Source organism: Hyperolius riggenbachi, chromosome 12 (genome assembly GCF_040937935.1).
Source record: "Hyperolius riggenbachi isolate aHypRig1 chromosome 12, aHypRig1.pri, whole genome shotgun sequence".
NCBI classification, from domain to species: domain Eukaryota; kingdom Metazoa; phylum Chordata; class Amphibia; order Anura; family Hyperoliidae; genus Hyperolius; species Hyperolius riggenbachi.
The window spans coordinates 1609630-1681718 of NC_090657.1; the positions used below are offsets into that span (position 1 = coordinate 1609630).

The 72089-nt window shown below is 46.9% G+C and overlaps 1 long non-coding RNA gene across 1 annotated transcript; it reads right to left on the reverse strand.

The window, feature by feature from the left end:
- Nucleotides 1-6172: 6172 nt before the first annotated feature.
- On the reverse strand, nt 6173-59764 carry LOC137542422 (uncharacterized). The gene is made up of 4 exons (XR_011025423.1): nt 59680-59764; nt 47465-47521; nt 47293-47384; nt 6173-6718 (listed from the first exon to the last, which is right to left on the reverse strand). It is a non-coding gene; the product is annotated as an uncharacterized lncRNA (long non-coding RNA).
- Between the last annotated feature and the right edge of the window lie 12325 nt (nt 59765-72089).

The following is a 72089-nucleotide window of genomic DNA, read 5'->3' on the forward strand; positions in this document are numbered from 1 at the left end:
AGTTCTGCTTTGGCTATTTGCCATTCTTTATGATTATTTTCTGATGTGTGCTTGAAATTTAGTATTGATTAGTCTTAATTTAGTGGCACTTTCCATGTATTGTTGTTGTGCTTGCTTTTTCTTTCCAGCTAGGTAAGAAATGATTATCCCCCTCATGACAGGTTTAGATGTCTCCCAGTACAGGAAGCAGTGACTGAGATGTGACTTGTTGTCCGAAGAGTACTCCATCCACCATTGCTGCATTAATAATTTAAATTCATCATCATCGTATAGCTGAGTAGGGAAGCGCCATAATATATCATTGCCTCTTGGATTTGTTTCAAGGATATCTACGAGGATTGGTGTGTGGTCTGTAATGACCATATCACAGATGTCTGCCATCGTTATTCTGCTAAGAAGGGACGATGAGGCTAAGAAAAGAATCGATTCTTGTCCAAATATCATGGGGTGGGGAATAAAAAGTATACTGACGTTCACATGGATGGAGTACTCTCCAGACATCTTCCAAGTGCAGGTTATCTCTAAATGATTGGGTTTGGGCGATTTTCCTTTTGTATAGGACACTAAGATTTTTACCTTTTTTTTTTTTTTTTTTTTTTGATCTTCAGCTAAATCTAGAATGGAGTTGTAATCCCCTCCCACTATGCACTTGTCATCAGCAGAGGTGATTATGAGATTGCTTAGTGACTGCAGGAATTTCAAGTTGTCATCGTTTGGGGCATAGACATTGATATCCAGTGTATCAAAGGCCTGTTTTAGTCTCACTCTGACCCAGCATCCTTCCCCATCATGATTGGATTGTACTATTCTTGAAGCAATTCTTTTGTGTATTAATGTGATGACTCCCGCTTTTTTATTCTGTGCAGGCGAGCAATATACTGCACCAACCCACCATTTTTTTTTTTAGATACTTTGCCTGTAATGCGTTTAAATGTGTCTCCTGTAGGAGTACTATATCAGCCTTCAGTTTTTTTTAAGTGTCTCAAGATCATAGACCGCTTTGTAGGGGTGTGTAGCCCTTTAATGTTCCAAGATATAATCCGGATTGTCATGATGTGATATTATGGTGGGTCAAAGTGAGAGATATTTTCATCACAACTGTTTGTAAGAAAGAAAAAGCAGACCGGCAGAGCAAACTTAATTGTAAAACCCTCCCCCCCCCTAGGAATCACACACCCAACAGAGCATACAGTGTAATAGAAAGAAAAATATAGGCATATAGATGCCAAACATATTAAACACAGAACATTGAACACCAGCATAGTTTACTTAGCTATGCGACCTCGCTTCTTCCCTGACTTTATGTTCAGAGAACATAAAGCACACGCTAAGTGGGCCAAGCCTTTCCTCTCGACTGCTTAGGGCCTAAATTATAGGTTAGTTTGCTTTTTATAAAAGTGTGTAGCACCTACCAATAGCTCTAATAAGATGAATCAGGTTGTTTCTTCTGCTTCTTCTTCTTCTTCAGCTCCCTCTGTGGAATCTTCTGCAGCGTGATGTGAGAGGAAACGTTCTGCATCTTTGGCATCTCTAAATGAATGCTGTTTCCCCTTTGAATCTGTGAGCCGGAGGGTTGCAGGGTATGCTTGCGTAAACTTCCATTTTTTTGTGACGCAGGTGGAGCAGGCTTTGTTAAAAGTTTGCCGTTGGCGCGAGACTTCCAGTGAGTAGTCATTAAAAACCTTGGTACTCCAATGGCTGCTTTATCTGCCGAAAAGCTCTGATTATTTGTTTTTTCAAAATAATCTAGGTATTTGATCATTTGACCCTGTGAGCGCGTTCCACTTTGACGGGTGATGGAAGACCCAGAAGCTGGGGTAGAACTGTGGAGCTGAAATGGTGTAAAGTGGAAGCAGCATGAGATTCAGGAAGGCCTACCACTCTGACATTGCTTCTACGGGATCTGTTTTCCAGATCCTGGAGTTTGTTATACATGGTGGAATTCTCCATGTCCAGTCTCCCCTCTTTCAGTTTGCATTGGGTATGTTCATCTTCTACATTGGAGATTCTCTTCTCAGCCTGCTGTATGCGGCAGTGTGAGCCTGCACCTCTTTTTGTATTTGTTTTAAGGACTGCGTCATGGCAGCCTGTATCATGGCCTGTAATTGTGGTGTTAGCTTTTTGACTACTGCTATGGCCAGTTCATTTAGATCTATAGGATCTGTGGAGGCATTACACTCACTGTGGGTATCAGCATGGTCTTCTCCCTCTGGACCCCAGTCCTGTGCGTGTTGTTCGTTTGATTTCCAGGAGTGCGGAGAGCCCTCTGTGTCATCCTGGCTATGGGAGGCCACGGCCATCTTAGTTTTATGCGCCCGATCTCTGTCTCCCCTTTTTGACTCTGAGCGAGTCAAATACCGGTCCATGCTACTGTGAATGGGTAGCAGAGGTGTAGCGGCTTCTCCCTTGCACTTTCTCACTCAGCGGTAGGTGCTTCAGTTGAGCTGGCAGTCGGATATCTTGGCCGTCCTAGCAGAGCTAGAGGATTACCGTCCGCTCATCCAGGCGCCGGAACCGGAAGTCCATACAGGTTTTCTTTAAGTTAAAATGCATCTCTGGTGTACATAAAACAAAAAGTTATGCTAATGCCTAAAAGTTAGTGTGTCTCAACACATTGCAACAAGATTCACTGGAACCATGCATCAGCTGGCTTCTGGTGCATAGATCTGCCCCCTTGCAGAAAATGGCCCTGTTCTTTTCAATATCAGATATAGTAAAAAAAGTAGAGGTCTTTCTGCCAGGTAGCAGGCAGACATGCTGGGAAATTGTTGATATGGGGCTCCAGTGAATCTTATAGGACAACATACCGGGCATTCACATTGACATTTGACAATGTCAGGTAGTGTTGGGCGAACAGTGTTCGCCACTGTTCGGGTTCTGCAGAACATCACCCTGTTCGGGTGATGTTCGGGTTCGGCCGAACACCTGATGGTGTTCGGCCATATGGCCGAACTAAGAGCGCATGGCCGAACGTTACCCGAACGTTCGGCTAGCGCTGTGATTGGCCGAACGGGTCACGTGTAGTGTTGGGCGAACATCTAGATGTTCGGGTTCGGGCCGAACATGGCCGAACTCCGAACATAATGGAAGTCAATGGAGACCCGAACTTTCGTGCTTTGTAAAGCCTCCTTATATGCTACATACCCCAAATTTACAGGGTATGTGCACCTTGGGAGTGGGTACAAGAGAAAAAAAAAAAATTAGCAAAAAGAGCTTATAGTTTTTGAGAAAATAGATTTTAAAGTTTCAAAGGGAAAACTGTCTTTTAAATGCGGAAAATGTCTGTTTTCTTTGCACAGGTAACATGCTTTTTGTCGGCATGCAGTCATAAATGTAATACATATAAGAGAATCCAGGAAAAGGGACTGATAACGTTAACCCAGCAGCAGCACACGTGATGGAACAGGAGGAGGGTGGCGCAGGAGGAGAAGGCCACGCTTTGAGACACAACAACCCAGGCCTTGCATGAGGACAAGAAGCGTGCGGATAGCAATTTGCATTTTGTCGCCATGCAGTCATAAATGTAATACAGATGAGAGGTTCAATAAACAGGGACCGGAAACGCTAACCCATCACAGATGTTCATTGTTCATGTTACTTGGTTGGGGTCCGGGAGTGTTGCGTAGTCGTTTCCAATCCAGGATTGATTCATTTTAATTTGAGTCAGACGGTCTGCATTTTCTGTGGAGAGGCGGATACGCCGCCGATCTGTGACGATGCCTCCTGCAGCACTGAAACAGCGTTCCGACATAACGCTGGCTGCCGGGCAAGCCAGCACCTCTATTGCGTACATTGCCAGTTTGTGCCAGGTGTCTAGCTTCGATACCCAATAGTTGAAGGGTGCAGATGGATTGTTCAACACAGCTACGCCATCTGACATGTAGTCCTTGACCATCTTCTCCAGGCGATCGGTGTTGGAGGTGGATCTGCACGCTTGCTGTTCTGTGTGCTGCTGCATGGGTGTCAGAAAATTTTCCCACTCCAAGGACACTGCCGATACCATTCCCTTTATGTACGTCACCATCACTACCATTGAAATAGCCCAAATAAACAGGTTTTTGTGACCCTAGGCTATGACCTCTTCGGCCTAGGGGCCCAAAACTCACCAGTCATGTTCCCCCTAAGGGTCCCTACAATGCTAGAAAAATTGGTACTGCTGAGCCGTTGCCCTTTGAAAAGATGTGAGATTTTGGAAAGTGAAATAGGGAGGCAATGAAATCCTATGGGGGATCATGACTGGTGAGTTTTGCCACTGCTGAGCCATTGCCCTTTGAAAAGATGTGAGATTTTGGAACTGTAAATAGGAGGCCCAATGAAAGCCTATGGGGGATTTTACCAAATTTGGAGCCCTGTAACTCTGGTTTGCAGAGCTGTAGGGAACCCATCTTTGGAGCTCAAGTCTAACAATATGTCTTCTACCTGCATGAGACATTTCGTGAGATTCAGACGTTGCTAACGGCCATTGCTGCGATTTATGTACGTCAGACTCGCCACCATTGAAATTGCCCAAATAAACAGGTTTTGTGACCCTAGGCTATGACCTCTTCGGCCTAGGACTGGGTTTATACCCTTCTGGATCCACGGTACAAACACAATGTTCCAAAACTGCTTGAAGAAAGAGCCAGACAGGTCAAAATGGAAGAATACCAGCAGGCCCTTGTGGAGACTTTAGAGAGGAGATTGACATCCTCCCCCTCCTCTAGCCAGTTGTACGCCGACAGACTGACTTCCGCAAACCCAGGACGACCAGGAGGGCAGCAAACAACACAAGCCGCAGCTAGTGCCCAAAAGGGAATGGTATCGGCAGTGTCCTTGGAGTGGGAAAATTTTCTGACACCCATGCAGCAGCACACAGAACAGCAAGCGTGCAGATCCACCTCCAACACCGATCGCCTGGAGAAGATGGTCAAGGACTACATGTCAGATGGCGTAGCTGTGTTGAACAATCCATCTGCACCCTTCAACTATTGGGTATCGAAGCTAGACACCTGGCACAAACTGGCAATGTACGCAATAGAGGTGCTGGCTTGCCCGGCAGCCAGCGTTATGTCGGAATGCTGTTTCAGTGCTGCCGGAGGCATCGTCACAGATCGGCGGCGTATCCGCCTCTCCACAGAAAATGCAGACCGTCTGACTCAAATTAAAATGAATCAATCCTGGATTGGAAACGACTACGCAACACTCCCGGACCCCAACCAAGTAACATGAACAATGAACATCTGTGATGGGTTAGCGTTTCCGGTCCCTGTTTATTGAACCTCTCATCTGTATTACATTTATGACTGCATGGCGACAAAATGCAAATTGCTATCCGCACGCTTCTTGTCCTCATGCAAGGCCTGGGTTGTTGTGTCTCAAAGCGTGGCCTTCTCCTCCTGCGCCACCCTCCTCCTGTTCCATCACGTGTGCTGCTGCTGGGTTAGCGTTACCGGTCCCTTTTCCTGGAACCTCTTATATGTATTACATTTATGACTGCATGCCGACAAAAAGCATGTTACCTGTGCAAAGAAAACAGACATTTCCCGCATTTAAAAGACAGTTTTCCCTTTAAAACTTTAAAATCGATTTTCTCAAAAACTATAAGCTCTTTTTGCTAATTTTTTTTTCCTCTTGTACCCACTCCCAAGGTGCACATACCCTGTAAATTTGGGGTATGTAGCATGTAAGGAGGCTTTACAAAGCACAAAAGTCCCCATTGACTTCCATTATGTTCGGAGTTCGGGTCGAACACCCGAACATCGCGGCCATGTTCGGCCTGTTCGGCCCGAACCCGAACATCTAGATGTTCGCCCAACACTAATGTCAGGGTAAAGTGTCAGCTTCCTGGCCAGGAGCTTTTTTTCCCCAAAAGCAGATGCCACCTTAAAGAGACTGAAATCTCATTTTTTTTACCAGTTTTTTTAGTGAAATCCTAGCATTGTAGCCTAAGTTGAATCGCTGCAACACCGCCGCAAAATAAGGGTTTCTTCCAGGGATTTTTTTCGCCTCCAGGTACCCAAAAATTGCTCTGACTCCTATTGAATTTAAACTAATTAAAATAGAAAATATGATACAATGTACTATTTCTCAGATAATGGCCAAAAAAACAAAGCTAGATCCTCAAAGACCGCACTACACAAAGTATTAGCAAAAATATTCAAATGAGCTTTATTATCATATTAAATTACACAAGAAGAATAAAAACAAAACCAGAGATGTCCGGGTATCACACATAATGAATGAATCAGCTGGTGTGCGTGGCCACTTCACAGAAGAAGGGCGCCACACTCGGAGCACAGCGCTCCGTCCCCTAAAGAATGTCACAATTCAGGTTGGGGCGCCATCATAGGAACCTAATACAACTATGTAAAGCGCAATTGCGCTAGCACAAATGCATGAGGGAGGAGAGGATCAGAAGAAAAACTGAAACTATCTAGCAATGGGACATCTTAACAGGAGTGCCAGAGCATGACACCAAATACAATTATATATGAAATAGATACATGAATGTGCAAAAAAATGGAATAATAGACATTAAAAATGAATATCATTCAGAAATGGATGCTAGGCAGACAAATGAGTACAGGCAGAGGGAGCCATCTAGTGGTCAAGACAATTCTACAACACAATAAATAGATAATTGATAGGATGCATTCAGATCCCGCCGAATCCGGAGTCACAATCAGACGGCAATCCAATAAAGGTAGTCAACAACGTCATAGGAAGGAAATACACATTACTAAAAGAAAACAAAAAAGACAACAAGTGTGAGTCAAACAAATAAATACCAAACCTCACATAATGTCTGCAGGGCTGGAAGCAGCAATAGCCATTTGACCTTGTTGCACTGGTGTTTGCCCATTTTTGAGGTATAACTATTTCTCAGATAAATCATAAATACATTTATATACAGCAAAGATCTGCTTAGTCGACAAAAATGAAATCAATCAAAAATAGTTACTTGTGCTGCTTAAATAAAGCAGTCCCCGTATTTTTTAAAGTCAGATATACAGATCTGATTGTGACTGTATATATGATGTGTACACTGGAATCTCATATATACTAAATAACATCTATGCTGTAAGTATAAAGCCTGATGTGTAGCCGTGTCACTAATAGAGATGGTCAATGAGATGCTAATAATTCTGTGCTGATGCTGGTTTATGCAAATTTATGCACTCCCTTTGCTCATGAAATCAAATAATTTGATATGTTAAAATGTATTTTGACTACAAATTAAAGGGTACCTGAGACGGATGAAAAGAAGTTTTATAAATACCTGGGGGTTCCTTCAGCCCCCTTTAGGCTAATCAGTCCCTTTCTGTCCTCCTCCGCCACCTGGATCTTCTGCTACGAGTCCTGGTAATTCAGCCAGACAGTGCAGTCCGCCTGTGTGCTGCTCCCATGGCGAAGAGCATTCTGCACCTGCACAATAGTGCTGCGCAGGTGTAGTACACTCCCGGCGGCGGATTGTGTGCATGTGTACTATGCCCGACTGGTTCAAGTACCTGGACTCATAGCAGAAGATCCAGGTGGCAGAGGAGGACAGCAAGGGACTGATTAGCCTGAAGGGGGCTGGAGGAAGCCCCAGGTATGTATAAAACTTTAATCTCATCTGTCTCAGGTTTACTTTGTTACACAGTAGTACTATACTCTCCATATGCACTCCCCACAGAGCTGCAGGGAATCCACTGAGACTGTTGTGCACATTGAACACAGAGGTGTTGTCTATCACCCATAAACCTGGTTCAGATTGTGCATGAAGAATGTGTAATAGAGGAAGAATCTCCTCATTCTCCTGCAGAGTACCTGCACACTACTCTTACATGTACCCACAGTTACATTGCCTAGGGCCTGATCCATGTTCAGAATGTGCATGACGAATGTGTAATAGAGGAAGAATCTCCTCATTCCCCTGCAGAGTACCTGCACATCACTCCTACATGTACCCACAGTTACATTGCCTAGGGCCTGATAGATGTTCTTTGTTCCGGCCTGTACCTTTTACAAGTACTCTAACCAAGGACTAGTTTTAGTCTATGACTAAAAGCATTAGAGGCAGAAGACCCGCTGGATATCCATGTAACTGGTATTATTTTAAAGGGACTATGAGCAGTAACAAAAATCAAAATCTGAACTTACCTGGGGCTTTCTCCAGCCCACCGTAGGTCAGGTGGTCCCTCGGCTTCCATCTGGCTCTTCTCCAAGGCCCTGGTCAGAAATGGCTCCCCAGCGGCTCCCGGCGACACTGGGCCCGAGTGTCGGGCTCCTTCTTCCTGAATGATGACGTCAGTCACCAAGCTGGCCGCCTCGCGTCATCACGGCATCCGGCGTAACAGTACTGCGCATGCGTGTTTACACCGCGCATGTGCAGTACTGTTACGCCGGCCGCCGTTATGATGACTGACATCACCTTTCAGGAAGGAGCCCAACACTCGGGCCCAGTGTCGCCGGGAGCCATTTCTGACCAGGGCCTGGGAGAAGAGCCAGATGGATGCCAAGGGACCTCCCAACCTATGGTGGGCTGGAGAAAGCCCCAGGTAAGTTCAGATTTAGATTTGTTACTGCTTGGAGTCCCTTGAAAGGGAATAAATATGGCAGCCTCCATATCCCTCACTTCAGTTGTCTTAAAATTACTAAGCGTTGGCAGTTGAGATGCATTTCATGTTACATACTTGCAAACAAGATTGTAATATGCAAATTAGAGGGGTCGGAAGTCGAGGAATCCTAACCGGAGGAGTCCAAGTCGATGGATTTTTGCACCAACTCCACCGCCCTGGTTGCTTCATGGAGAAAAAGCCCTGCAAAGCTCCAGGGTTTTACTTCCTTGAAGAGGAAGAGATTTACGATGTAGCTCTGCCTCCTCTGCAGTCAATCTCTACCGACCGCCGCCTCCTCGGTCTTCTTTCACTGAGAGGGGCAGTGAGGAGACAGAGGTCCGCAGAGATTGACTGCGGAGGAGGCAGCGCTACAGCTCAAAGCTCTGTGACCTGCAGAGTCATAGAACTTTCCAGGTAGTTTCTATATGAAAAAACTCGTTTTATGGCGGGATTGCGGCGATTCAACTGAGGCTATAATGCTAAAAGTGCTTACATTTAAAGGAAAAAAGAAAAAAAAACAAAAACAAAAAAAACTTCAGAGCTTCTATGGAAGATGCTGAATGGAGCTGCTGACTTTGAGAAAAAGTCGCCCTGTGTAATACAATGTAACTATGGAAAGATGGATATCATTTTAAAGCTCTCTTTCTCCTCTTTCTGACGACCCCTAAATCGACACCCTATGCCTTTTAGTTTTCTCTATTTTTGCAATCGAAATTGCGGCCACTGCAATTTCAATCGCGAAAATAGCGAAAACTAAAAGGCGTAGGGCGTCAGTTTATATATCATTGGAAAGAGGAGAAAGAGAGCTTTAAAATGATATGCATCTTTTCATAGTCTTTGCACTGCTCGGAGTCCCTTTAAAGATCCTGTGTACTGGCTGGGCCAGAAGCGCTGTTTGCTGATCCTGAGAAGGTCAGCCCTAATATCCGCAAGCGCAGCAGTATTGGATCATTTAAAGTGTGCAATGCCTACACAGAGGACACTGTTTGCAGCTCGGACTTTTAACCAAGTACTTTTTAATCGTGCGCAGCACTATCTATGAATTTGCAGCCCTAATATCCGGTGAGTGTATAGTGTAACTATTTATCACAGGAAGATTGGGATAAGTTTCTCATACCCAAGGACTTTGGAAGGAATTTTATGTGGACTTTGGGAATGTTTAATGATTCTTCTGTATTTTACTGTACAGCGCCCTGTTCTAACCCCCCATATTTTAATTAAGAGTTGTACCACCTGGGGAGAAACATTACCTGCCTATACAGTGAGGGAGGAGTTTAGTATTCAGATTAAATTGCCATATTTGCACTTTGCAAAAATAAGTGAGTTTAGGTTGCAGTTTGGGAATGGTCTCAAAGGTTTCCCATTGCAATTGAAGATATTGCCATTATATTGTTTCTGATTTGAAATGATTGGTATACACTAAAGAAGAATTGTACCATCCACTTAAGTGAACACTGATCACCTGCACTTTAGAGATTTATATCCTGAGAAGTGTTGAGGGGGCGACTATCAGAAGCCGGCAGCAAAATTAGCCCTGAGATTAAAAAAAAAAAAAAGTCCTGGCAGGGAATTATAACGTCAGGAGAAAAGGACCAGTCTAATATGCATTGTAGACTGGATACCGGCTATAAAAGAACACCCGAGGTGAAAATAAACGAATGAATCAATGTATCTATCATCCTAAAAAAAAAACAGCATAGTTGTGCTAGGCCACACACACACCCTTTTAAAGTGAACCTGAAGCAAGTAAAATTATTTAAAAACAAACATGATGTAGCTGTAAATGAATATTACATACTAACCTCGCCATCAGTTCCTCTCAGAAGCTCACCATTTTCTTCTTACAGTGATCCCTTCCAGTTCTGACAATATTGCTGTCAGTTATATATCAGCAGCTGTAAGTCACAACTGAATGTACAAGGTAATGTCCATGATTCCCTATTGCTCAAGTGGGCAATAACAATAGTTACTCACCGGGTAACGTTCTTTCTAGTGATCCTCTGGGACAAGACTCCGAGATATCCACGCCCCTTCCAGGAAATATTTCAATCCCTCCCCTATAAAAGAAAGGCCATGAGAATCTCCCCTCAGTCTTAAATAATAACTGTCTAGAACTCTTCCTTTCCTTATTTATACTATGAACCACTCCATACTAAGTACAGAATTATTCTATTATACCCCATTTGGGTGGGACTCTTGTCCCAGAGGATCACTAGAAAGAATGTTACCTGGTGAGTAACTATTGTTTTATCCAGTGATCCTCTGGGACAAGACTCCGAGATGATAAGCAAGAATCAAACCTCAGGGTGGGTAGCAGCCTTCAAGACCTTACGACCAAAGGCTTGCTGTTCCGATAACACATCCAATTTATAATGTTTCACAAAAGTGTTAAAACTTGACCACGTAGCGGCTTTGCAAATCTGCTCCTGGGTAGCACCAGAATTATGTGCCCAGGATGATGCCACTGCTCTAGTTGAATGTGCCGTGAAGGACAATGGGAGTTCCAGGTTCAATAAAGAATAAGACATATTAATAGCTTTCTTAATCCATCTAAATCTAATCCATCAAAACTTCTTGCTTTTAATCCATCTAGATATAGTAGATTTGGATGCAGTGTAACCTTTATTCTTACCCCCAAATAGGACAAACAAGGAATCCGACTTCCTAAATTCTGAAGTAATGTTGATATAGTGTAAAATACACCTAACATCTACTAGGTACAGATCTTTATCCTTTTTTCCCTTCTGGACACTAAAGGAAGGGATAACAATAGATTGAGATCTATGGTATTTGGACACCACCTTGGGAAGAAACCCTGGGTCTGTCTGCAAAACTAACCTGTCTCCTAAATCCTGAAAATATGGAGGTTTACAAGATAACGCTTGAATCTCACTGACCCTCCTAGCTGTAGATATGGTGGTGAGGAACACAGTTTTAATTGTAACATGCAATAAATCACTCTGGTCCAATGGTTCAAATGGAGTCCTGGATAACCCTTTTAGCACCGACGGTAGATCCCACAGGGACACATTAGGTGCTTTTATTGGTACCTGTCTACTGATAGCTTTAAAAAAAAATCTTATCACCAAGTCCTCTCCAGCTAATTTTCTCCCTGTCATGGCAGTCAAGGCTGATACCTGCACTTTCAATGTGCTGACCGATAAACCTTTTTCCCAACCTTCCTGCAAAAAATCCAATAAAGCTGGAATAGAAAAGGACTCATAAGAAGAAGAATCCAACCAATGGAAAAAAGTTTTCCAATACTTAATATACATACTTCTAGTAGAATCCTTTCTGCTTTTCAATAAAGTTTGAATAACTCTACTGGAAAGCCCCTTGCTCTTAAGCCAAACTACCTCAGGATCCAGGCTGCCAGTTTTAACTTTTCTACCTCCGGATGCCAAAGCTTTCCCTGGTACAGTAGATCTTTCCTGTCCGGTAGCTTCAGAGGAGGTTCCACAGCTAACTTTTTTAGAATTGGGAACCAACCTTTTTGGCCACATCGGTGCAATCAGAATTAATGGGGCTTTTATCTCCCTCCATTTTTTGATGACTAATGGAATGAGAGGCAGAGGAGGAAAAGCAAACGCCAGAGGAAAGTTCCATACTTGTGACAGCGCATATATTCCCCAAGGATCATAACCTTGCCTATCGTCTCCTGTGGCAGGAACATCTTTTGAACTGACGTGTCTACCATCATTCCTAAAAATTTTATCGTTTGAGTTGGTATTAATACAGATTTTTCTCGATTTACCAACCACCCCAGATCTGCCAGATACCTTCAAGAAGTCTCTAGATGTGCCTTCAAAAGCTCCACCGAATCGGCAAAAATCAAAATATCGTCGAGATAAAAAAATCACCTGGATAGCTTGGTTCCGGAGAGGAACCAGAGCTTCCGCCATAATTTTTGTAAAAATGCGAGGTGCCGAACTGATCCCGAAGGGAAGGCACGTGAATTGGAAGTGACACAGAGTGCCTTCTAGAGATACGGCAAACCTGAGGTATTTCTGTGAATATGGGTGAATGGGAACATGCCAATATGCATCCTGCAGATCCAAATTGACCATGAATGACTCTGCTTCCATCAGATTTCTGATAGAATAAATAGATTCCATCCTGAATCGTTTGTACTTGACCAACGGATTTAATTTCTTTAGGTTGAGAATCAAAACGGAATTTCCCCGACGGTTTCTTTACCAGAAACACGGAAGAGTAGAACCCCCTTCCTTGTTCCGACCGAACTACCGGAATGATCCTTTCTGATCTACCATGATTTTCAGAATACGAGACAATTCCTGCAACATTGTCGCATCTACCGGATTTCTTGCTATCATAAATCTGTTGGGAGGAACCGAATTGAACTCTATTCGATAACCCATTTTCACAATTGCGCAGATGTATGGGCTGTCGACTGAATTCCTCCACACCTCGCTGAAGAACTTGATGGTCATTGGGGTTTCTTATCCTGGGGCTTGATAAGAAAACTCCCCTTACCATTTTTGTTAAAGGACCATCCTTTCCTTTTAGATTGTCCTTGACGCTGATTACGCGGCCTATTGAAAGGACGCTTGATAGGTTGCGTAACCTTTTTCTTTGGAAAGACCTTCTTACTAGAAGTCCTTTCCAAGGTAGCATCCAACTCGGGCCCAAACAACAGATTACCTGTAAATGGGACTGAACATAACCTGGATTTTGAAGTGATACTTCCTTCCCAAGTTTTAAGCCAAACTGATCTAGTAACGTTGGCTAAACAAGCTGCTCTTGCTGTATACTTAATGCCCTCTGCTGATGCATCTGCCAGATAGCTAGTGCCTTTAAACAGTAATTCTAAGGCCTCCAGAAGTTCTTCCTTAGAAGCCCCCTCCTGAATCTTATTTTTAAATTGATCCAACCACAACAACATAGTTCTAGATACACATGTAGAAGCTATGGTCGGCCTAAAAATAGCCGAAATAGCTTCCCATGTACGTTTAGAAAAAGCGTCCGTTTTCCTATCTAACGGGTCTTTTAAGGAGCCTAAATCTTCAAAGGCCAACTCTCCCTCTTTTACCATTTGAGAAAAAGGCGTATCAAGTTTAGGACATTTACCCCAAATATTAACCTCCTCTTCACTAAACGTATTTTCTAAAGGAATGAAGAGAAGATTTCCAAGTTTATCAGGCTCGGTCCATTCCTTCAGGACAGACTGGCGAATAGACTTATGAACTGGAAAAACAATGCCTTCACTGTCTTGCCAACCTTCATAGAGTTTATCATGAGGAGTTAACGAATCTGAATTCCCTTTATCAATCTGTAAGGTATCAACAATAGCATCAATAAGCCCCTTTGTGTCCTCTATTTAAAATTTAAATTTAGATGGGGTCTCTTTAAATTCTTCTGCACTATCATGGGAATCTGAACCCACCTCCCCTTCTGAAGTAGAAGAAACTGCTGGTACAGGGGTTTCTGGTTTAGATTGTGTCTTAGTTTCAGCCAAAGGAGATTTAAACTGTTTAATAGTATCAGCCATTTCCTGTCTAAAGGCTCTTATTGTATCCTTGACAGAGAGGCCATCCTCTGCTAAAACCTTCTTAGAGCAGGGTTTGCAGAGTGTCTTTTCCCATTCAGCTGGCAATCGTGCATTGCATACTGGGCACTTTTTCTTGGATCCATCTTTTGCCTGCAAAACATGATCCACAATACTCACCATTAGAATGGAAAAAAAATTGCCCAAAAAGTTCTAAGTATTTTACTAGCGCTGAAAAATACCTTAGAAGGACCAGCTCCTTCCTCCCCCGGAGCCACAGACATTGCGACTGTCCTGTTCACTCCACAGAGCCAGAGTGAGAGGAAGCCGGCGCGTCCCAACGCCTCCCTTATACTAAAGCCCCGCCCTGGTTTCCGCCGGAAGTGACGTCAGCGGTAGCCGCGCGCGCGGCTATTAAACTTTCCCAGAACAGATCCGATGGATCTTCTGTTCCACTGACGCTGTCTTCAGCTGCGTGCAAGACAGCCCACCGCCACCTCCAACCAGGCCAGAGGGATCGAGGACGCCATCCCGTTTTCTCCCTTCTCTTAAGGGAGCAAACACGAGGCAAGGTAATAAACCTTGATGCTGCCAGACTGACCAACTCAGTCTCGGCAGCCCCCTACAAGGTTCCCCAAGCCCTACCTACCATTGACCTGGTTCACCCGAGGGAAAGAAACCTTCTCGCGCAGGAAATATTTCAAACTGAGGGAAGATTCTCATGGCCTTTCTTTTATAGGGGAGGGATTGAAATATTTCCTGGAAGGGGCGTGGATATCTCGGAGTCTTGTCCCAGAGGATCACTGGATAAATTACAGTTTACAGTTTAAGCTATAAAGCCGCAGAGCTAATGACCCTTTGAACTTCCCTGCAGTAAAATCTTAGCTGAAGTTACCTGTCACTGTTTTTGATGTGCAAATGCTCTAGAAAAGAGCAGTGCTGACTAATGCTGGGCATACACAGCTCGATTTTGCAGGCGATTCTCTTATCTTCCACTCTTTATCTTTTTCCATTGTCCTCAATGCAGAATCGAGCGACAAAACAATCGGTCGGGAGATCGGACTTGTCGGAAATGATCCAGCCATCTAAATGGCTCAAAATCAAGCTGTGCATTCCCAGCATTAGAAACTTCACTTATCTATGCAAAAGGGCTTCTCTGACTAATTTAAAGTGGACCTGAACTAGCACAGGACAGAAGGAAAGCCAAGAAATGCACCCTGTATGCATTTAGCCTGTCTAATGCCCCCTCATCTGTGACTAATAAGATGTCATTTGATCTCTCCCCTGTGTCACTTGACTGCCATGGCAGATAAACCCATTTGAAAGCACAGGCTGTTAATAGGTCTCCTTCCATGAATCAGTAGAAAGTGCAGATTTTAGGGTTTGTATCACCTGCAACAAAGAAATGTTTGTTTAACCTGCCTGGCGTTCAATTTCCCCAGGATTGGTGCAAAAAGTAATCCAATTAATTTTCATAACCTTTTTTCCTGTAACTTGCCAAAATGTGCCCAGCAAAGGTCTAGTATACAGTGCAGGAGAGTATTGACATTTATGGATAACACTGTTCACAGCAGGTTTTGTATGGCTATGTATAACCGGCAATACCACTAGGGAGGTTAGGTTATGCTGTTGTGTATTTTATCTTAGAGCAGAGGGGATGTTCTAAGTTCAGGTCCACTGTAAAGCCTCATCTACACAGTACAAGTTTCCATCAGAAAGACTGATTAGATAGATCTAATAAACTCCATTGTGTGTAAACATCCAAATTGTTTCAGATAGATTTTACAATAGATTTTGGGTACTTGTCAAAGCAAAATCTATCGCAAAATTGAACACATCCAATAAGCATACTTATTAGTGAGGGACAACTCGGGACTAGCCTCCCTGCCACTTTTTCCCCTACCCCTTCTAACTGTGACCCAACTAGCGGCTACCTCTGCTTCTTGGTCCGACTGTACTCCACCCACCACATCTTCAACAGTTCCATCCAGTGACTGGATCGTGAGATCCAAGCTCTTCTCCATGTTGTGTATGCGTCTCAGTGTTGCGAGAGGCTTATTTAGCTCTGCGACTTCCGCCTCTAACTGAGCAACACGCACACACCCAGGGCAACAGTAAACACCCTCAATCCGCTGATCAAGGCATGCATACATGTTGCAGGATGTACACTGTACTGCATTGTCCAACATGATGACTATTATGTGGGGAAAAATTATTTAACGTAAACCTGTGGCGGTAAGGGATGAAACGGGAGAGTGAGTGAAGTTTGGGAGTGAGTGGGTGCAGCTGAGGTGGAGGAGGGGTGGAGGAGGGATAGGGGTGGAGGAGGGGGAGTGAGTGAAGTTGGGGTGGAGTCCTCAAAACTTAGACTACACCACAACGTGCTAGCACATTCTAACCAATGCAAAAAAACGCAATATTGGTTGAAGGTTTTTTGTTTTTTGTTTTTTTTTACTCCTTACCTGCTTCCTCTCACTCACCTCTCTCTTTGTGCCTGTGTTGTAACGCCTGTTTTTAACGCCTATGAAACTTGTGGAAGCCACTTAGTGAGCACGCCACAGACTGAGCAAGCTCAGCTACTGAGTCCTGAAGCTGACCAAATACCTCCTGTTACAGCTAATCCCTCCCCTTAGCTAATTGCCTGCCTGCTGCAAGCAAACTCGAGAAAAAAAAAATGTACTTTTAAAAAACTGACACTTGCTGCTAGATATCTGATGAACCACAATGCACAAGCCACCAGATATCAAAGTAGCAACACACAATTTACAAACAGCAATATAATATAATCAGAGCTCACAATTCCCAGCGTGGAACAGCCCTCCACCAAGATTGGAGATATCCTGTGTCCATTTTTGGAAATTCTTATCCAGCCTGGTATTATTGCGAGTAAGCAGTTCAGTGTAGATGGCCGAGAGTGTTTTGGGGAGGTTTTTAGTTAAGAGTAATTGTTCTAAACTGTCAGTTTGCATGTCAGGAGGCTGGGACCCAAATTTTGACCTGTGCGCATGTTGTAACTGAAGAAACCTAAATAAGTGCTTATTAGGAAGATCGAACTGAGCTTTCAGTTCATTAAAAAGAATAAAGAGATTTGTCCTTTTGGATGTGAGATAGATTTTTAATTCCGTATCATGCCCAAATGACATGGTCGGTTATAGTAGAGAAATGCTTCAACTGTGGGTTTCCCCATAGTGGGGTGTAGGGAGATAGTGTCAGGTTTGGTTATAAGGGCTCTAGTTGTTGACCAAGCCTTCCAGGTTGTTGTCATAGCCATAGTGGTGTGAGAGTTGGCTTTAGGTCCTCTGTAGGGAAGGTTTGTTAATTGTTCATACGAACCCAACAGTGCTGCCTCCACATTCACTGCCGGGTTTGTTGCCTCCTGAGAAAACCAACACCTAACCATAACAAGTTCTGACGCCCAGTAGTACTTTTGAAAATGTGGGAACGCTAGACCATGTCAAGATTTTGGGAGTTGTAATAAGTCTAATGCAATTCTCGGTTGTTTACCTGCCCATATAAAGGAAACAATTAGTTTGTCGATTTGTTTAAAAAGTGCCGTCGGGAGCCAGACTGGGCATTGCCTAAACACAGTTAAATTTAGGTAAAAAAAAAAAAATCATCTTAAGCAAGTTAATTCTGCCTATCAAGTTTAGTGGAAGTCTGCTCCAGACATTACATCGATTTTCGAGTTGTTGGATGATTGGATCTATGTTAAGTGATCTATACCTTGCAACATCTTTGGTTATTTCAATACCCAAATATTTAAAATTGGTTCACCATTATTAAGGGGGAGTTTGGATTTGGTGGCAAGGAAGACAAATCATCTAAAGGAAATAGTATCGACTTGCTCCAGTTAATTTTGACACCAGACAACGCACCAAATTCTTCAAATACACTTAGGGCTGCATCTAGTTACAAGTAAGGGTCACTTAAAGGGGTTCTTCCGCGAATGAAGAAAAAAATAAAAAGTGGTTTATGCATAAACTATTAAAATTCCTTCTCAAATAGTGTGCAAAGTTTTTTAAAAAAATGAATGGTTTCATCAAAGTAACATGTGTAAGTAACCAGTGAGACATGATGGACTGGGAGGCTAATCCATTTGTGAGGGTTTTTTTTTTTTTACTATAATTTCCCAAACATAACTGCTGCCTACCTAGTTGTCAGTGGTGTAGCCCATTGCTGTGAGGAATGGCTGTTACAGTTTTTAGAATAACGACTGTTCTCTCCACGGCAGTTATTTATTGTAGTTTTACAGAGAGGACCCCTGCAGCAATGAATCGGGCAGATGCAGGGCAGCCGATCAGTGAGAACTTCATTTGTTGACATCGTTGCCCGGCAACCAGACTACTCCTCTATGCAGAAAGATCTTTATCTCTGGAAAGCAAGTGATCTGTTTTTAGCTGGTGTGATAATCAGCCATAAAATAAATGAAAAGTAAAAGTGGCCATACACTGGCCCGATTCGCGGCCGTTTCGACAGCAGATTCGATCCTGGGATCGAATCTGCTGCCAATCGTTCGCGCTAAACGCACCCGCCGATCCGATCTCCTCCCGAAATCGGATCGGTCCGTCGATCGCGCCGTGTGGGAAATTACCCTCGAACGCCCGCGGGTAGGGTGCGCGTCGCTAGCGGCGGCCGATCTGATCAGGTATACATTACCTGACGCTGGCTCCCGGGCGTCTTCTCCGCGCTGCACCGCTCTGTTCCGGCTCCATCCCGGCGCTTCCCGTGTCACTGCAGTTACATAGTTACATAGTTACATAGTTACATAGTTATTTTGGTTGAAAAAAGACATACGTCCATCGAGTTCAACCAGTATAAAGTACAACACCAGCCTGCTCCCTCACATATCCCTGTTGATCCAGAGGAAGGCGAAAAAACCCTTACAAGGCATGGTCCAATTAGCCCCTAAAGGGAAAAATTCCTTCCCGACTCCAGATGGCAATCAGATAAAATCCCTGGATCAACATCATTAGGCATTACCTAGTAATTGTAGCCATGGATGTCTTTCAACGCAAGGAAAGCATCTAAGCCCCCTTTAAATGCAGGTATAGAGTTTGCCATAACGACTTCCTGTGGCAATGCATTCCACATCTTAATCACTCTTACTGTAAAGAACCCTTTCCTAAATAAATGGCTAAAACATTTTTCCTCCATGCACAGATCATGTCCTCTAGTCCTTTGAGAAGGCCTAGGGACAAAAAGCTCATCCGCCAAGGTATTATATTGCCCTCTGATGTATTTATACATGTTAATTAGATCCCCTCTAAGGCGTCTTTTCTCTAGACTAAATAAACCCAGTTTATCTAACCTTTCTCGATAAGTGAGACCTTCCATCCCACGCATCAATTTTGTTGCTCGTCTCTGCACCTGCTCTAAAACTGCATTATCTTTTTTGTAATGTGGTGCCCAGAACTGAATTCCATATTCCAGATGTGGCCTTACTAGAGAGTTAAACAGGGGCAATATTATGCTAGCATCTCGAGTTTTTATTTCCCTTTTAATGCATCCCAAAATTTTGTTAGCTTTAGCTGCAGCTGCTTGGCATTGAGTACGATTATTTAACTAGTTGTCAATGAGTACTCCTAAGTCCTTCTCCAAGTTTGATGTCCCCAACTGTATCCCATTTATTTTGTATGGTGCTAGACCATTAGTACGTCCAAAATGCATGACCTTACATTTGTCAACATTGAATTTCATCTGCCATGTATGTGCCCATATAGCCATCCTATCCAGATCCTGTTGCAATATGACACTATCTTCCTGAGAGTTAATGATTCTGCACAATTTTGTATCATCTGCAAAAATAGCAACATTGCTCACTACTGCATCTACTAGGTCATTAATAAATAAATTGAAGAGCACTGGACCCAGAACAGACCCCTGTGGGACCCCACTGCTAACAGTCTCCCATTTTGAGTATGATCCATTGACCACAACTCTTTGTTTTCTGTCCATTAGCCAGTTCCCTATCCATGAACACAGACTCTTCCCCAGTCCTTGCATCCTCAACTTTTGCACCAGACTTTTGTGGGGAACAGTGTCGAAGGCCTTTGCAAAGTCCAAGTATATCACATCTACAGCACTCCCAATATCCATATTAGCATTCACTACCTCATAAAAGCTGAGCATGTTAGTCAAACAGGACCTGTCTTTAGTAAACCCATGTTGATGCTGAGAAATAAGATTATTTTCTACTATGAAGTCATGTATAGTATCTCTTAGTAACCCCTCAAATAGTTTGCATACAACTGATGTTAAACTTACAGGTCTATAATTTCCTGGATCAGATTTTTTGCCCTTCTTAAATAATGGAAAACGTGGGCTGTACGCCAATCCACTGGGACTCTGCCAGTTGCAAGAGAGTCACAAAAGATAAGATAAAGGGGTTTATCTATAACTGAACTTAATTCCCTTAGGACCCGAGGATGCATGCCATCCGGGCCAGGTGCCTTGTCTATTTTTAATTTATTTAGTCTTGCCTTCACTTCTTCCTGCGTTAAGTATTTAATATTACAGTGACCAGGAAGTTCAAATAGAGGGCGCTCTATTTGAACTTCCTGGTCACGGAGTGACACAGGAAGCGCCGGGATGGAGCAAAAACAGAGCGGTGCGGTGCAGCGCGGAGAAGACGCCCGGGAGCCAGCGTCAGGTAATGTATACGGGGGGGGGGGGGGGCACAGGCGGCAGGAGCAGCTCAACAGATTGTGATCGGGTTTCAGGCTGAAATCGATTCACAATCTGTTTGCAGTAAAGGCAGCCATACGTTCCCTCTCTGATCAGATTCGATCAGATAGGGATCTGTCAGCTGGTCGATCTAATGGCAAATCGACCAGTGTATGGCTACCTTAACTCCAGCTCTGCAGGAGTTGTTTGTTTTTTTCCCCTTATCTTCTTTTAGCTGCCAGCAGAACTAGAGTTCACTGTAATGCTGGGGATACACGGTACGTTTCTGTACCATGTATCGAGCAGCTGATCTGGCCAGCTGATAATATTCAGCTGGTCCGATCAAGCTGCTCGATCCCCGCCCGCTCGATCCTTGCCGGCGGACAATGGCAGGGAATCGAGCGCTGATAAGGAAGCGCCGGCGGGGACGAGCGGTAATCGATCCGCACGGACGAGCGGGGACGCGGCTGGGGTTGATCCGGCAGCTAATCGGCCGCTGGATCGACCCGTGTATTCCCAGCATTACACAGTGAGTCATGTCATCTGATTTTTAGCTGCGATGAGAAGCAGACAACAGACAGGATTTTAGACACTTGTTTCCTGTTGTAGTAATAGTGATCTGTCAATAAGGAAAACTTTATGTCAATTTTACTTTTTCTAAAAAAGTTTATGTAAATTGCAATAAAGTTTTTAATGGATGGATATATAAAGTATATATATATATGCGCTAGGCCTTAGCATGCACATCATCCCGCACCAATCCCCCCCCCCATACATATATACACACACACACACACACACACACTGCGTGCCTTATGCACCCTCCCATTCAATACACCCTCCTGCGATATTCACGCGCATGCACACATCCACAACAACCCCCGTTCCGGCGTGTGCATTCATTTATACATATAAATTTATATATATATATATAGCCATTTTTTAGAAAAAGTAAAATTGACATAAAATTTTCCTTATTGACAGATCACTATTACTACAACAGGAAACAAGTGTCTAAAATCCTGTCTGTTGTCTGCTTCTCATCGCAGCTAAAAATCAGATGACACGACTCACTGTGTAACAGTGAACTCTAGTTCTGCTGGCAGCCAGTGGCGGCTCCAGCTTCAGATTTTTTGGGGTGGGCACAAAAGGAGCATAGTAGCTGGCAGGTGGGGCTCACAGGTTGGGGCGGAGCTTCACGGTGGGAGGGGTTACAACCTTTTTTTTTAGAAGAGGCAGAGACGTAGCTGAGCAACAAAGTGCCTATTGCAAACACAAATTGCGATTGCGCCCTCCCCCTCCCCCACACCCACACACATGGTCAGGGCCCCCTTCCCCTGTAAAAACAGCATCCTTTCTCACGTTCATTGTTGTCTGATTAAGTAACAGCTTATAGTGTACACACTGGGCGTAGCAGAGATCAGTACACACTGCAGCTGGTTTACGATCAGTGCAGGCACAGAGTAACAGCTTATACTGTACATACTGGAGGCAGCAGAGATCAGCGCACAATGCAGCTAGTTTACTATCAGTGCATGAACAGAGTAACAACTTATACTGTACATACTGGAGGCAGCAAAGATCAGCGCACGCTGCAGCTAGTTTACTATCAGTACATGCACAGAGTAACAGCTTATACTGTACATACTGGGGGTAGCAGAGATCAGCACACACTGCAGCTAGTTTACTATCAGTACAGTACAGGCACATGGGAGCCCACTTCTGAGATGAAATTAACCACACTTTGCTATTGAAGGGGAGGATAAGGGTTTATTGTCCAAGCTATATGGGGAAAATGAGGGGTGCAACACCGGATACAAGGGAGGGACCCCATCAAGGTGGAAACGTCCATATAAGTATATAAAATATATATCATTTGTGTACTTGCATGTCACAAAGACACACATATATTTACACACAGACACACAACATACATTTATACTATGCACAGTCAGATACTTCACACACACAGCACACAGATACAAGCAGCCATTTATACACAGATCCATACACATGCATACACATACATACAGCATACACATACATAAAGCATACACATACAAGCAGCAATTTGCACACAGATCTGTACACATGCACACACATACATACATACCAGCACCCATTTACACACAGATCCGTACAAATGCGCACAGACATACAAGTTGCCATTTACACACAGATCCGTACACATGTACACAGATACAAGCAACCATTTACACACAGGTCCGTACACACACGCGCGCACACACACACACGCAAGCAGCCATTTACACACACACACACACACACGCAAGCAGCCATTTACACACACGCAAGCAGCCATTTACACACACACACTGTACACACACACACACACACACACACGCAAGCAGCCATTTACACACACACACACACACACACACACACCATACACACACACACACACACACACACACACACCATACACACACCATACACACACACACACACACACCATACACACACCATACACACACACACACACACACACATAAAAGAAGCACCTCCATCTCACTGCACTCTGTCAAGCTGCTGTCTCCCATGCACGCGTTTCTGTGTGCCTCTCTCCTCTTCTCCCAGCGTCCTCATTTTCCCGAGGGAGGGGGGAGCTGGACAGGCTCACATTCCTCTCATCTGTGTTATCAGCTGAGCAGTGCGCTGAGGCGGAACCTGTAATTCTGAGCAGGAAGAAAATGTATGGCTCCAGCCTGATCTAGGAGTATATTTATTTTCAGAAGTAGCAGCTTGTTGCAGCTCCCCCTGGCCCCCTCCCCGCTGGTGAAAGTGGTGCATCCCCTGCACCCAACACACGCAAGTGGCCACTGCTGACAGGAAGACAGGACAGCGGGCAGCGCTAATTAGCTAAAACCAGATCACTCGCTTTCAGGAGATAAAGATCTTTCTGCATAGAGGAGTAGTCTGGTTGCCGGGCAACGATGTCAACAAATGACGTTCTCACTGATCGGCTGCCCTGCATCTGCCCGATTCATTGCTGCAGGGGTCCTCTCTGTAAAACTACAATAAATAACTGCCGTGGAGCTCAGCGAGAGAACAGCTGTTATTCTAACAACTGTAACAGCCATTCCTCACAGCAATGGGCTACACCACTGACAACTAGGTAGGCAGCAGTTATGTTTGGGAAATTATAGTAAAAAAAAAAAACCCTCACAAATGGATTAGCCTCCCAGCCGTCATCCGTCACTGGTTACTTACACATGTTATTTTGATGAAACCATTCATTTTTTTAAAAAACTTTTAACACTATTTGAGAAGGATTTTTAATAGTTTATAAATAATCCACTTTTAATTTTTTTCCTCATTCGCGGAAGAACCCCTTTAAGTAAAGAAGAACATCGTCCGCATAAAGGGACACTTTTTCATGCAGATTTCCAAACTTTAACCCCCTCACCGTAGTTGATTGTCTAAGGCATGCCACTGGTTCCATGGCTATTGCGAATAGACTCGGACAGCGGGCATCCTTGACTAGTACCTCTTTTTAAGGAAAAGGACTGTGAAATTATGTTTCCTGTTCGTATTTTAGCTTTAGGAGAATTATACAGCATTTGTACCCACTTAATAAAGTTCTCCCCAAACCCAAATTTACGCACTACCGCCCATAAATATAGCCATTCCACTGAATCAAATGCCTTTTCGGCATCGAGAGGCTATAATACGTTGACCCGGGTTGGAATGTGGGGCAGCAATGTTGGTTATCAATCTTCTTAGGTTAATGTCTGTACTTTTCCCAGGCATAAACCCAGATTGATCATGGTGTACTATTTTGTTTATACAGAGGTTAAGTCAAGTGGCCAGTATGTTTGCTGGAATTTTGGTGTCAGTGTTCAGCAAGGATATGGGCCTATAGGATGTACATCTGGTAGGATCTTTTCCTGGCTTAGGAATCACTATTAACGCGTCTGCCATAGACGGTGGTAGGGAGCCTTTATCAAATGATAATTGAAAGGTGCGTTTTAGTTTTGGAGCTAACATGTTAGACTATGGTTTATAAAATTCAGTGGGGAGCCCATCTAAACCTGGTGTCTTGCCAGCCTGCATATCTGCTATAGCATCTCTAACCACCTCGAGTGATATAGGCGCTTCCAGGGCCTCTATATCTTCCATATGCAGTGTGGGTAAATCGATCTTTACCAAATATTGTTCAAGATCAGTTTCAGATTGTGTAAGCCTGCTAGTATAAAGAGCTGAGTAGTATTGGAGAAATATTTCATTTATCTCCTCTGGGTCAGTAGTAATGACTTAAGAATAATTCATCAGCTGGGGTGTAGTTATTATAGGTTATGCATCTTTAGATAACCAGGCTAAAGGGTCTACCCGTCCTGTCTCCCTGTTCAAAAATTCTCTGTTTTTGTTCAAGTAGGCTTTTCTTTGTGGCGTCAACCCTGTAGCGTTCGAGTTGCGCTAAAGCTAGTTGCCATTTATTATGTTTCAGGATCGTTATTTATATATTCATTTTTGAGTTCCGTGGCTGCTTTTTCTTTCCACTGTATGTATGCTTTAGTTTGGTCCCTAGCAAATTTGATGGCCCCCATGTATTGCCCCCTAATGACCGCTTTGCCCGCGTCCCACTCCATTTGTGGTGAAGCTGAGTTTAGATTAATGTCCCAGTATAACTTGATTTGACGTTTTATATCATCAATCGTCGGATCTACAATCCAGTGTTTGGATAGCCTCCACACCCTTTCTTTTTGTCTAGGGCCTATTAGTAGTAATACTTCTAGAGGTGTGTGGTCAGAGATCCCCCTGGCAAGAAATTGAGAGGTTTTAACCAATGGAAGAGATTTGGAGGTAAGGGCAAGATTGATTCTGGAGAGGGAGCCATGGGATGCAGAGTGGCATGAGTATGCTTTAGTGGTAGGGTGCTTCCATCTCCATATATCTATTAAAGAGTAAGCATCCAACCATTTTCTAAATTCCAGTGTATCCCTGTTATTTGCTTTAAGTCTATTGGACGGGGTCATGTACCAGATTGAAATCACCACATATTAAGTGTATGTGTGGGCATTTGTGTAATAAGATATAATGCTGTATAACAGCCTGATATCAGCTGGAGGAGGTAGGTAGACATTTGCTAGTATCACTTCTTCTTGGTTTATAGTGGCTTGTGTTATAATATACTGACCGCCAGGGTCAATTTTGATTGTGTTTTGTTGAAATGGTCGGCTTTTATTTACCAAAATGGTAACTCCTCTGGAGTATGATGAATATGTTGCATGGTAGGCATGAGCTACCCAGGGTTTTTAAGGACCATTATCTTGCTTCCTATTAAATGCGTTTTTTGAAGAAAGCATATATGCGGAGAATGTTTAAGGAAATTCATAACTAGCACACATTTGATCTTGGAACCCAGCACCCTCACATTCCACGACAATACTTTAACAGATGACATTTAAGAAATATATTGTGATCAGGCCAAATGTACCAAAATTCGGTTCGGGTACATTTGAATTCGGGTCCGCATGAAATTCGAATTCGCCTTCGACCACTAAATTCGGTTCGGCTTCATATTTGGTTCGGGTTCCGCCTCAAAGTTCGGCAAAAATTTGTGTTCGCGAATTCGGGGTTTTTTTATGTGTTTTTTTTTTAAAGGGAAACCACATTGAATTAGGTGTACTTAAAAAAAAAAAAAAAAAAAACTAAAAACGTGACGTGTAGCACTGGCAGCAGGCAATGCATTGTGTGGACCCTGGCGGTGGGACCACTGACATCAGGAGGATAAATACAACAGCAGCAGCAGGAGGAGTGAGTGAGTGATGTGTGGCACTGGCAGCAGGCAATGCATAGTGTGGACCCTGGCGGTGGACACACTGACAGCAGCAGGATGAAAATGAGCGCGGTGTAATATGTTGCCACTTTATAAATACAATAAATACATAAATCAATTCATAAATTCATAAATAAATCAATGCAGCAGGCCAGCAGCAGCAGGAGGAGTCAGGTAGAAATACAATAAATACATAAATAAATTCATAGGTAAATCAATGCAGCAGGAGGAGGAGGAGGAGTCATCACGTATGGCAGGCAGCAGGCAATGCATTGTAATTCCCAGGCAGGGACCTCATGTCCTCCTTTCACCGACAACAGGTGCCAGGAACGTGCCTTCTATCCAGGCCTGGTTAATCTTCAAAAATGTCAGTCTGTCCACGCCCTCTGTGGACAGACGAGAGCGCTTCTCGGTGACCACGCCACCGGCCGCACTGAAGCACCTCTCAGACAGCACGCTGGAAGGGGGGCAAGACAATACCTCCAGGGCGTACTGCGCAAGCTCCCTCCAGATGTGCAAGCGCTCCACCCAGTACTCCAGTGGGCTTGACACCGGCAGCAAGGAGCCTGTGGACCCCATGAAGGACCCCATGTAGCCGGCCACCATCTGGATCATGTGCTGGCTGTGACTCTCACCGAAGGTGGCTGCTGCCCGCACCTCCTCTCTAGGCTGCTGTACCTTCATGTAGAATGCCTGCGTCAATGACAGCAGGTCTCCTGGGCGCCTGACGCTGCTGCTGGCCACAGGCACCTGCTGCTGTGCTGCTGGCTGCTGGACAGGGACAGAGGGAGTGGAAGGCGGGGGGAAGGCTTCCTCCAGTCGCCGGACAAGGATCTCCTGCAACTCCCTTGCTCGCTGCTCACGGTCTCTGGCAGGCAGAAACTGATCTCACTTCCTCCTCAGCCGTGGGTCCAGGATCATTCTGATGCAGGCATCCTCCCTCGCTTGCATCCGCTTGACCCTGGGGTCTGTGCGCAGGCAGCGCAGCATGTGCACTGCCATGGGGAACTGGGTGGCCCGTCTAACAGACATCAGGGTCAGCGTCCTCCTCCTCCTCTTGCCCCTGAGAGACTCTTCCTCCTCTCTCCACTGCTGCTGCGCTCCGATGTTCCCCCCCAGCAGCAACGTCCAGCACCTCCAACTCCTCCTCTTCCTCCAGGGACTCAAATACCTGCGGAGCAGTGGACTGCGCAGGCGGCTGCTGTTTCAGGGCCTCCTCTCCCAAATCCACCAAATCGCCAAGAGCCCTGTCCAGCAGAAAAACAAAGGGCACCCACTAGCAGAGGGATGCCCGTTGTTCACTCACCAGGTTGGTTCCCTGCAGGAAGGGAGCCAACACCAAGCAGACCTGCTGCATCTGCCCCCATTGCACGTTGGTGAGGAGCTGGAGTGTGGTGCTGCTTCTGCTGCCGGTGACCGTGGCATCATAGATGTACCGGTTGACAGCCCTCCTCTGCTCAACCAGCCACTCCAACATTGCCGGGGTGGAGTTCCAGCAAGTTGGCACATCTATGATGAGGCGGTGTCGTGGCAGGCCCTCCTGCTGCTGGATGTCTGCTAGTTTTGCTGCGGCAGCTGCTGAGCGGCAGAAAGTGCGCACAATTTTCTGCGCCACTTCTAACAGCTCCTCCATCCCCAGGTAGGTGAGCATGAACTTTTGCACCACCAGGTTCAGGACGTGGAGGGCAAAGGACGTGGAGCAAGTCTCCACTGCTGATGGCAGACAGCAGGTTGGCGACATTGTCGGACACCACCAATCCCACAGTGAGGCCTCTGGGGGTCAGCCATGTCCTCTCCTGCTCCCTGAGGTACCGGGGCACGTTTTTTGTTTTTTAAAGAGATTTTTTATTCAGTGTATTCACATAAAACACAACACATAAAACATAAAAAAAACAATTTCCAGACAGGAAAAGTATATATAACAGGTAGATCCATTGGCATTACATACATATTGTTGTATAATCTGAAAAAGCAAGGACTTATGATATATAAGAAAGGTTATACAAAAAGCTTCTGATTTATTATCATGTGCATCACCCAGGGGAAAGCGATTTTACATGGAAAGAGGCCGGGTGCCTTACCTGGAAGAAAATAGAATAAAATTCTAGATCTATGGTAGACATAGATCTTGTACTGCTGCAGTAATGTCCAGGTTGGGAATCTTGGTTTCCGAGGAGTCTACCCACTTATGCCATATTTTATCGAATTTTTTATGCTGATTGCGCGCTTGGTAAGTTAGTTTATAGAGTGGGAGCGCTGAATTTACCAATTTCTTCCAGTCCAGTAAGGATGGTATGGATGGTTGTTTCCATTTAAGGATTTCCTAGCATAATGTAATAGTAGTCTGAGCATTAGTATTTGATGTTTGGAGCATGGTATGTCTCCCACGATTCACCGGAGCACGTTTGATGCCATCAAGGAGTTTTTCCCCAGGCTTTTCATCTCCAGCAGCGCTTGGCAGTGCCGGGCCTTCACGCTGCTGGAGAGATGGAATTGCTTGGCGGTGGGAGCTGCTGCTTCTCCCCTGACCCCGCGCGGTGGCATCACGTAGTGGGCGACTGGTGCTGCTGGGCCCGAGGATGGACCTGCTGCTTCCTTGCTCTGGCTTTCCACCAGGCTGACCCAGTGGGCCGTAAAGGACAGATAGCCCTCTGTCCTAAACCGGCTGCTCCAGGAATCCATGGTTATGTGGATCCGCGCACTGACAGCGTGATCCAGCGCGCGGCCCACGTTCTCCATGGCAGATCAGTGCAGTGCTGGGATAGCCCTGCGGGAGAAATAGTGGTGGCTGGGGACTTGCCACTACGGGATCCCAACCTGCAGCAGCGCTCTGATGTCCCTCCCCTCCTGCACAAAGGAATATGGCAGGAGCTGGGAGCACATGGCCCGGGCAAGCAACCCGTTCAGAAACTGGATGCGTCTGTGGGCGGGAGGCAGCACCTTGGTCACACCGGGGAATACTTTGCTGAGCAGGGTCTGACGGCGTTTGCCTGCACAGGGGGATGAGGAGGCCACTGTGGAGGGAGCTGATGAGGCCACTGTGGAGGGAGCTGATGAGGCCACTGTGGAGGGAGCTGATGAGGCCACTGTGGAGGGAGCTGATGAGGCCACTGAGGACTGGCTGCCTGGGGGGTGGGAGTGAGTTGCTGCTGTGCTGCTGGATGGGCAGGAGGGGCTGCTGCTGCTGCTGGATGGGCAGGAGGGTCGGCTGCTGCTGCTGGATGGGCAGGAGGGTCGGCTGCTGCTGCCGCCGCTGAAATCTGTGCAGTGGCTGTCTGGCTCTGACCACTGCCTGCACCACTTTGCATAAGCTTCTTCAACTCATTAAAGTCCTCAAAATGTCTGCTCTGTAAGTGGGTCTGCAGGCATGAGGTACTCAATTTGTGGATATCGCGACCTCTGCTGAGACTGAGATTGCAACTGTTGCAAATTGCACGGGTCGGGTCCACTGGGCACTTGGCGAAGTACCGCCAGACTGGGGACTTCAACCTGCTCTTTGAGCCTGAAGGCTGGGGTTTTTGGGTGCCCATTGGAGGATTGTGCCTTTTTGGTTTTAGTTAGAGGTTTGCTGCAGGTGGTGGTAGCGACTGAAGCAGCAGACTGTGGCTCCTGCCTTCCACGCCCTGTGCTGGCCGCCTTGCTGCTGCCGCGCCTCTGCGCCAGAGATGCCTCCTCCTCCGATGGCGAGCTGCCTTCAACCAACTGTGCTGGTGGTACTGGTGGCACATAGGAATGATCTATCAAGTCATCATCATCAACCCCAAACATATCCTGTGAGCCCGCCTCAACCAACTCCTCTACCCCAACATCCCCTGCATCATGCCCCTCCTCCTCAGCGCCAACGACAAACTTCTGCACCTCAAACTCCCTCTTCTTGGATGGCCCCATGATGTCCAACTCATACTTCTCCAAAACATCCCTGTACATGGTCACAGTCTCAGGGGAGAAGAGCGTGCTCATTGAGGCTGGTAGATGGGGTCACTGTGACCATGGCCTTAAGTGCAAAAGTCAATATCCCTGGGTAACCTTCTCCACAGGCCTGATCCTGCCTGGGTCGCCGGTGCTCAACTCTCCCGTGGGTCACCACTCCACTTGCGGCACAATTTTCATCAATAAGGAGACGGCACTCAACTGACTTCAAAACTTGCGTTTATCGAATCATTCAGCACAACATGTTTCGGGGACATCCCCTTCATCAGGTGTACATGGCCTCAAGTGCTGGTGGAGGCCTGCTGCGGACAGGAGTGCTGGTGGCACTGGTCTCGCTGGTGCTGGAGGCCTGGCTGGAAAAGGTGACTTTCTGCCCCACCATCATTTCCACCACAGCCTGGACCTGACTCTCCCCAATGGGCCGTGGGTGACGACCCGTCTCAAAGATGGGCGCAACACGCTGCTGTTGCGCCTCTGCTCCCTCCTCCCTGCGGTCTGTGGCTGGCGGCGGACCAGTCCCAGACCTGCTGCTGCTGCTGGCAGTGGTTCTTGCAATGGAGCTGCCTCTCCTGGTGTTGCATCGCCCTCTACCTCTGCCAGTCATTGTGCACTATACAAATACAGTAAAAAAAAAAAGTAGAAGAGGGCGGGAAAGGGTGTAAACTTTAATAACAGACAGTCACAAGTCACTCACAACGGATGCTGGTGGTGGCCTGTATGTGTTGTAACTCTTATTACACACACTACAGATGATAATAAAATCACACAGTAACAGTGAAAAAAAAAATAAGTGAACGGGTACTAGTAGACTAGTAGTATAGTAGTACTCACTAGTAGTAGTACGCACGCAGGTAACTAAGAAACACCTAGCGTACTACGCTACAAGTAAGTCGTACGGCAGACAGTCGGTGACAATTACAACAATCGGTCACACACGGTCAGACACAATCAATCAATAGGCTCAGGCAGGTGACAGACAGTCACAGGTCAGGTCACTCACAACGGATGCTGGTGGTGGCCTGTCACAGTCAGTAACTAACTAACACAGTACTGAAACTAATAAAGTAACAGACTGCAGCAGTAATAATTAACTAAACTAGTACTACTAAGTACACAACTAACTAGAATCCCTAACCTACCTAAGCTAGTAGTAGGCTAAGGCTACATAGGCTAGCAGGCCTAGCCTGCACACAGACTAACACTAGCCTAGCACAGTATACACTATACACTAGCTGACTAAAAACATTCAAAATACTAGCTAACTATATAAGACAACAATAAATGTGTTTAGGAGGTGTTTAGGAAGCAAAACGCTAGGTTTAGCAGTGAAAAGCACTTGCTCAGACACAGCACAGCACTGGAGAATCTCTCAGTACCAGCAGCAGTCACACAAGTGCGCAGCTCCGCAAGATGGCCGCTGCCTTATATAGAGGAGGGGATGGCCAGGCTCCCCTCCTCTGATTGGTTGCTAGGATTGCCAGGTCCTCGGCAGGAAGACTTCTGATTGGCCCAATCACGTCATCCCCGAATCCCGAAGCCGAACCCGAACCCACAGCTCCATCCGGCTGAATTAGTGTGCGCACATTCGGCAGGCTTCGTATTCGGCTCGGATTGCAGCATTCTGGGTCGGGTTCGCATGCGGCAAACCCAAAAAAACACCAGAATTTTCGGGGAAACTTTGCATTTGGGGTCCTGCTGAGGACCCCTGATTGTAATTTATCCATAGCATTACTAACATTAGGATGTGTGCTTGGGCAGTATATCTATGCAGTGTATACTTACATTTGTCATGGCGAAGTAAAGCAGGGACAGGCCCGGGCCAGAGACGGGGCGAGACAAGTTGGAAAGAAAGACAGGAGAGAAATAGGCAGTACATCCAAATGCATAGCCAAATTACTGTGTAACCCTTAACCATAAAAACCCCCCACCCTACATCCTGTAGAGCCAACAGTTACCTGGACATCTTGTATCCCCAAACTTACTGATAAACAGAGAACCTACAGTCCCAAACTAGGACTGGTATGTATACTCAAATAACCAAAAAAAAAAAAAAAAAAAAAAGCCGCAAAAAATGTCCTGGAAGGAAAAAATAACCTTTTTCCTTTTGGTGCATATACAGGGCGCAGTGGTCTGCATGTCCAAGAGACTGCTGCCCAGCCTCACTCAGTTTCAAAACTGAGGGTAATACTTAGTTTTAAACAATACTTTCATCAGATAACCTGTAGTTATATCCACTGTCTCATAAGGGTGGAGTTATTTATAAGAACTGTTGGATTAAACACTACTGTAAGGAATGGTCACTTTTCAGATCCACTGGACCATCGAGGATGACCTAGATATAATACTCTGTGATTTCTTTACCAGTACTGGCTTTGAATCTGGTCAGTCACAATAAGAGACACACAGACAGGTTGTGGTTGACAAGCAGATTGATTGTATTGCCTTTGAATCATATTTATGCAGAAATTTGTACAGCCTGCGCAAACTCAATAGACATAGAAATTCCAGCCGATTTACATGATAAAATTTACATGATAAATCATTTACATGATAGGACTTTCCCAGCATAGCATATGACATATCTCTGCAGGTGTTTATTGACAGTTAGGGTGGCACATTAAAAGTTTCCTGTAAATTGAAGAGATAGACAAAGATAGAACAGAAAAGAAGTAAGAATGCAGTGTTGCATGACAGGTAGGTACAGTCTTCAAGCTTTAGCTAGACTAGAAGCTTACTGCAATATGTATGGATTCTAAGATGGCTGCAGAAGAGACAAAATGGCTGACAGTGTATATACTTATATACTTATGCTTAAAATTCCTTACAACTACAAAGCCCATTGGAGCAAGGAGGGGGGGGGGGCTTGGGAGGAGGAGAAGGGGGAGGGGGGAAGGGGGCAACCGGGATTGTGTGCTGATCTCCTAAATAGTAAATTTGTGGTTTAGTGAGTGGACGGAGGGAGATCCCGGGAACAGCCTTTTAGTTAGGTGAATTTATTTCTTAAAAAGTGCCGTGCCAGCATATTGTGAGAATAGAATACCCACTCCATTATCCGTGATCATTTATATAATATACAGTATTTAAATCCTAGGTACATACAGTATGCTTAGCATATGGTTTATAGGCTTATATTATAAGGTAGTAGTTCACTGAGAAGAGTATACAATTTTGAGAGCTGCCATAGAAAGGAGTGGAGAGCATCACCAATATCATTACTAAACGGGGATGAATTCCCTCGATCATATTCATTTTCAGAGTAGAGGCATCCTTGCTGTTGGGATGTAAAATTAAGTAGAGTCATACTACCACCCAGTGGCCAAAGCCCAGCAGTGCAGTTGGTGTACAAAATCGTCTCTCCTGCGCTCCTCTGTCAGCTCTCCGCCTAGTCTTCAGAGGATTATTATATGTTTTCACAGCTGCCCTCTTGTATACGTTTAGGCACGATAGTCTACTTCTAGCTGCCTGTTATCGGCCGTCTCAGTATCAATGTTAGAGACCCTGCGACCTGCTATGTTTGTGTGCAGCGGGTATTAATAATAATAGGGTTGCAGCCAGGCAAGAGAGAACCTATACATGGTGCCTAAGATACTGAGAAACAAGCTAAACATACTGTATTAACTATTTATATGACCGGATGAGGAAGGGATTGGGGGTAGAGAGCAAAAAGAGGTCTCCCTCTCCCCCTCCCCCTCCCCCTCCCTCCCCCTCCCCCTCCCCCTCTCCCTCTCTCTCCAAAATCGTCTCTCCTGCGCTCCTCTGTCAGCTCTCCGCCTAGTCTTCAGAGGATTAATTATTATATGTTTTCACAGCTGCCCTCTTGTATACGCTTAGGCACGATAGTCTACTTCTAGCTGCCTGTTATCGGCATGTATGTATATGTATATATGTATATGTGTATGTATGTATGTATATATATATATATGTGTGTATGTATATACCCACTGCCATCTATTCTGATTACGTATCAAAAGGGGATGGTGAATGCTCATACTATTAATTGCATAATCTTCAAGCCGTTAGCTTAGAAAGGTGTCAGATATGGGTACTTGTAACCTCAGCAGCTGAACACGGCTTCCAAGCACTACAAACAACTGTCTTAACCTCCCTGGCAGTTAGTTTATTTTGCCAGGGAGGCTGCAATGGGGTTTTTTTTTAATTAAAAAAAAAATATTTCATGCAGCCAACTGAAAGTTGGCTGCATGAAAGCCCACTAGAGGGCGCTCCTGAAGCGTACTTTCGATCGCCTCCGGCAATCGAAAGTAACAAGATAGGCCGCAATGAGCGGCCTCTCTTGTTTCGCTTTCCTCGTCGCCATGGCGACGAGCGGAGTGACGTCATGGACGTCAGTCGACGTCCTGACGTCAGAGCTGCCCGATCCAGCCCCTAGCACCGGCCGGAACTGTTTGTTCCGGCTGCGCTGGGTTCGGGCGGCTGGGGGGACCCTCTTTCGCCGCTGCACGCGGCGGATCGCCGCGGAGCGGCGGCGATCGGGCAGCACACGCGGCTGGCAAAGTGCCAGCTGCGTGTGCTGCTTTTTTCAGAATCAAAATCGGCCCAGCAGGGCCTGAGCGGCGACCTCCGGCGGCATACCCCGAGCTCAGTTCGGGATTACCGCCAAGGAGGTTAATGCAGTGTACAGAAATGTAACCATAATAATAAAACTTAATGAAGCTACAACGTCACACCATAACAGTTACATGTAACATTATAAGCGGCATATATTCCCAGAGACCGCGACTGCTTATGTAAATGTGGTAAACATCTTCTCTGAGTAGGAGCACTATAATGAATAGTGCTGCAGTTAGTATAGTCCTCATGCTGTTGATAAAGAAACGAGCTGTATAATAAGTTTCTGTTCCAGAGACTGTCCACGACCAGCAGAATGGTCTCACCACAGGGTGTATAAGACCTATAAGTCGGGTAGGAGTAATGAGACTCATGAGGCATATCAGTTATATTTATGAAGAGTAGCAGTCATTTAAAAGTTTTGCCCCTGTTAAAGATGACCCTATACTCCCGTATTTATATCGATAGCATAGGTAGGTAGAAAGAAATCAGTGAGCGTATGGACGTCCCCACATACATGAAAGTACATATGTGCAGCCGTGTGGTATTTGGTAAAAAGTGCGGGAAGTTTGTGCGCCAAAGTCACGTTCAAACCACAAGACATAGCATCGTCTTGCCATATTAACCATTAAAATCCATAACGTGTGAAACAACCCCTCATCAAGTTCGGGAACAGTGGATTTACTAGCAATACAGAGATAACTTCTAGAACAAACCCGTACCCTTGTCAGGTAATAAAACAAACCAGTCTATAACTCCTTATACATGTTCATTTATCTCCATGTCTGGTGCATAAAACAGAAGCATAGCATTCTTTAAGAAATAATAAAAGCCCGCTTCCGTAGAAAGCTTATAATAACAGCTCAGATAGCTCGTACCAACACCTGGCTAACTTGGTAGTAAAATCAGAGTACTTAACCTCATTGTGGATCCTCCAGGCGTTTATCCAGCCAGCTCAGTGCTTCCGCCGGTTTTTCACAAAAGATAGTTTCGTCTCCATCTTGAATTCTAAGCTTTGCAGGGAATAGCATTGAATAAACTGTTTTCTCTTAGCTTTGCCTTAACCGCTTGGAAGGAGTACATTTGCTTCTGCGTTTCCGCGGTGTAGTCCGGGAACAACATAAGCCTGTTTTCCAGCTTCAGATCTTTCACTTGTCGGGCTGCTGCTAAAATGGCATCAGGGTCCTTAAAATTGAGAAGGCAAAAAATCATAGGCCTTGGATACTTGCCAGGAGGTCCACGTTACATAGGGATGCAATGGGCCCTTTTGATAGTAAAATATTGGGAAAGTCTCTGGTGGGAGCAGTTGTTTGAGTAGCCCCTCCATATACTGTGCGACCTCTTTCCCTTCCGAGCCTTCAGGTAAGCCCAGCAGCCTCAGATTATTCCTTCTGTTGCGATTTTCCGCATCAATCGCTCTATTCTCTAGCTGAGTGAGACGCTTCTTCACGTCTGGGATGTCCGCATCATAGGAGATGATTCTGTCCTCTACGTCAGACACCCTCCGCTCCAGCTCTTTTGTACGGTCTCATATGTCAGACACATCCTGATGCAGAAGGCTGAATTTCGCTTCTATGTAATCAATTTTGGTGGTCAGTGCCGACTGACAGGTCTTAATCGCCTCCATCAACTCCGCGGTGGTAGGAAGCTGCTTAGAGTCTTCCACGTGGTCAGACATGGCGTCCGGATCTTCCATCTGGGATTCTTTTGTTTTGTGTTTCGGAACGTGCGGTGCAGGCTGAGTTCTATCAGATAATGTTCCTCCATCCGACTTGTCCTTTTTTCCCCCTTTTTTGTTTCCCATGTCTCCGTAGGAAGTTAAGCAGCGCGGGGATCTCTGCGGGTGGGAGGGACCTGCTACGTCTGCCTGGTAGCAGTGATGCTCGGATACCCCTTTTTATTATTCGAGTTTGGTCGAATTCGAATAGTAAATTATTTGCGGTCGGTCGAATATTCGAGTCGAATATTTTTTACTATTAGATTCGACCTCGGACTTCGAGCTCACTATTCGAGTTGGTATTCGAGCTCATTATTCGATTTGACTATTCAAATTGGCCTTAACCACCTGAGCGGTCTGGACGAGCTCAGCTCGTCCAACACCGCCGGAGGCTGCCGCTCAGGCCCTGCTGGGCCGATTTTCATCAAATAAAAAGCAGCACACGCAGCCGGCACTTTGCCAGCCGCGTGTGCTGCCTGATCGCCGCCGCGAAAGAGGGTCCCCCAGCCGCCTGAGCCCAGCGTAGCCTGAACAAAAAGTTCCGGCCAGCGCTAAGGGCTGGATCGGAGGCGGCTGACGTCAGCTGACGTCGATGACGTCACTCCGCTCGTCGCTATGGCGACGATGTAAGCAAAACAAGGAAGGCCGCTCATTGCGGCCTTCCTTGTTTATTCTGGGCGCCGGAGGCGATCGGAAGAACGCCTCCGGAGCGCCCTCTAGTGGGCTTTCATGCAGCCAACTTTCAGTTGGCTGCATGAAATAGTTTTTTTTTATTTAAAAAAAAAACCCTCCCGCAGCCACCCTGGCGATTTAATCAGAACGCCAGGGTGGTTAAATAGCTTCCAACACTTGTTTTGAGGGTAAATGATGCAAGAAACATCTTTTTTTCCAAGTAACAACAGCAAGTGATTATGTGGGGGATGTTCCTTAAAAAAAAAAAAAAAAGTGGAAGGAGAAGTTTTGTCCAAAATTCTGTTCAGTACAGTGTATATACTACTTCTACACCTTCATCTTCATCATATTTTTCTATTTCGTCTTTTTCTATATCTTCTTCACTTATTTCTCTTTTATTTTTATTTTTTTTAAAGAAATGCAGCTATTTTTGAGCGTAATAAATAGCTGGTGGCACACGCATGTTGGAAGTGCCATTGTATGTGCTCCCTGGCAGTGGAAACAGACAGCAGGAGGTAAATTCAGCAGCAGCAGCAGGAGGAGGAGGAGGAGGAGGAGGAGGAGGAGGAGGAGGAGGAGGAGGAGGAGGAGGAGGAGGAGGAGGAGGAGGAGGAGGAGGAGGAGGAGGAGGAGGAGGAGGATTGTGTGGCAGCAGGCAGTCAATGAGGCAGGCAGCGAGACACAATAGGCTGTGGCTAGCGGTGGTACCAGGCCGTAAATACACAGCATGAGGTTCCAGACAGCGGTCGTGAAGCCCACATCATGTCCAATACACAACTGGGACAACACAGTTTTCAACCCGGACACCTCTAAAAATAATATCACAAAGTATTAATAAAAAGTATATATATTTTTATCGTTTTTTAAAGAAATGCAGCTATTTTTGAGCGGAACAAATAGCTGGTGGCGCATGGTGGAAGCGCCATTGTATGTGCTCCCTGGCAGTGGAAACACACAGACAGCAGGAGGTAAATTCAGCAGCAGGAGGAAGAGGATGAGTGTGTGGCAGCAGGCAGTCAATGAGGCAGGCAGCGTGACATAATAGCCCTGGTACCTAGCGGTGATACCAGGGCTGTAAATAAACACAGCAGGAGGTCCCAGACAGCGGTCGTAAAGCCCATATCGTGTCCAATACACAACTGGGACATCACAGTTTTCAACCCGGGCACTTTAGAAAAATTAAACTTTTTTTTTTTTAAAGGTAAATACAGGCAGCAGGGGCAGCTATTGTTTGACGTAATAGCTGGTGGCAGAGCGGCAGCAGAAGGTAAATGTGTGTACCCTGGCAGTGGGAAACACAGACAGACAGAAGGGCAGTACACAGCAGCCCACTGTAGGTGTAAAATGTGTGGCTGCAGGCGACGTAATAGTCAAAGTGAACCAAGCTGGCTTAGTGAGCAGGAGCCAGGAGGTGGTAAAGGGTGGTAAGGCACATTAACGATGGTTCTTCCGGCAGCCAGTTCATGTCCCCCTCTCACTGACAACAGGGGCCAGGAACTCTCCTTCCACCCACGCCTGGTTCATCTTGAGAAACGTCAGTCTGTCCACAGACTTGTGAGACAGACGTGAGCGTTTCTCGGTGACCACGCCACCAGCTGCACTGAAGCAGCGCTCGGACAGCACGCTGGAAGGGGGGCAGGACAGCACTTCCAGGGCGTACTGCGCCAGCTCGCTCCAGATCTCCAGGCGCTTGACCCAATACTCCATGGGATCAACAGGGGCATCGCTGTCAAGCCCGCTGTAGGACCCCATGTAGTCAGCCACCATGCGGGTCAGGCGCTGGCTGTGACCGGAGGAGGATGCTGCTGCATGCACCTCCTCTCTAGTCACTGCTGCCGGAGCCTCTACAGTCCTGTAGAGCTCGTGGCTGAGAGACAGCAGGTCTGTGGGGCGCTTGCTGCTGGATGCAGGCACCTGCTGCTGCCTCTGTGCTGGCTGGACAGTGGGGGTGGAAGGCTGGGGGAAGGCTTCCTCCAAGTGCTCAACAAGGGCCTGCTGCAAGCTCCTTATTTGTTGCGCTGGGTCTCCTCCTGCAGGCGGCAGGAACTGGCTCAACTTCCCCTTGAGGCGTGGGTCCAACATCATGCTGATCCAGATGTCCTCCCTCTGCTTCATCTGGATCACCCTGGGGTCCTTGCGCAGGCACTTCAGCATGTGCGCTGCCATTGGGAAGAGGCGGGCCACGTGTGCTGGCACATCGACGGCAGTGCTGTCCTCATCCTCCTCCTCTGCCTCCTCCTCTCTCCACCCCCGCACCAACTCAGCTGCGCTGTGCTGATCACCCTCATCAGCAGCAAGGTCAGGGACCTCCACCAAGTCCTCCTCCTCCTCCCCCTCAGAGGTGGACTGTGCAGCTGCATGCCGCTCCTGCTGCGCCAAGGCTGCCGCTCCCTGTTCCAGCAAAGCATCGAGGGCCCTGTTCAGCAGACAAACCAGGGGCACCCACTCGCAGACCATAGCATGGTCCCTGCTCACCACGTTAGTGGCCTGCAGAAAGGGAGCCAGCACTAAGCACACCTGCTGCATGTGCCTCCAGTCGTCATCGGGGATGATGGACGGGATGTTGCTGGTCTTGTCCCTTTTCTGAGCGGCGGAAACAGTGGCCAGGGCAAGGTACTGGTTGACAGCGTGCTTCTGTTCAACCAGACGCTCCAACATCGCCAGGGTGGAGTTCCAGCGAGTTTGAACGTCAAGGATCAGCCGACGGTGTGGCAGCTCCAGTTCCTTTTGCACGTCTTCCAGGCTCGCACAGGCTGCAGGTGAGCGCCGGAAGTGACACACAACATTCCTTGCAGTTTCCAGCAGTTCGCCCATCCCCTGGTAGGTGCGCAATAACTTCTGCACCACCAGGTTCAGCACGTGGGCAAGACAGGGGATGTGGGTCAGGTTTCCCGTCAATTGCGGCAACCAGATTGGCCCCATTGTCGGCCACCACCTCTCCGACTCTGAGGCCTCTGGGGGTCAGCCAAATCCTCTCCTGCTCCTGGAGTTTGGCCAACACATGGGTTGCCATCAGTTTGGTCTTCCCAAGGCTGACCAACTGCAGCAGCGCTTGGCAGTGGCGGGCCTTCATGCTGCTGCTGAGGCGGGGGTTTGGCCAGGTGTGCCGGAGGATGGCAGAGGATCGGAGGAACCTGCTGCAGTTCCCCTGACCCTGCGGGGTGGCACCACCCACTGTGTTGCTGCTGCTGCTGTGCCCACTGCTGCTCTCCCATCCTCACCCCCTTCCACCAAGCTGACCCAGTTGACAGTGAAGGACAGGTAGCGGCCTGTCCCGAAGCGGCTGCTCCAGGAGTCCATGGTGACGTGGACCCTTTCACCAACCGCGTGCTCCAGCCCTCGCTCCACATTGGCCATCACAAAGCGGTGCAGTGCAGGAATGGCCTAGCGGGCAAAGTAGTGTCTGCTGGGGAGCTGCCAGTCTGGGGCTGCACAAGCAAGCAGCGCACGCATGTCGCTCCCCTCCTGCACGAGCGTGTACGGCAGGAGTTGGGAGCACATGGCCCGTGCCAGCAAGCCGTTCAGCTGACGCACGCGACGGCTGCTGGGAGGCAGAGCCCTAACCACTCCCTGGAAGGACTTGCTCAAAAGGCTCTGGCGTGGCCTTTTGCTAGCATGGGAATCAGCGGACACAGCAGAGGAGGCCACTGAGGACTGGCTGCCAGAACAGGCCTCAGTGTCGGCGGCAGGAGTTGCAGAGGGGGGAGGAGCAGTGCGTTTCCGCACTCCTGCTGGTGCTGCTGGAGGAGCAGGAGGGCGGGTGGCTGCTGCTGCTGCTGAAGGCTGTGCAGTGATGGGTGTGGTGCCACTGCCAGCACCAGATGCCTTCAGCCTCTGGAACTTCTCATGCTGGTGGAAATGTTTAGCAGCAAGGTGGTTGATGAGCGAGCTGGTGCTGAACTTTAAGGGGTCTGCACCTCTGCTCAACTTCCGCTGACAGTGGTTGCAAGTGGGGTACTTGCTGAAAACTGTGGGCATTGTGAAAAATCACCAGATTGGTGACAAGAACAACCCCCTACGGCCTGGAGCCGCTGCTGCCTGTCTCCCTGTGGTGGTTGGGGGGGGGGGCTTGGGTGCGGCTGGTGGTGGTACTGGCAGATGCTGATGCTGCTGAGCCTGAGACACCAGCAGGCTGTGGGACCTGCCTACTGCTACCAATGCTTGCAATGATGCGCCTCCTTGCAAGGCCCACAAGCGCATCCTCCTCCTCCCTCCTCCTAGCTGCTGATGACATCCCCAGGTGCTGGTGGTGGCAGCACCCAGTCTTTGTCTGTCACCACGTCATCATCATCATCCTCCCCTCCTGAAACATGTCCTGCTGGGATGATGACCCCCCAAACTCCTCTCCTGATGCATGGATGGGCTGCTTGACTGTCGCCACAGTCTTGCTGTCCAATCCCTCATCCCCCAAAGTGCCCATCAGCATCTCCTCCTCCAAATCGCCAACAGCAGACAATTGACTCATGATGCCTGGGGTCAAAAGACTGCTGAATGACAGATCGCCAACTGACGGTGAACTGGCCTCCTCCCCAGGCCCTGCTGGGCAACTGCTGCGAACAGGGGTGGTGGTGGTGTTGGTGAGGGTGGAGGCCTCGGATGCAGAGCTGATGGCGGGCTGCTCATCCTCCGTCATCAGTTGCACCACAGTGGCTGCATCCTTTTCCTCAATGGGACGTTTCCGACCCGGCTGGAGGAAAATAGGAGCAGGTACTACACGCTGCTGCTGCGTCTCTGCAGCGTGAGTTGCTCCTGCTGGGCGGCGCCCAAGGCGTCCACGGCCAGTGGCTATAGGCGGAATGTTAGCCACTGACGCAGCTGCTGCGGAACTGTGCATGGTGGCGCGGCCGCAGCTTGCCACAATGCTGCTCCCTCTCCTGACTCCCTTTGCTGCCCTTCCCTTTGCCCAAACCGCGCTGGCTGCCACTTCCAGACATCTTAGAAGTTTTGGGAGTAAACAAATAAAGTTTTTTAAAAGGGCGGGTGAAAAAGTGGGGTACTTTAATGGAGTGGGTTGGTGGGTGAGGTGACACTAATCACTAAGTGATTAGATCGCTAAGTGATTACTGTGACAATCCAGCCCCGCGATCCCGTCGAGATCTGCTCCCGTTAGCGTACGCAGGAAGTACGGGCGCAGACGGACAACGAGACCGGTTGCTGGATCGTCAGAGGGAAGAAAGTAAAGGGAGACAGAGCGTGCCAATCCCGTCTAATCTGCTCCCGTTAGCATACGCAGAAGTACGGTGAACAGACTGACAAATAAAGATTGGTCGCGCAGCTGCCGACAATATGTAATGGGACAAACATCCACCAATCCCGTATTACTAGGCCACTGTTGCTATGCAGGTCTCATGCACTAGAGACTGCTGGAGGCAAATTCACTGTGTGCGTAGTAAACGGTTAAGATTGGTTGGAGGTGCCCATACATGTACAATTTTGATTGTATATACTATCGGTACACTAAAAATATCGATTTCGCGCTGGAAATCGGGTAATAACTGCCACCACTCTCTCAAGTTCAGGGGAGGAAAGAGACTCCCGCTATCATAATACAGTAGCCAGCCCAATCACGTTCAAGTCACCATTCGGGGAATAGTCACTTCCGACGGCTTAAAGACTGTGAGCAATGTGACGTTAAAGAAAGGTTACTGGGTCCCTATATGATGCAATCTCGAATTGTATTTACAATCGAGAAACTAACGTTATCGATTTCGCAAAGGAAATCTGGTACTAGCTAATCCTAGAAGGAGGAAACTGTTATTTACAACCTAGCTAGCAAACAATTTATAAGCAAATCATAAAACGATGCGGTAGTATGACTGACTCTTCAGAGGGCAGATTCGTTATAGCAGCAATCAGATGACCAGAACAGGCACAAGACTGAACGATAAAATCGTTAGTTTATTTCTAAACTACATACACAGCTTATTTTAGAACAGATTGATTGGACAGAGAAGAGAGGAAGAGAGACAGAATGTCTGATTATATACAGTTCAAATACCGTTATTGGTAGTCCATGCGGCAATCGCAAGTCTTTGGCGAAAGTCCCAAAATGGCGGTTGCCATGCGGCCAACAGGCCTTTGTTAGAAAGTTCAAAGATGGAGGTTGGCCCGTGTCCCTGCGGGCTGCCAGGATGTTACTAGGCATCAGATTGAAGGTAAAGGACGCAGAGCTTTCTGGGCTCTGTCTGGTTATAGCCCCCACTCCAGCAAGGAGGGGTTAGGGGGCGTGGATCACACACCTCTTTGGAACAGGAGGTCTCTGCCCCTCTCATAGAGGCAAGAATTTACCTGAATCATGATAAGTGTGCTCATCTGCAAACCATACAAGTTATGTTAAATCTAGTAACATTTTTAGGTTTGTCAGAATTTATCAAGAACGTTGATACCAAACTTGGGGGATCAGACCCCTGGGGTATTAGAGGGTTATTTTAAAACAATCTTACGCTAGATCTGGCAGTCCGATTGGTCCGTAAACCTGTCAGAACCAGCGCCCTGTGGAATCCCATAACCTGTGCAGTGGCATGGGCAGGGAGATCTGCTATGCCAGGAATTATGAAGGAAATATGGAGAACATATGAATATTGGGATTCCTGAGGTCATTGAGAACGCCAGCTGTAGTCTCTAAGTGGCTTCTGCAGGATGTTAGCAGGACCTCCTGTGGCTGCTCTTTTCATGTACGGAGCTGAGGAGCCACCAAGTCGGGGTTAGGCAGTGGAGGTGTGAGATTTCCGTCTTTCTGCCTGGTTGGGGGTCCCTGAATGCCCAGGACCCTTTGTCACACGGAGGTGCGAAAAAACTAGGTAATAAGAGCATTTGCTACATTTGACCAGGGAGAGGAACTGTTAACCCCAGGCTTCCCTGGTCTTTTTATAAACCAAGCCTTTCCCTATCTGCTGTCATTTTTTTAATAGTGGCAACAGGGAATATTTTATAAGGCTCTAACTACTTTTTTAGGACGAATAAACGTTGATTCGTCACAATTACTAGTACAGTACTAATACAAAATACAATAATTCAGTAATCAGTAAGTGTGAACAGTGAACAGTGAGTGTGTCCCCTAGTACACTAACTAGAAAATACAATAATCAGTAGTAATCAGATTCAGTAGAAGTAAATAGAGTGTGTGTGTGTACTGTACAGATAGTGTGCACACACACACACACACACACACACACACACACACACACACACGCGCAGGAGCTAGCCTATGAACAGTGACTGAGTGTCCCTCCCTAGTAGTAAGTAAGTAGTAACAGTAAGTACAACTAGAAATTACAATAATCAGTAGTAATCAGAAGGAAATAGAGTGTGTGTACTGCACGCACACACGCAGGAGCTATGAACAAACAGTGACAGTGAGTGTCCTAGTACAGTTACAGACTACAGTATAACTACAAAATACAATCACTCAGTAGTAAAGGACAGCAGAAACACTGGTATAGATGAGAAATAAACTAACAGAGGACAGGAGGACAGCTGTGCCCACACAGGCAAGGCCCTGAGGCCTAAAGCTGTGTAAGCTTGCCTGCAGCAGCTGCCTGTCTATGTAACACACAAGCTACTAACTAAAATACAATGTCTATCTAACTAACAACAATATAGGTGTATATAGCAGGTGTATGTGAGCAAAAATGCTAGGTAATTGACCACTATAGAGCTCTTGCTAAGCCAAAGCACAAAGGAGCAGATCTCTCTCTGTACAAAGTCAGGCAAGGATGGAAAAACCGAACACGGCGGCCGCTTTTTATAGGGTAGGGGCTGGCCAGGGTCCCCCTCTGTGATTGGCTGCCGTCAGAGGGCCTGGGAGCCCTCTGATTGGCTCTAAGGACATCAAGCTGGGCTATGACGCTTTTCGAGCTCGAATAGCGCTGTTTGCTCGAATAGTGAGTGGGCTATTTGAGTTCACTCGAATAGCCCATTCGAATAGCTGCAGCTATTTGAGCTCAGTATTCGAGCTCGAATAGCTAAAAAGATCTCGAATATTCAAGCTACTCGAATATTCAAGCTCTGCTGAGCACGCCTGCCTGGTAGCTCAGATCTGTAGAGCTTGCTCCGTCCGGAGGTAGTAAAGGAGCATCCCACCAAGTCTCCAGGATGATGGGGCTGCTTTTCGTCACCCAGAAATGCACTTTAGGGTTAGCAGAGACTTGGATGAAAGTAGATTGAACTAGCCAGGCAGCAGAGCTCACGGGACCCGCGTCTGCCTAGCACGCCATCTTGGCCATGCCCCCGATACTCCGACTTTGGGGGGGAAATGTTAGGAGAATGAAAGCTATCTATATTCTGTGCATAGCAATTCTGGTAAGAAAGGTGATGTACACATCTATGCAGAGAATATACCACAGATAAATTAGGAATCCTTGTAAGTAGGGGCTGCCTGAGCTGGCCTATTTCTAGAAGAAAAAAACAGAAAAAAAAAAACATATTACCTGATCCAGATGGCTATACTGTTCAGATAGCGTTGCTTAACCTGCTGAGCGGTCTGGACGAGCTCAGCTCGTCCAACACCGCCAGAGGCTGCCGCTCAGGCCCTGCTGGGCCGATTTTCACCAAATAAAGTGCAGCACACGCAGCCGGCACTTTGCCAGCCGCGTGTGCTGCCTGATCGCCGCTGCAGCGCGGCGATCCGCCGCGTGCAGCGGCGAAAGAGGGTCCCCCCAGCCGCCCGAGCCCAGCGTAGCCGGAACAAACAGTTCCGGCCAGCGCTAAGGGCTGGATCGGAGGCGGCAGACGTCAGCTGACGTCCATGACGTCACTCCGCTCGTCGCCATGGCGACGAGGGAAGCGAAACACGGAGGGCCGCTCATTGCGGCCTTCCGTGTTATTTCTTGCCGCCGGAGGCGATCAGAAGATCGCCTCCGGAGCGCCCTCTAGTGGGCTTTCATGCAGCCAACTTTCAGTTGGCTGCATGAAATAGTTTTTTTTTTAATTAAAAAAAAACCCTCCCGCAGCCACCCTGGCGATTTAATCAGAACACCAGGGTGGTTAACAATGCTTTATCTTTTTTTGCAGTTTTAAGAAAAACAAAAATGGCCACAATACTGGGGTCACAATGGTTATGCAAAAGTGCCTTTCCTGGTAAAGGACACGCCCTTCCTGTATTAGGCTAATGACAAGTCGGTACAAGTTGTAAGTCAAGTCCAGTGTTATACATAGTGAAACGTAGATAAATGACTTTCGCATAACTCTGGACATGGACATAAGGTATAAGACCTTTTTGTTTTCGTTCTTAACCTTCCTGGCGGTAACCCCGTAGTTCGGGGTAAGCCGCGCAGGAGGTTTTCTCCAGCCCTGCTGGGACGATTTTCTTAATTTTTTTTTTTTTTTTTTGCTGGACGCAGCTAGCGCTTTGCTAGCTGCGCCAGCACACTGATTGCCGCCGGCCTGCGCCCGATCGCCGCTATCCGTTGCGGCGCGCGGTCCCCCCCCCCCCCCCCACACCCAGTGCGCTGCCTGGCCAATCAGTGCCAGGCAGCGCCGAGGGGTGGATCGGGACTCCCAATGACGTCACTGACGTCGGTGACGCCATGGCGACGGGGGAAGCCCTCCAGGAAATCCCGTTCTTTGAACGGGATTTCCTGATCGGAGATCGCCGATGGCGATCGAAGAGGGCGGGGGGGATGCCGCTGAGCAGCGGCTATCATGTAGCGAGCCCAGGGCTCGCTACATGATTTAAAAAAAAAATTCATACCGCCAGGAGGGTTAATGTGCCTTTACCATGCAAAACTACTTACAACAGTTTATACAATACTACATGTAACAAAACCGTACATTTTATACATGAAGACAACTGTCCGTATGAAACTAACAAGTTGTCTGTAGGTAGGGGACTTTCTGTACACATTTTACATATGTATACCTTTTCTTGTTCTTGTTTCCAGGTTTTAGTAGGTTCTGAGCCATACCCCTTCTGTACCAGCATTTGGATGAGCTCGCTCTTTGATTGATTTTCTGGATAAAGATGAAGGCACAGCTTTAGCACACATCATGAACATTCCAGTCATTAGCATTGTGACGCATTGTTCTATTACCAATTACTAAGTTTCCTTCGATCTTCTGTAAACCGAGGGCAAGGCAGGTGGTTCGAGCTCCGCAAACCAGAAAAGAATGCACAAACAGTGATTAAATTCAAGAAAATTGCCTTTACTATGGAAGGACAGATTAATGGGTGTATCAGTAATAAAGATAAGCAAAATGTTCAATATAACACAAACAGTTCAATATCCTGTAACAAGTTTTTTTTTCAATTTCTCCTAAGTCTGTATTTTCAGTGCAGACACTTGATGAACAACAGTACTGCAAACTGACCCTGACTGACCCTAACTTCACAATCGGGTGCACACCCTCCCTATTGTTCCCCAGTGGTCCAAGTGGACCGCTTACAGTTCTTAGAAGCGTGCGGTGGGGCCCAGTGCTGTTTCTTGTTCCGGTGAACACAAGATCTGGAACCATGAAGTCCTACTCAGCAGGCAGGGAACCAGTTGAATAATAATGACGTTCAATAGCAGATGTTCTTTGGTATTCTGGTCATCCTACAAAATGTGTGTACAGAGGTATGATCTAATCCGGGATTCTACAGTCACTGTCTGGTACCTCGACAGCACTGTGAGTCTCTTCCTATTAGTGGCAATCCACACAGTTCTCTCTAATCAGCCATTGCACAGTCCTTTTCAGTGTAGCGCCTCTGAATGCACAGTCTTTTCTTATTTACTCTCTCTCACTACACACTTCTCTAGCAGCACAAGAGAAAAACCACAAACCTGTCCTGCTTCTGCCCAGAAGTCTCTAGAACTTTCCCCCTCTGCATCTAGAGCCAGGCTCTACTACACTGCGGGGGGCGTGTCCCTTCAACCTTAAGCTGATCTCTTAAAGGGCCATAATCAAAGTAATACAGAAACACATTTACCTTGCATTTCAACACAATTTAAACAGGGTAAATAAACTTGGCAGAATTATATAACGGTTTCTTACACTTCTCCAGGATAAAGCGGGCCTGATTGTCAAGTTTGGAGGCCTCAGCAGTGAGCATGCCCAGCAACCAATCTTCCCTGAGTCCATAGCAGCAGAGACGCAGCTTAAAGAGAATCTGTATTCCAATATTCTTGCAATAAAAAGCATACCATTTTATTCATTATTTTCTCCTGTGCCTCTCTGCTGTTTCTGCCACTCTCTGCTGCAATCCTGGCTTGTAATTAACAGTTTTAGGCAGTGTTTACAAACAAACTAACCAGCTTCTAATAGGCTCAGCTAAGCATAGTGTGTGAGTCATTCAGAGTGTGCAGGGGGCCTGCAGAGGGTCTGTATCGCTTCTACCAATCACAAGCAGCCCTGCACATTCCACACAATCAAGCCTTAGCCCGACAAACAGGACAGAGGAAAGATACATTGATTTATTACAGAGACAGTGCAGTTAGGAAAGACTGCAGTAAGCCAGAGCAGATTAGAACAGGCATAGGAACTTATAGGATAGAAGAACTATAAAAACTATACTGAAAAATTTGTTAGAGTCTCTTTAAAGAATTCCTGCAAGATATCTAGGGGGGGAGCGGGCGACCGGGATTGTGTGCTGATCTCCTAAATAGTAAATTTGTGGTTTAGTGAGTGGATGGAGGGAGAGCCCGGGAACAGCCTTTTAGTTATGTGAATTTCTTTAAAAGTGCCGTGCCAGCATATTGTGAGAATAGAATACCCACTCCCTTATCCGTGATCATTTGTAAAGCTGTTACATTTAGACGCATAGTGGGAGACTGATAACTGCTATGTAGCTTTATAATAAGGTTCATTATAGAATCAGTTTGCTGCCTAGTGGCAGAAGAATAAAGTTACTTACTTTGTATGTGGCTGTTGCTCCGCCTTCCCCCCCCCCCCATCCACATCACCGAACCAAATCCACCCACGGCCCCAGAGGGTTATCATATGTATTTACTCTGGAGAAGTGCTAAGCCCAAGGTGCGGCTGACATGTCTTTTTCATAAGATCGTTTAAGCAAGATATAGACAGTTACCAGTATGCACTCCATAAATGAGATATATATAGTATTTAAATCCTAGGTACATACAGTATGCTTAGCATATGGTTTATAGGCTTATATTATAAGTTAGTAGCTCACTGAGAAGGGTATACAATTTTGAGAGCTGCCAGAGAAAGGAGTGGAGAGCATCACCAATATCATTACTAAACGGGGATGAATTCCCTCGATCATATTCATTTTCAGAGTAGAGGCATCCTTGCTGTTGGGATGTAAAATTAAGTAGAGTCCTACTACCACCCAGTGGCCAAAGCCCAGCAGTGCAGTTGGTGTACAAAATCGTCTCTCCTGCGCTCCTCTGTCAGCTCTCCGCCTAGTCTTCAGAGGATTGATTATAATATGTTTTCACAGCTGCCCTCTTGTATACGTTTAGGCACGATAGTCTACTTCTAGCTGCCTGTTATCGGCCGTCTCAGTATCAATGTTAGACACCCTGCGACCAGCTATGTTTGTGTGCAGTGAGTATTAATAATAATAATAGGGTTGCAGCCAGGCAAGAGAGAACCTATACATGGTGCCCAAAACACTGAGAAACAAGCTAAACATACTGTATTAACTATTTATATGACCGGATGAGGAAGGGATTGGGGGGGTGGGGAGAGAGCAAAAAGAGGGGGGCGGGGGCTTGTGTTATTTTCTGTGTGCTTTATCTTTTGTTGTTGAAAAGAGCTAATGGTCTAAATGAGCCCGTTTACAGTACTAGAGTCAAGCAGCTGCAGCCAACTTCTAAAGAGCTATATTAGTATATACACACACACACACACACACACACACACATATATAATACCCACTGCCGTCTATTCTGATTACATATCAAAAGGGGATGGTCAATGCTCATACTATTAATTGCATAATCTTAAAGCCGTTAGCTTATAAAGGTGTCAGATATGGGTACTTGTAACCTCAGCAGCTGAACATGGCTTCCAAGCACTACAAACAACTGTCTTAACCACAAAAGGACTGCAGGCTTTACCCCCCCTTAAGGACCAGACCCTTTTTTCCATTCAGACCACTGCAGCCTTCATGGTTTATTGCTCGCTCATACAACCTACCACCTAAATGATTTTTGGCTCCTTTTCTTGTCACTAATAAAGCTTTCTTTTGGTGCTATTTGATTGCTGCTGCGATTTTTACTTTTTATTATATTCATCAAAAGAGACATGAATGTTGTCAAAAAATGTTTTTTTTTTAACTTTGTGCTGACATTTTTCAAATAAAGTAAAATTTCTGTATACATGCAGCACGAAAAATGTGGACAAACATGTTTTTGATTAAAAAAAAAAAAAAAACATTCAGCCTATATTTATTGGTTTGGGTAAAAGTTATAGCGTTTACAAACTATGGTGCAAAAAGTGAATTTTCCCATTTTGAAGCATCTCTGACTTTTCTGACCACCTGTCATGTTTCATGAGGGGCTAGAATGCCAGGATAGTATAAATACCCCCCAAATGACCCCATTTTGGAAAGAAGACATCCCAAAGTATTCACTGAGAGGCATAGTGAGTTCATAGAAGATATTTTTTTTGTCACAAGTTAGCGGAAAATGACACTTTGTGACAAAAAAAAAAAAATTAATCTGCCACGGATTCACCATGCCCCTCTCTGAATACCTTAAAGTGTCTACTTTCCAAAATGGGGTCATTTGTGGGGTGTGTTTACTGTCCTCGCATTTTGGGGGGTGCCAATTTGTAAGCACCACTGTAAAGCCTAAAGGTGCTCATTGGACTTTGGGCCCCTTAGCGCAGTTGCCATACTCAGGAGAAGTAGTATAATGTGTTTTTGTGTGTATTTGTACACATATCCATGCTGGGTGGGAGAAATCTCTGTAAATGACAATCTTGATTTTTGTTTACACACAATTGTCCATTTACAGAGATATTTCTCCCACCCAGGATGGGTATGTGTAAAAATACACCACAAAATACATTGTACTACTTCTCACGAGTACGGCGATACCACGTGTGGCACTTTTTTGCACCCTAACTGCGCTAAGGGGCCCAAAGTCCAATGAGTACCTTTAGGATTTTGAGAGTCATTTTGCGGCATTTGGTTTCCAGACTACTCCTCGAGGTTTAGGGCCCCTAAAATGCCAGGGCAGTATAGGAACCCCACAAATGACCCCATTTTAGAAAGAACACATACCAAGGTACTCTGTTAGGAGTATGGTGAGTTCATAGAAGATATTTTTTGTCACAAGTTAGCAGAAAGTGATTTTTATTGTTTTTTTCACAAAGTGTCACTTTCCGCTAACTTGTGACAAAAAATAAAATCTTCTATGAACTCACCATAGTCCTAACAGAATACCTTTGGGTGTCTGCTTTCTAAAATGGGGTTACTTGGGAGGTTCTTCTACTGCCCTGGCATTTTAGGGGCCCTAAACCGTGAGGAGTAGTCTTGAAACCAAATGTCTCAAAATGACCTGTGAAATCCTAAAGGTACTCATTGGACTCTGGGCCCCTTAGCGCAGTTAGGGTGCAAAAAAGTGCCACATCTGTGGTATCGCCATACTCGAGAGAAGTAGTACAATGTGTTTTGGGGTGTATTTTTACATATACCCATGCTGTGTGGGAGAAAGCTCTGTAAATGACTTTTTTTTTTTTTTTTTTTACACACAAAAGTCATTTACAGAGATTTCTCCCACACAGCATGGGTATATGTAAAAATACATTATGCCACTTCTGAGTACGGCGATACCACATGTGTGGCACTTTTGCACCCTAACTGCGCCAAGGGGCCCAGAGTCCAATGAGTACCTTTAGGCTTTACAGGGGTGCTCAAAATGTAGCACCCCCCCCCCCCCCCACTTGCCAGGACAGTTAACAAACCCCACAATGACCCCATTTTGGAAATAATATACAACAAGGTATTCCATGAGGGGAATGGTGAGGTCATTGAAAATTTTATTTTTTGTCACAAGTTAACGGAAAATGACACTTTGTAAAAAAAATGCACCTCACAGAATACTTTAGGGTGTCCTCTTTCCAAAATGGGGTCATTTGTGGAGTCTGTCTGTCCTGGCATTTTAGGGTCTCTGCAATCATTACATGTATGGCCAGTATTAGGAGTTTCTGCTATACTCCTTATATTGGGTATACGGGTAATGCGCTCTGGGCTGAAAGGAAAAATGAACGGCAAACATACCTTGCTCCATATCAATGGCAGATCTTCCTCCACATCAATGGCAGTGATAACCTCAGGAGAGAGAGACACACTGTGCCACCCTGCACTCAGGGTGAGCCACCAACTTATGTGACTGGGCCTCAGAACTTTAGTATACAGCATTATGCCTGTAGTATACAGCAATATGCCTGCCAATATAGATGACTGTGTGGCATTAAAGTATCATCATAGGCCCAAAGTAAATCACATATAAACCGGGGGTGTCCACACTCAAGGGAAATTCAAACATGCCGTCTTATATCGCCAACCCAGGACAGATCAACAATATCAAGCATGGAAACCGATCCTTCTTTCGACTTTTATGCTTACCTGTTTGGTTTTCAAGCTTACCTCTCCTCCCCCTGGGACAATGTGCGAAATACCACTGAGTGTGTGCCTACTCCTGTGTCTCTGTAGTTCCTTAGGTTCTAATAGTGTACCTGCTCGTGGTACCTCTCAGAACACTCCCCTAGGCATAGGCCAGGCTGTTCAGGACATTTGGGACAAAAACTGGTGTCAGTCCTAGCACTGCTGCAGACACAACAATATTTTCTTCGGATACGTTGACCTGGGGTACTCGGAAGCTGATAGGCGTAATGCCTTCCATGCAGTCGGCTAGTTGCATGGGGGGGGGGGGGGAGGCTGGCACCTCCTGGATACAGGAGCTCCAGAATGATCTGTTCCTGAAATTGAAGGAAAGATCCAGTTCTCCCAGCCTTACTGTAGAGAACAAAGCTGTTGTAAACTGTCAATTAAATCAGATACAAAGACACTTTCTTATACCAGCGTCTTGTTTTCCGGGAAATTAAATAGGGCGCTAACCTCTGGTCATTGAAGTCCATCCCTCCCATGTTGACATTTGTGGACAAGGGGCTTTTCAATGACCTCAGTTGCCCGTTGAATTTGGACTGTCGTGTCTGTGAATGGTGGACAGAAAGTAAACGTCCCTCCATTTCACCGCAAGCAGGTCATCAGTACGCAAGGTGGCACTCTGCCCCCGTTCAAGTCTGGTGGTAATGAGCCGTTGGGGGAAGCCCTGACGACTAGGCCGCGCAGTGCCACAGCATCGGATTCCTTCTAACTAAGTGCTGATAGAGGGCCACACTTGTGTTGTCCACATAAAGATGGTACCCCTTCTGGAACAAGGGTGACCCCAATTCCCACACAACCTTTCCACTGCTCCCCAGGTAGTAAGGGCATCCGACCAGCTCCAATTTTGAGTCTTTTCCCTCATAGACCCTAAAACGACATGTATAGCCTGTGGCCCTTTGACAGAGCTTATACAGTTTCACCCCATACTGGGCGCGCTTGCTTGGGATATACGGTTTGATGCCAAGGCGCCCAGTAAAGCGTAAGAGGGACTCTTCTACACAGATGTTCTGTTCAGGGGTATAAGCATCTGCAAATGTTGACAGGTGGTCTGAGGGGCCGAATTTTAAGGAGACGGTCATAAGCAGGGTGGTCCTTTTTATGACAGGTTTTGTCGTCATTGAAGTGCAGGATGGACTCAAATCGTGTCCTGGACATGGCAGCAGGATACAAGGGAACATGATGTACTGGGTTCGTAGACCAATACGACCGCAATGCATTCTGTTTCATTAGTCCCAAGTGAAGAATAAGGGCCAAAAAGATTTTAAGTTTGGAAACTTGAACTGGTTTTCACCGGAAAGGCTGGGGATAGCTGCTATCCGGGTTCTCGGTGATGAATTGTGTGGCTTTACGGTTGGTCTCAAACCATAATTAAGTCCAAGAAAACCTGGGTGATGAACAGCTGCAAAAAATCTAGGGCCGTTCCTAGATGAGCTGTTGCCACCTGGACTCCAGGCTGGGCGGTGAAAGGGGGCACTACGGGTGCGGCGGAATCAGGGGATTGCCAATCTGGATTTGCCAGCACCTCTGGGAGTCTATGGGTACTACGGGCCCATCTTCTTGGTGGCTGCGATAGAGGTACTACTGCACATGCCACCGTACCAGTTTCAACTTCCATGCTGGCACTCACCACTTCACCAGGGTCTACGGAAGTACTGGTACTAAGTCCAGGAGATGCTGCACTGCTGGTGCCTGCCTCACCAAGAAAACTCATCAGCGCTAGCACTACCCTGCTGCCCTTGAGGCGGATCCTGCGCCACCTGCGGTCTAACGACATGGGGTCTGGTACACCTGGCTTTAGCCGGGACCAAAGCCTCGTCATCACTTTCGGTCAGAGAACCACTGCTTTCCACAGGTTCAAATTCGGACCCGAATGATTCGTCGGCTGAGTCTTCCCAAACGCTCTCATCCAACTGGTCCATGTGCCTGTATAACTCATCATCGGAAATCCCCCTACTTGCCATTGTGGACTGCTAAATTTATGGGGTTTTCCTCCGAGACTACCCAGAAGGAAAAAAAAAAAAAAAAAAAAAAAAAAAAAAAAACCTACCTAGCAAAAGGGAGTATTTGAGAGGTAGAAAGCTGTGGTCACTGAGTTTTGATTAAAAAACAAAAAAAAAATCAAAACTGATCTTCACAGCACCACAGCTAGTGTACAGTGTTTTTGCAGTGATCAGAAAAAAAAAAAAAATCTGTCACTACAGTGGGGCGGCTGAACGCAAGTGCGGGCAAATGATCAGGCCTGATCGGGTAAACACTGCATTTTTAGTGGAGCCTACACTAAGGTGACCCTAATGCACTGCTATAGATCTGTCTGTGATTAGGAATGATCACTAGATACTATATAGTACCAATGCTGATTAGCGACAGTGATGGCGCTAATCGATGACTAATCAGTGAATGCGGTGTAGTGGGCTGGGCACTAACTGACCCTAACAAAGGGGCCTAGCTAACTGGCCTAACTGCTAACACTAGTGATACTAAAAAAAGGGTCAGTTTCCACTGATCACGGTTTTTAGATCACTAGGATAGCAACAGGGGGATGATCTGGGGTGGGGAGGTTTGGGGGTGGTGGCGAGTGGGGTCTCAGAGGCAATCAAACAATCACGGGACAATCGAAGCAGATCACTGGACAATCAAATACAAGTGCAGCACAATCGAATACAATCACAGCACAGTCAAATACAATGCACTCGGAAGGTGATTAGGGGGGGTCCGAGGGTGATTTGAGGGGGTGGGAGGGGTTGATCAGGAGCCCGCACGGGGCAGACTGAGTCCTGATCTGATGAGAGGCAGACAAAGGGGGTTACTGATCGAAGATCAGTTAGTGATTGCTGGGGAGGACAGATGTAAACAATGCACAGGGGATGTAATCAGGAGGGGGGTCTGAGGGCAATCGAGGGTCTGGGCAGGTGATCGGTTGAACCCGTGGGGCAGTTAGGGTCTGCTCTGATGGGTGGGGGTGCTGAGGGGTGATGGACAGGTGATAGACAGGTGATCAGAGGGGGATCAGCGGGTAAGCTAGCTGTATACAGTATACAAGGGGGGGGGTAGTCTGGGATGGGGTCTGGGGGTGATCTAAAAGGTAGGGGGGGGGGGGATCAGGGGTGATTAGGAGGCAGTTAGGGACCTAATCTAGGGGATAGCGTCGATCGTGACAGGGGGGGGTTTAGAGGGGTGCAAGGGTGCTGGCAGGGGTCTGCTGGGGTGATCAGGGGGGGGTCTGAAGGCTGGGGTGGGAGATCAGGGGGGCTGTGTGGGAAAAAAAAAAGTGTGGTGTATACTTACTAGTGCTTCCTCCTCGCTGGTGGTCTCTGGAACAAAGAGACCATGAGGCGAGGAGGAAGCGTGAATAAAGCACTTTGTTTACCTAACAAAGTGCCTTATACACTTTAATTGGTGGAATTTGTGTATTCCTCCGCCCACCGGCGCTGCTAATTGGTTGGGGGGCTGGAGTCTAAAAGTGCCCGGCCATCGATCCCCGGCGGAGGATCGCGTCACGGATGACGCAATCGCTCCGCCCATGCCCCTAAAAGGACCGCCGCCTCTGTGCGTTAGCCGGTCCTTAGGCCTTCCACTTTCTGACCGCCCCTGTGCAGTGGGCGGTCGTTAAGTGGTTAATGCAGTGTACAGAAATTTAACCTTAATATTAAAACTTAATGAAGCTACAACATCACACCATAACAGTTAAATTTAACATTATAAGTGGCATATATTCCCAGAGACCGCGACTGCTTATGTAAATGTGGTAAACCTCTTCTCCGAGTAGGAGCACTATAATGAATTGCGATTGCAGACCTCTCCTCTTCTGCACTGTTCTTAACTATACATGGGCAGTGACAGGAGGGCAGAGAGGTGGACAAACAGGGCACAGGAAGACATGAGGGGGACAAAAGTGGCACAGAAAGACAAGGGCAGAGTGGGGGACACAAGAGGGCAGAGGGGGGGAAATCAGGCACAGGAAGACACAGGATGGCAGAGAGGGGGAAAAGCGGGGTACAGAGAGACACAGGGGGGCAGACAAGGACAAGGTAACCAACCAGGGCACAGAGGACAACTGGGATGCAGGAGGTACAAGGGGAACACAGTAACTGAGGGGGGGGGGGGGAGAACATCTACAAGATGCTCCTGGACCATGGAGGCACCAGGTTTAGTATTTTTCCCCTTGTTGTTTGCCCTCTAAACCCAGGTGCATGTTTTAGTTCAGAGCATCTTATATTCCAAAAAAAATTACAGTAAGTAATATTTATTCACCCCCCCCCCCCCCTTAATACAAACACCCTTTATGTGGAGATTTTTTCTTTCTGGTTTTAAATGAAACTGTGCGGCGCAGGTCACTTAAGGGAAGTTTTATACCAGGCTTTCTCATCAAGGGTTCCCTGGACCCCCAGGGCTCCTTCAGTAATCTGCAGGGGTTCCTTGGCATTCCCCTCCCCCCATCAAGCATGGCGGGGGAATGGGAAGTATAATAGAGCACATTATAATAGGGGGTACTGTACAAATAAGCACTAAATTATGTCTCAAAATAATAATGGGCCCTTTAATAAAAAGCACTAGGATAAGGAGGCAGTATAATAGGGGGGTAGTGAAATAAACAGCCTCACCTAGACCACGCCTCCTGCAAAATAAATGCAGGGTTCCTTGAGATCCAAAAGTTATTTGCAGGGTTCCTCCAGGGTAAAAAGGTTGAGAAAGGCTGGTTTACACTGTACACATCGCTCTAATTTTCAGATCACACGCATTTTGCCAATTGCTAAGGACACTAGTAAGATAATTGAAATTACAGCGCCTATTTTTCACTTGTGTATTTGGAATCTGTGATAAGACAATGAAAAAACAAGCCTTTGCAGTTTATTATTGCCTTTAATTTTCCATTCAGTGCTACTGAATCAGATCTGTACCTGCACTGTAAAACTGCATGGCATTGCAAAGAAAAGACAAAAACCAGTTGCTTGCATGTGAGATTTATAGCATAATACAGCCCGAGCTCAGTGTTCTCCCCAGGCTCTTTTAGCCGGGTGCTCCACCCGGCTAGATTTGATGACCACCCGGCTGTCATCGGCTCACCTCCTCACCTCCTAATATGCTGTAAGCAGAGTTGCCCTGCATTTTCATCTCGTCCCACCCGGCTGCTTTTTCATGCCACCCGGCTACTATTTCATGCCACCCGGCTGGAAAAAAATTCTGGGGAGAACACTGGAGCTGTTACACATGATGTATACTGTACTGGGCAGAAATTGAAAGCTACACTTGTTAGCCTATACAGTAGCAATGGCAAATTCTAAATCTGCATTTATAGGAGGGGGGGGGGGTGAAAACCTGGGTTGTAGGGGTGAAAACCATGGATGTGGGTCTTTTTTCAACCTAAATAACTAACTTACTGCCAAAAATGCTCACCTTGATTCTCTTTACTTTTCTTTGTAGCCTCTGCTTTCATGGCTGTGGTAACCCTGAGAATGATCAGTCTTCCGTGAGGTGATTGCACGATCTCCTGCAGAAGCATCTTTGGTGTGTCCCCTTTGCCCTTTAACCTCTTACCCTGAATGCCATATGCCTCATCTTTCTTCTGCTCATGTTCAACACGCTGCCAGAAACAAAGTAATTCACCCATCACAGTAATCAAGATTACAACAGACCTTCCAGTCAGTAGGAGACACTCACTGGGGCTAGCTGAGCCCTTGAGCAGTGAAAAGTACTTTAATCACTTTCAGACCTTGATGACTGAAATTAACACCTTGTCTGAGTGCGGCTATGCTTGCCAGGGCGTAGATGTCAATCAGCCATGTCACTCAGTCTTGTCACACTTTGTCAGGGACAGGCCGAGGCATAGGCTGGAGAGGCTCCAGCCTCAGGGCGCAGTGTAGCAGGGGGCGCACAATTCATTCAGCTGTCATTCCTAATTGTGTATGAAGCAGAAAGAAATTAGAAAAGGGGATACATGGCAGTGACTGCAAGCCAGATAACTAGATATTAAGCAGTTGGGGAGGTTTTGGGCCCTGTGGCCCTCTTAGTCTAATAGCAATCAGTGTGTGACAGCTGGGGTGAGAGGGATGGAGGGGCGCACTTTGGTGTCTCAGTCTTGGGTGCTGGAGGACCTTGTCCCTGCTCTGCTTTCTGTTCTGTTGCTGAAGCCCGCTCACATCTGCTGTCAGTGACAGCAGAGCTTCTGCATCTAGGTCAGGAACTAATTTCAATGGCTCTTGACCCTGACATTACAGTGAACCAATCACAGTAATGATGTAGCAAAACAGTGAAAAGGACTGCTTTGGACCTTCATAGACCTGAACACAGAACTTCCTCTCTGCTCTTAAAGATAAGCAAAGGCAAAATAACCTTTGAAGAATTTTTTTTTTTTTTTTTTTAAAGCTGACAAATACACTGCAATAAATCTGCAGTGTGTTTACTTCCTGCTTTCAGGGAATCAGACAGTATTAACATCCTGTGTTTACAAATTAGCTGCTCTGCTGAGGCAGGCAGCTGACAGCTGAGAGATCAATTAACACCTGTGATTAATCACAGATGAGAGGGAATTATACAGGCTAGACTTCCTAAATACATACTGGGTGCCTTCCTCCATGTTTTCCTTCTATCCTGTGCAAGAGTTCAGCTCCACTTAAGGGCTAGATCCGTTCTGTATGGAAAGGGTAAACTAAGGGTTGGCAATGAAATTACACACGTCTAGTGACTTACCTCCAACTCTTTAATAAAGGCATCAAGGTCCTGATTCCATAAATCACATGGTGTTTTCTTCTTAATATCTTCCAGCTCTGCAAGCTAAAATAGAGAATTGAAGCCTCAAAATGTTGCTTAAAACCAGATGCAAAAGACCCAACATAGTGTGACAAGTTCAAAAATAGCAAACTGAAGTTACTAGATTCAAAATCTGAGAAGAGAACACCAAGAGCCCAATATAGTGTAGTACGTACTGGTAATGGGAGATTTATAGAGCAATTCAAAATGTAATACTCACAAACCAGGGTTACTGTCACGGACGGTTGCGGGGCCGCAGGCGCCCTGTCCAGAATGGTCCATGTCGGGTCAACCCTGAGGGTAGCAGACCGCGACCGGTCCAGGGGAACCGAGCCACAGGCTCCAATAGGTTTTCCCGCCGCACCGGCAACCCGAGACCCGTCAGCCAGGTTGGCCGACACGCAGCGGGCAGCCGACCCCAGAACGCCAACGGGGAACTAGATCAGATCTCGCAGGTCAGCGGCAACGACACACATCTTGCTGATGAATATCTGCCTTCTCCCCAGGGAGGGCTGTCACGGACGGTCGCGGGGCCGCAGGCGCGTCCTGTAACCGCCCATGAAGAAAAAGCGATCGCACTCGATTCCCTGCATCGATTGCGCTTCAAATCGATACAATCTGGGTTGAGTGTGTAGGGGGAGCTGAAGTCCTTTTCTTAGCAGAGAGAGCACCATCCTAAAGGCTGGATGGCTCTTTTGATATGCTAATGAGCCTGGGCCAAGAGAGTCCCTGGCTTCAAGCTGTGCGGATGGCCCATCCATCAGGTATAAGGTGACACCTAGCTGATCTCATGTAGATGTTAATTAACCAAGGGGTGATCAGGATGCCTAGGTGCAGCCAGGCAGGCTACAAATCTCCGGGAGGTCTTGACACCTTGCTCACTGGTAAAGATCAAAGGGAAGTCAGCTGTTAGCAGCTAGAACACATCCTGAATAAACCTGAGTCTCATAGCATAATCCATAACTTCCCAGATCTGTCATATTTCTGGGGTTCCTGAGATGGCAGCTTCGCCAAACGTGGGGGAAGTGTAGCATGAGCCCCGGTGCTGGTTCTGAGGAAGTTTCAGAACATTCTGAGGTAAGGACTGCCAGTTAGGCAGTTTGAAAATGCCCTGATGATACCACAGGGGTCCCACCCCTCATGTCTGGTATCAGGGCGCTGGGTAAATCGAGACAGACCTGAAAATGTTAATAAATCTGCCCTGACCTGTACGGTTCTGTGAGATAGAGCCCATATATGGGTAGATATGATTTCTAGCCCCCAGGACAAGGGGAGGGCTCATCTCATCTTCTAAGGGGGTGTATGGCTCCCCGCCCTCACTCCCTCCTACTGAAGCAGGGGCATAAGAATGGCAGAGGACCCAAACTCAGTGTCCTCCACACTGAAACATCTTGAACTCATCAGATGCCAGCTTGAGGATATGCTGGCATCCACCTGGTCTGAACTCTGAACTCAAATTGAAACCCAGAACTCTGTTTTCCCACAAAAAGGACATCTTTCCAGGAACTAAGTATTTTTCTCCCTTCTTTTATTTTTTATACTGGCTATTACTGTCTTAATAATTGTGATTTTAATAATTGTCTGTATATATTATTTATATTGCGTGAATAAACGACTTTCTCCAAGTCATTCACTGTCCGCTACCCTGCTTATCAGCACACACACAGAACTGATCCCGGGTCTCTGAAGATACGCTACTGTTTGTTTGTTGTTGGCTAGACAGAATAGCGTGTGTTTAACCGTTTTATTTGCAGGACTAGTCAGTCAGTTAGTGGGCTCCACGGTCCCATAGTAACCGCGGTGGTGGCAGTTTACTCTGAACCAGTAGGTGATGTAATTACCCGTGTCTCACAGGCTCCCTTCTGAGTTGTCTGCGGCTAATTCTTAACAGTTCCTGCGCATTGACTGCGACCATAGTTCACACGATCTGTGCACTGGCACCGTTTAGAAGGCTAAGTGCGGTCAGCCACTAGGGCTCCTGTGACAGTTACCATTAGGCAACCACTGAAGGCAGGTGGGGAGATTGTCCTGACCCCACTCAGCATTAAGACGTCGCTCTCTGTAGTAGATGAAGGAAGGGTACAACCCTCCACCTAGGGTGGACTCAATGTAGCAATAAGATAACAGAGGCGCCAAAAGGATAAAAGGGATTAAATGAGCTTAAAAACCAATTTGGTAATAGAGGAAGCAGTGGTGGACTTACCCCCTCCAAGCAGAACACACGACTGTAGATTTTCAGTCAAAAACCGTTTATTGGGTACTCCAAACTAAAGTGCAATGGGTTTCACAGGTTCCTCAGGCAATACAGATAGGAGTAAAAAAGCATCTGCTAGTAACATCAAAGCTGAGCGCCTCTGTCCAACCGCTCCTCTGTTATCTGATTGCTAAATCTGTTCCTGTTTTTTTCCCCAAGTTTCTCCAAATGAAATAGAGGCATAGCAATAGCCATAGCAGCTGATATGGGGGCCCTGGAGCAGAGGGAGCCCAGTGGGTATTTAATGTATTCACCACTTTTTTGTGGTTCTCCACTGTAACACCTGGTGTAGCAAACAGGAGTCTGATTATCGTGTGATCTGCAGTATCACCAATAATCAAACACTATACCTGATTATATGGTGATCTGCAGAATCACCAATAATGCAAGTATAGCTAACAAGGTAATAGCAAGTGTTTGGTGCTTGGTGCAACAGTAATACTGATTAGTTTTGGCAGAACTTCACCAGAGGAGCTGGTGGGCACTATCAGTAATGAACCTCACCAGTGACAAGGGCTCACTGGTGAGTGGAGTAGTCAGACAGATCGGTTCGGCAACAGACAGGAAGATACAGTACAAAAATCGGCAGGCAAAAAGGATAGAGATATTTCAGGCAGAGTCAGCAACAGGATCAGATGGGTTAAAGTACAGAATCGTAATCGTAGAGATAGTCAAAGGATAGCCAGAGTCATACACAGGTAATCAAGCAATAACAATAGTAATAATATATCCTAGTCTTATGTGAAATCCCTGGTTTCCTCCCAGATCAAAGCACACCGGATCTATCTAAGGTCTGAGTGCTCACACAAAGCATTCACAACAGCAGACAGTTTGCAAGTGATACTTAGCGGCTTAAGAAGCGGAGGAGACCCCTCGGCCACGCACACCCCATCAACCAATCAGGGCTGCCGGGCGTCACCACTGACGTCAGCCAACAGGTCAGCTGACGCGCCTTCTCCCCCGCATAAAGGTCCTGTCTGTGCGCGCGACAAAGCCGCTCTGAGCCACAGACAAACTTCTCCTTGGCGTGCTAGATGCCGAGGGGACAGAGGAATCGCCTGACAGGGAAAACGAAGCAGCTGCGGGGGCACCCTGACTGCCCGCAGCTGCATCCACAGCGCTTGTTACAGTACCCTCCCCCTTGAGGCGTGGACTCCGGACACGGTCCACCTGGTTTCTCATGATGTAATTCATGAAACTTTTCCCTAAGTTACTCCGCATGCATCCGATGCCTTGGTACCCAAGATCTCTCCTCAGGCCCATACCCCTTCCAGTGAACAAGGTACTGTATGGAGTTCTGCACCTATATGGAGTCCAAAATTTGTTCTCTCTCAAACTCAGGTTCTCCATCAATCACCACAGGGGGGGGGGGGGGTGAAGAGGAATCCACATGCACAGCAGGCTTCAACAGAGACACATGGAATGACTTCACACCTCTCATACTGGAAGGTAGAGAAATGACATATGTGACATTAATCTTTTTTGGACACGGGGTATAGGCCTATAAACCTAGGACCCAATTTCCAAGGAGGCTGTTTCAAGGCCAAATGCCTGGTAGAAACCCACACCAAGTCACCTGGTGAAAAATCCCACTCTACAGAGCGTCTCTTATCTGCCTGTTTTTTCTGGGTCTGAAAGGCCTTTCCTAGGTTTCTTTTGACCAAATTTCAAATCTCCTTCAAAGTGTCCTGCCATTCCTCCAGGGCAGGAAAAGGAGAGGATACTACTAGCAGTGGAGAGAACTTGGGCAATCTCCCAGTTACCACCTGGAACGGGGAGAAACCTGAAGAGGTGCTCTTTAAGTTATTATGGGCGAACTCTGCGAAGGGTAAAAATTTCACCAAATCCAGCTGAGCATCTGCCACATAACACCTGAGGAACTGCTCAAAGGACTGGTTAACCCTTTCCATTTGCCCATCAGTCTGTGGTTGGTAGCCGGAGGAAAATGATAGGTTCATACCTAAGTGGTGACAAAATGTCCTCCAGAACTTGGAAACGAACTGGACTCCTGTCTGACACCACATTTTCCGGGATTCCATGCAACCGGAAAATGTGGTGGTGGATGAAGAGTTCTGCCAGTTCTTGAGCAGAGTGGAGTACGTCCAGCAGGATAAAATGGGCCATCTTACTGAACCTATTGACTACCACCCATATGACTGTTTTCCCCTCAGCTCTGGGCAATTCACCCACAAAGTCCATGGACAGATGGGTCCATGGCTGTTAAGGCACTGGTAGCGACTGCAGGGTTCCCACAGGAGCACGCCTGGATGGCTTACTCCTGGCACACAGAGCAATCTCCGACAAACTCCTTACAATCAGACACAATGGACGGCCACCAAACACATCTGTCTAACAGCTCCTGCGAACCCCTGCGTTCTTATGGAAATGAAAAACATGCAGAATTTGAAATCAGAACTGTAGGGGTACAAAAAGAACCCCATCTGGTTTCCCTTCAGGGACCTCCTGCTGATAAGGTCTAAGAATAGATGCCAAATCCTCCCAAGTCTCAGTAGCAGCAAGAACCATTTTCTCAGGGAGGATGCTTTCTGGAGTTGAGAGCTGTATTGTCTCGGGCTCAAAACATCTGGATAATGCATCAGCCTTGACATTTTTACTACCAGGTTTGTAGGTAATAAATCTGAACCTTGTAAAAAACAAAGACCACCGGGCTTGTCTGGGACTGAGAGGTTTGGCCCCTTCAATATACTCTACGTTTGTGATTAGTATAGACTGTGATCGTGTGTTCAGCCCCCTCGAGCCAGTGTCGCCATTCCTCAAACGCAAGTTTGATGGCCAACAGTTCTCGATTCCCAATATCATAATTTGTCTCGGCAGGGGAAACTTCCTAGAGAAAAACGCACAGGGGTGTAATCTGCCCTGCAGACCAGAGTGCTGAGACAATACAGCCCCCACTCCGATCTCTGAAGCATCCACCTCAACAATGAATGGGAGAGTAATGTCCACATGTCTCAAAATGGGGGCGGAGCAGAACAATTTCTTAAGTGATGAAAATGCAGACTGTGCCTCTGCTGACCAATTGAAAGTATCTGCCCCCTTTTTGGTCAACTCAGTGAGGGGTAAGACCACAGAAGAAAATCCTTTGATAAACTTTCTATAATAGTTGGCGAAGCCAAGGAACGCTGGAGCGCCTTCAACCCTAAGGGTTGAGGCCACTCCAGGACAGAAGAAACCTTCTTGGGATCCATGGAGAGTCCTGTTGTGGAAATTATGTACCCCAGGAAGGGAACCTCAGACACTTTGAAAAGACACTTCGAGTTTCGCATACAAGGAATTTTGACGTAGTTTCTTTAAAACATACTTCACGTGTTCCCTGTCTTCAGTAATATTGGATGAAAAAAATGAGTATGTCATCCAAATAGACTAGGATGAACCGCCCCAGAACCTCCCAGAAGACTTCATTAATCAACTCTTGGAAGACGGCGGGTGCGTTGCACAACCCGAAGGGCATCACCAGGTACTCGTAGTGCCCGTCGGGTGTGTTGAACGCCGTCTTCCACTCGTCACCCTCTCTTATGCGGATCAGGTTGTATGCCCCCCTGAGATAGAGTTTAGTGAAGACACCCACATTGGTAATCTGAGCAAACAAGTCATCAATCAGAGGGAGGGGGGTAACGATTTTTTACAGTAATTTTGTTCTAGCCTCTATAATCAATGCATGGGCGCAGGCCACCGTCTTTTTTTTTCTCTTTACAAAAAAGAAACCTGCCCGGCCAGGGACCTAAATGAACGGATGAAACCTTTGCCCAAATGTTCCTTAATAAACTCCTGCATAGCAAGCTTCTCAGGCCCTGAAAGGTTATATAAATGGCCTCTAGGAGACATACAACCTGATCTTAAGTCGATGGGGCAGTCAAAACTTCGATGAGGAGGAAGTTTGTCTTCCGCTTTGGGACAGAAAACGTCAGCAAAATCAGAGTACTGACTAGGAAACCCCTCCACTTGAACCCTGGTAGCACACACACCATGACTTTTTCCATACAATGATGATGGCAGTAGGCAGACCAGCTTAACAATTGCTTGGAACTCCAGTCGATCTGAGGGGAAGGTTTTTGAAGCCACTGCATACCAAGGATCACTGTGGAGGTAGCCATCTTAAGTACAAAGAAATGAATCTGTTCTTTATGCAAGGCTCCTATTTGCCACAAGAGAACAGGGGTATTAGTCAGAGGTTGTTCTCCCTGCAGTGGTGAATCGTCCACTGCAGTAACAAAGGAAGGAGGGGGAAAACCAAACTTAACCACAAAATCATAATCCATTAAATTTGCTGCAGACCCCGAGTCTATAAAGGCCTGAGTAGACTGGACTTGATCTTCCCAGGTAATAGAACACGGGGGGAGTAAGCGAGTATTCTTTAGAGGTAACACACAATCGCCTAGGGAAGTACCTCCAGCTACACCTAGGCGATAGTTTTCTGCCTTCCTGGGACAGTTTTGTACCACATGACCCTTTTCTGCACAGTATAGGCAGAGTCTCTCGGTACGTCTCCGGTTTCTCTCAACCTCAGATCTTAGATTGTCCGATTTGCATCGGTTCGTCCTGAGGAGGAGAGGAAGGCACAGGAGCGGAAAAGGGAACCGGAGAGGGTCTTCCTGACACTCTACCTTGAGTTTGCCTTTGGTAGCGGACTCGACGGTCAATCTTGACAGCTAAAGAGATTGCCTCATCCACTGTTTTAGGTTCTGGGTGGCTTAACATCAAATCAGCAACAGCATCAGATAATCCTGATAAAAACCAGTCTAGTAAAGCATACTGCCCCCATCTGGCTGACACTGCCCACTTTCTAAACTCAGCAACGTAAGTTTCAACTGTGTTATGACCTTGTCGGAGCGTTTTGAGTCTCCTCTCTGACGTCATAGCTAAATCTGGATCATCATATATAATAGCCATTGCTTTGAAAAACTCCTGAACTGAAGTTAATGCCTCGTGACTAGTGGGAAGGCTGTAAGCCCAAGTCTGCGAGTCACCAGATAGCAACATTTTTATAAATGTAACACGCTGCGTCTCAGAACCTGAAGATACTGGGCGTAACTCAAATTATGATAGACAGCAATGCATGAAGTTCCTAAAATCAGACCGGTGCCCTGAAAACCTTTCAGGATGAGGCATCCTGGGCTCACTAACAGGGGATGACACTGGTGCATTGGTCTTTTGAAGTCGGGTCACTACCTCAGACAATAGGTTAATCTGAGTCTGTTTTGTGTTGACCGTATTGGTAAGATCGTTAACGGCCGTGGTCAACAGTTTGACCTGAGTGCACAGTGTCTCCATAGACATTTTGGTCTGCTGTTCTGTAACACCTGGTGTAGCAAACAGGAGTCTGATTATCGTGTGATCTGCAGTATCACCAATAATGCAAGTTTAGCTAACAAGGTAATAGCAAGTGTTTGGTGCTTGGTGCAACAGTAATACTGATAGTTTTGGCTGAACCTCACCAGAGGAGCTGGTAGGCACTATCAGTAATGAACCTCACCAGTGACAAGGGCTCACTGGTGAGTGGAGTAGTCAGACAGATCGGTTCGGCAACAGACAGGAAGATACAGTACTAAATCGGCAGGCAAAAGGATAGAGATATTTCAGGCAGAGTCAGCAACAGGATTAGATGGGTTAAAGTACAGAATCGTAATCGTAGAGATAGTCAGAGGATAGCCAGAGTCATACACAGGTAATCAAGCAATAACAACAATAGTACCGTATATACACTCGCATACAAGCCGAATTTTTGACCCCCAAAAAGGGGGCCAAAAGTTGAGGGTTCGGCTTGTATGCGAGTCATGGTGGTCCGCGGGTCCCCCGCTCCCCCCATGGCCGCCGCCGCTGCTATTACCTGTCCGCATCTTCTATTTCAGTCTCCGTGCTTGTAAACATTCGGAGCAGCGCGCCAGGCGCTGCTACTGTGACGAGGCAGGAAAGAGCGCGGCTTCCTGTTACTATGGGAACCGCTCTTTCCTGGCTCGCCGCTCGTCACAGTAGCAGCGCCGGGCGCGCTGCTCTGAATGTTTACAAGCACAGACACGGAGACTGAAATAGAAGATGCAGCCAGGTAATAGCAGCGGCGGCCATGGGGGGAGCGGGGTCTGTACTGGCTAAACTGGGGCACTTTACTAGCTATACTGAGCGCTATACTGAGCACTATACTAGCTAAACTGGGGCACTATACTAGCTATACTGGGGCACTACCTACCCATACTAAACACTTTACTAGCTATACTGGGACACACTCGGGGAATAAGGCGGCCAGCATTTCCTACCCCCGGCTTATATGGGGGTCAATCATTTTTCCCTGTTTTTTCAGGGAAAAGTTTGGGGGGGGGGGGGGGGTCAGCTTATATGCGGGTCGGCTTATATGTGAGTATATACGGTAATAATATATCCTAGTCTTGTGTGAAATCCCTGGTTTTCTCCCAGATGAAAGCACACCGGATCTATCTAAGGTCTGATTGCTCACACAAAGCATTCACAACAGCAGACAGTTTGCAAGTGATACTCAGCGGCTTAAGAAGCGGAGGAGACCCCTCGGCCACGCCCCCGCCCATCAACCAATCAGGGCTGCCGAGCGTCACCGATGTCAGCCGACCGGCAGGTCAGCTGACGCGCCTTCTCCCCGAATAAAGGTCCTGCCTGTGCGCACGACAAAGCCGCTCTATGAGCCACAGACAAACTTCTCCTCAGAGTGCTAGATGCCGAGGGGACAGGGAAAACGAAGCAGCTGCGGGGGCACCCTGACTGCCCATCCACAGCGATTGTTACATCCACCCTCTGTCTTTGCCTCTTTGCCCAGGAACTATATGCAGTGCTAATTGCATGAGAATGTAAATTGCCCAATTAACTCAGATCCAAAGGGTAGGGGCATTAATATTATTATTATTATTATTATTATTATAATTATTATTTAGATTTATATAGCGCCAACATATTACGCAGCGCTGTACAATAAATAGGATTACAGACAATGATAACTGGGGTGACAGAACAATACAGGTAACAAATCATAGATACAACAATACAGGTAATAGCAATAAGATACACAACACGATGCAGATAGTAGTACATACCAGATCATAAACTGGAGTGGTAGAATTAGCAGTTCCAAATTCTGGGTAAAGTGCACACAGTCAAGTAAGATACACAAGGGGAGAGGGCCATGCCAAAGGCTTACACTCTAGAGGGAGGGGTTGGTGACACGAAAGGAAGGGGTGCATCAAGAAGTTATTGGCAGAAAGTATTAGGGTAGAGTTGAGTTGATGTAGGCCTCCTCGAAGTAGTGAGTTTAGTGCTTTTTTGAAGGTGTTGAAGGTGGGAGCGAGCCTGACAGGCAGTGGGAGAGAGTTCCACAGGATGGGGGCAACTCTAGTGAAGTCCTGCAGTCGTACATGGGAGTTCGAGATGCGTGGGGTGGTTAAGAGGAGGTTGTTGGAGGAGCGAAGTGGACAGCCAGGTGTATATCTGCTGACCAGGTCAGAGATGTAGCTTGGGCAGGACTTGTGTATGGATTTGTAGGCCAAACATAGGATCTTGAAGCTGATTCTGAAGTGAATTGGAAGCCAATGAAGGGATTTGCGTAGTGGAGTCGTGGAGACAGAGCGGTGGGAGGAGTAGACGAGTCTGGCTGCTGCATTCATGATGGATTTTAGGGGGGGGGGGCGATGCGGTTTTGAGGAAGGCCTGACAAGAGGGAGTTGCAGTAGTCCAGGCGGGAGATGATGAGGGTGTGGACAAGGAGTTTGGCAGTGTCTGGGGTCAGAAAAGGCCGGATCTTGGAGATGTTGTGCAAGTGGAAATAGCAGGCTCTAGCTACGGTTTGGATGTGGGAGGTGAAGGAGAGGGCTGAGTCCAGGGTGACACCCAGGCAACGGGCAGAGGAGAGGAGTTTTCCGATGGAGGCAGTGTAAATGGAGGACAGCAGGGGACCAAGAACAGAGCCTTGGGGGACCCCAACTAAAAGTGGGAGGGAGGTTGAGGAGGAACCATTAAAGGAGGTCTTGAAGGAGTGATTTGAGAGGTAGGATAAAAACCATGCTAGGGCAAGGTCTTGGATACCCACAGATTGCAGGGACTGGAGAAGCAGGGAGTGTTTGACGGTGTCAAATGCTGATGAGAGGTCTAGGAGAAGAAGGATAGTGTATTTTCCTTCGGCCTTGGCAAGCGTGAGGTCATTGACGACCTTGGTGAGGGCAGTCTCGGTGGAGTGGCCTGGCCGAAATCCTGATTGTAGGGGGTCAAACAGGGAGTTGGAGTCAAGGTAATGGTTCATGCGTTGGTGGACTAGACGCTCCAGGAGTTTAGATGCAAAAGGGATTAAGGAGATAGGGCGGTAGCTGGATGGAAGTGAGGGGTCTAGTGAGGGTTTTTTTTAAGTAGGGGAAGTACAGTGGCCTGTTTGAAGTCAGAGGTTAAACAGAGAGGTTAGGACAGGAGCCAGAACAGGGAAGTGAGGACGGAGGCATTTGGATGGCACAGGGTCTAGGGGGCTGGAGGTGGCAGGAGAAGTGGCTAGGAGACGGCTGACTTCGTCCTCTGTGATAGGCATAAAGGCAGTGAGTGGTGGGTGGGGTGGGGAATAGGTATTGGTGGGAGAGGAATAATTGGTGGAGTGGAGGCATGAGATTTCCCGTCGGATGCTGGCTATTTTGTCGGTTAAGTGGGTGGACAGATCAGTGGCTGAGAGGGCAGAGGTGGGGGGAGCAGTGGTGGGGTTAAGGAGGGAGTTGAAGGTGGCGAAGAGGCGCCAAGGGTTAGAGGCTTGGGATCCGATCAAGGCAGCAAAGTATTTTTGTTTAGCATTAGTTAATGTGGAATAGAACAGCTGCAGGTTGGCCTTGTACGCCAAGAAGTCAGAGTTGAGGCGGGATTTCCTCCATTTGCGCTCATAGGTGCGTGTCTGCTTTTGGAGGTTGTGAGTGTGTTCACTGTGCCAGGGCTGGGGGTTGATGGGACGGCTGGGGCCAAATGTGGGGGGGGTGCAGCAATGTCTAGGGCTGCTGAAAGGGCCTGGTTGTATTTGGCCACGGCTTGGTTTGGGCAGGTAACGTTTGGGAGGGTGGATGTGAGGGAGTGGAGGGGGTTGGCTAGCGCAGTTGGGTCTAGGTTACGCAAATCTCTCTGCCAACGACCTGAGGGTGGTGGAGGGTGGGGGGAGCATGATGGGGAGATGGAGAAAGTGAGAAGGTGATGGTCGGAGAGGGGGAAGGGTGTGATGTCCAGGTTGGGGAGGGTGGCGGATTCTGAGAGAATCAGGTCGAGAGTGTGGCCAGCGCGGTGGGTGGGGGAATTGGTGTGTTGGGAGAGGCCAAGGGAAGTAGAAAGGGGGAGCAGTTGAGAGGCTTCAGAGGAGTAAGGACTGTCCATAGGGATGTTTAAGTCTCCAAGTATGATGGTGGGGAGGTCAGAGGAGAGGATGTGTGGGAGCCAAGAGGCCAGGTTGTCCAGGAACTGTTTTATGGAGGTGGATGGTAGGACTGCAATGACTGCTGGAATGGGATGGTAGAGGTGGATAACATGTGTCTCAAATGAGGTAAAGTTTAGGGAAGGGGGTGGCGTGAGGACACGGAAAGTGCAGGATGGGGAGAGGAGCAGACCCACCCCTCCCCCAGACCTGTTTTCTGGTCTAGGGGTGTGACTGAGGTGAAGCCCCCCATAAGAGAGTGCCGCTGCTGCAGCAGAGTCAGAGGGGATGAGCAATGTCTCTGTGAGGGCAAGGAGGGTAAGGGAGTTGGAGAGGAAGAGGTCATGGATTTCAGTGAGTTTGTTACGGACTGATCTAGCATTCCAGAGGGTGCAGGAGAGAAGGGCGGTGTGCTTGTGAGAGGTCTGGATGGGAATGAGGGAGGAGAGGGAGTGAGTGTGGGTGCGGGAAGGAACTGTGAGGGGGGGGTGGAGACATGTTTAGAGTGGGGTGTGCATGGAGTCAGTGGTGGAGTGGTATGGGAGATGCGTGGGGGTGGAGGGCAAAAATGGGAGGCTAGAGTTAAATGAGGTGACCTTAGTGAGGACTAGGTGGTAAAGGAGCAGGTGGAGGAAGAGCATATTGTGATATGTAGATCGTGGAGGAAAAGGTGTGCAGAAAGGTGGAGGAGTC